General features: G+C 39.3%; 6 protein-coding genes across 6 annotated transcripts; 5 read left to right on the forward strand and 1 right to left on the reverse strand.

The window, feature by feature from the left end:
* The first annotated feature begins 7,368 nt into the window (after positions 1 to 7,368).
* LOC136245813 (uncharacterized) lies at positions 7,369 to 30,601 on the forward strand. The gene is made up of 10 exons (XM_066037285.1): positions 7,369 to 7,853; positions 7,904 to 8,052; positions 8,103 to 8,208; positions 8,544 to 8,777; positions 8,832 to 9,063; positions 29,067 to 29,206; positions 29,260 to 29,325; positions 29,380 to 29,426; positions 30,137 to 30,282; positions 30,327 to 30,601. The coding sequence occupies exons 4-10, from the start codon at positions 8,772 to 8,774 to the stop codon at positions 30,527 to 30,529; spliced, it is 840 nt and encodes a 279-aa protein (XP_065893357.1). The 5' UTR covers positions 7,369 to 7,853; positions 7,904 to 8,052; positions 8,103 to 8,208; positions 8,544 to 8,771; the 3' UTR covers positions 30,530 to 30,601.
* LOC136245802 (uncharacterized) lies at positions 9,520 to 16,601 on the forward strand. The gene is made up of 2 exons (XM_066037277.1): positions 9,520 to 10,251; positions 16,504 to 16,601. The coding sequence occupies exons 1-2, from the start codon at positions 9,596 to 9,598 to the stop codon at positions 16,505 to 16,507; spliced, it is 660 nt and encodes a 219-aa protein (XP_065893349.1). The 5' UTR covers positions 9,520 to 9,595; the 3' UTR covers positions 16,508 to 16,601.
* On the forward strand, positions 26,431 to 28,389 carry LOC136245815 (uncharacterized). Its single transcript, XM_066037287.1, has 5 exons — positions 26,431 to 26,752; positions 27,666 to 27,751; positions 27,801 to 27,895; positions 27,960 to 28,039; positions 28,090 to 28,389. The coding sequence occupies exons 1-4, from the start codon at positions 26,534 to 26,536 to the stop codon at positions 27,983 to 27,985; spliced, it is 426 nt and encodes a 141-aa protein (XP_065893359.1). The 5' UTR covers positions 26,431 to 26,533; the 3' UTR covers positions 27,986 to 28,039; positions 28,090 to 28,389.
* On the reverse strand, positions 30,162 to 31,862 carry LOC136245814 (uncharacterized). Its single transcript, XM_066037286.1, has 4 exons — positions 31,750 to 31,862; positions 31,563 to 31,680; positions 31,389 to 31,511; positions 30,162 to 30,912 (listed from the first exon to the last, which is right to left on the reverse strand). Exons 1-4 carry the CDS (start codon positions 31,770 to 31,772, stop codon positions 30,526 to 30,528), a joined length of 651 nt encoding a protein of 216 aa, XP_065893358.1. The 5' UTR covers positions 31,773 to 31,862; the 3' UTR covers positions 30,162 to 30,525.
* An 18,762-nt stretch (positions 31,863 to 50,624) lies between these two features.
* On the forward strand, positions 50,625 to 51,437 carry LOC136245339 (uncharacterized). Its single transcript, XM_066036818.1, has one exon. It carries the CDS (start codon positions 50,625 to 50,627, stop codon positions 51,435 to 51,437), a length of 813 nt encoding a protein of 270 aa, XP_065892890.1.
* A 7,619-nt stretch (positions 51,438 to 59,056) lies between these two features.
* On the forward strand, positions 59,057 to 59,857 carry LOC136245340 (zinc finger and SCAN domain-containing protein 29-like). Its single transcript, XM_066036819.1, has one exon. The coding sequence runs from the start codon at positions 59,057 to 59,059 to the stop codon at positions 59,855 to 59,857; it is 801 nt and encodes a 266-aa protein (XP_065892891.1).
* The last annotated feature ends 5,133 nt before the right edge of the window (positions 59,858 to 64,990 follow it).

Raw genomic sequence — 64,990 nt, forward strand, 5'->3', positions numbered from 1 at the left:
ATCCAGCCTGGTGTTAGATCAACTCAAAGCATGTGTCAGATCAACTTCAGCAGTGACCGACCAAGTAGCTTTCTAGTCTGACAATTGTCAGCCTGAAATAAATAAGTTATTTTCACCCCTGCTTGCATACATAAAATGGTACCAGAGTCAACCAAATAGTGATTTCTATGGATCATCTGCCATTGTTTGCAAAAGCACATATGTGACCGGATTTCATATAACAAGGCTTCCACACACACAAAATCAAACTTACGATTTTACCAGAAATGGATTGCTGGTCTAATACACTATCATATTTCACACTGTACTTCCTTCAGCACTGGCAAGTCTGGCTTCTGTAGCAGCTTTCTTCCGACCCTGTCAAAGCCACGAGTGTGAGATTGGCACCATTAAATGGCCATGGCTTTGTGATAATGGTGTGTAGTGAGCTGGGACTTCACTGAGAGCTCGCCAATAGTGTTCTCAGTCAATTTGGAGTAATTTGAGGGCCATGGAGGTCCATGGAGAGCCCAAACTTGGCCTCTGGATTCCAATCGTCTTCTTACTCCATTTTATACCCGTATATTAAGACCATTATAATAGCATGGCCTTCTTGTGCTAGTTATATGTGAAAGTGTTTGCACATACGATCACACCATCGAGAAGTTGTGTATTACTAGCTATTTGTGTAAAATGTTAATAACTGCAAGGTGTGTGCTAGCTATTGTACACTACATTACGATTTCCATGACAACCACGTGATCTGCTGGAGCAAGGGGGGCTACAGCCCATGTGATATTGTATATGGAGGGGCTTAGGCCCCTTAAAATTTCCCTCATGACTATGACCTCCGTTGCATTAAAATATCTCCAGAGTAAGTTGTGGAGTGCAATTAAACTAATCTAAAATAATTGTAGCATGGTAAACTGTAGCATTAACTAAGCTGGAGCATTACTTATGACACATAGAAAAACACTAAGTCTTCTGAAACACTTTCTGCCATCCAACCAGATAGTCAACCTCCAAATGCTGTACCACCCATACTTGATAGTATCTGTGAATCAGTTGAGTCAGAAGCAGACCTTGTCAATTAGGTCAATGTATAAACTTGCCTCGGTAAAAAAATTTTCCTGGCTATGCCACTGCAGATTCAATCTCAGAGCATAAAAGTTTTAAAATTTCCTAGGGGAGGAGGGGCATGCCCCCAGACCCCCTTAGGTTTGCATGCTAGTGTGTTTCTCACACTAATTAGTATTTCCCACCTCCAAACAATTAGGCATACAGTTGTATATAAAGATTTAATAAAAGCCTTGGTATTGCATCATAGTTATACTCTGAATGTGCAGCCCTCCTAAAAAAAGTTGCTTCCTCCGCCCCTGTGCTGGAGTACACACTTGCATGGCCTTCTTGTGCTAGTTATATGCGAAAGTGTTTGCACATATGGTTACACCATTGAGAAGTTGTGTATTACTAGCTATTAGTGTAAAATGTTAATAACTGCAAGGTGCATGCTAGCTATTGTACATTACATTACGATTTCCATGACAACCACGTGATCTGCTGGAGTACACACTTCAATAATAATCTTCTGTATCTACGACATGTCAACAGCTACCTAGCTTCTAATCATGTCCACACAGGTTGTAGATATCTTGCAGCAACACTAAAAAAAACCGGGAATAAAAATAAACAGAATCACTGAACTTCACAATTAATATAGTAAGGCAGCTAAGACCTTTTTTTGTGCACTTTTGGATAAAAGCATGAAACTTGGCACATAGTTTGTATTCATCATAAAGGTCAATTTTCAGTAGGGAGCCACCTCAGATTTGACCTTTTGTGACCTCTACAGGTCAATTAAGCCCACGAAAATACATTATCTTGCATTAACACCAGTTCCACAAATAATAAACCTTAAGTGTTGGGTATCAAATGAAAGCTGAGACTTCAGGGAGTGTAATGAAACCAAAATTACACCTGTAGCACGTACCAAATCATAGATATGTTTTTTACTGCCTATTTTTTTAGTTTTAAACATGACCTGTGAGAAGGTATTTCAATAGCACAACCTTCTCTTGAATTGATTTTTCATGCCTGCCTGATTTTTTCATGCGTGTCATTCTAAACATTCCAACACCATAGTCTTCAAAAATTTTAAGAGTGGATTCTGTAAAGTTGTGCTCTACTAAGTCAGGTAAGGCATGTATTGTATGTAAGTTAACAATATTGCAACTACACTCTTAATACAGGATATGGCCTCTAAAAAGTATTAATAACGCTCTGTTATGGCAAAGCACCATGTGTTAGTGGATATTGAGACTCCCACACCAAAAAGAATTGATACAGGGGGCATTAATTGGGAGTTTTGTATACTGTGCCAAGAGAATGGGACAGGACTGCAGTGTCCATATGCAGTTAAAAATAAGAAGATGATTACTGGTAGTGGCCATAGGTCTTTAGTGGAACAGCTAATTAGCTTTAATGAGCTTGGTCACATGCCAATCAATGTTGATATCCAACAGCTGGATGATGGTGGTGGTATTGAAGCCACATTGGCAAGGAACCGCGCTGGATGGCATAAGTCCTGTCGTCTGAAATTTAACCAGACAAAGTTAGAACGACTAAAGAAACAACAAAATAATGAGAAAGTTAGTATGTCTCCATCTGTACACACACGTTCAAGTCACAGATCTACCTGTATTTACCTTAAAGATGACAAGTGTTTTCTTTGCGATAATCCAGGTGGATCTGAAGGTCTACAAAATGCTTCAACATACAACACTGATGCAAAAGTACGTAAATGTGCCATAGCTTTGAAAGACACTACCCTTCTAGCCAAGCTTGAACCTGGGGACAAGATTGCTCTAGAAGCCAAGTAATGTCTTGTGGATCTACACAACAGAGCTAGGGCACTGGACAGAGCAGGTCAAGAAAAAGATTGTGAGGCTCATTTACATGGAATTGCTTTAGCAGAATTAGTTGCATTTATGGAAGACCTTTGGAAGGAAGATATTGCACCAGTTTTCAAATTGACAGATCTTACACAGATGTACAAGAATTGACTTGAACAGCTTGGTGCTGTTGTTGATGGTCGCATACATTCTTCAAGGCTCAAAGACAGGTTGCTGTCAGCACTTCCAGATCTTCAGGCACATCTACAAGGCAATAGTGTCATTCTCAGTTTTAATGAAGATTTTATTGTAGCTCTTACAAAAGCTTGTGATTTTGATGATGATGCAATGCACTTAGTACGTGCAGCGCAAATAGTGCGCAAATAGTGCGTATAGAAGTGTTTGAAAAGAAAAATTTGTTTGATGGATCTTTCAAGCACTCAACTGAACAAGAAGCTGTAGCACCATCACTAATGGCCCTTGTTAGAATGATTCTAGATGGCCCTAGCATCAAGCATCAGTCTGACACTGGCATGTCCACCTCGAGGGCTGCTCTTTCCATATCTCAAATCCTTATGTTCAACAGTGTGAAATATTGTCGAGGCGCAGATTCTGTTAATCACAGTCGTGAACGACATAATCGTGATTGTGAAACGCCACTAGCTTTATATGTGGCATTTAAGCTCCATGTTGCTACTAGAAAAAGATCTCTTATTGATGCATTGTTCAATCTGGGTAATGACCGCCTTCTGCAGTTGACATCTGATTTAGGCAATGGAGTGTGTGAGCGATTTGAGTTAGATGGTGTTGTGTGTCCTCCAAAGATGCGTAGTGGACTTTTCACAGTAGCAGCAGTTGACAACCTTGATTAACACCCTAGTGCTACAACGGCAAAAGACTCATTTCATGGCACAGGCATTTCACTCATGCAACATCCTTCCCACACATTCGGAGGTCATGATCGAGGTGTGCTAATCATTGATCAAACCATTTCTCATGGAAAAAGAATTACTCCGCTTCCTCAGAAATATACTAGTGTATTTCTAGCTGCTTTTAAAACCAAAGAATTTAACGTTCCTCCTGTCAATGGCTCTGTTCAACCTACCAATTTCAATGCTACTGATGAGGGAACAAAGGCAGAATGGAAATGGCTTGAAGTAGTGAAGGAAAATCTCAAGAAGAGCCCATTACAGAAATCTGATTGGATAACCTGGTCTGCCTATCATTCCAACATGCAAACTGCAGTGATTCCACCAGCTGCAATCAATGTACTGTTACCCTTGTTCTTAGACAGTGCTCATTCTGTAGCAATGATTAAACATTTTTAACTTTAATCATAGATAATAGAGTAAAGGGATAGGAAACGCAAGCGATTTCCAGTTTGATTTCCGTTACGCATGACTTGAAAGGACAAGACAGTTTTGTGAGAATTAGTGTTCTAAGCAGCGTAAATAGTAATCCAACAGACTACAGTAAGTATTTAGGCCTATGTGAGAGATTTGGGCGAGAGAATTCAGACCGTAGATTTTGTAACAAAGCGTATCGCATTAACCATGATTGTTACACGCTGTCACACTTTCGCTCATCGTACCTTCATGCCTCGCCCATACCGCTTCTTTTATAGCCGGTTCCACTTTCGAATCTTGTGGTAAGCTAGGCGTGTCACCAACACAGTCTTTTACCGTTGCGTTGTACTGCAAGGTGGTTTAAACTTTTGGTTAAAAATGGAAGATACTTAGTCGTTTCTTCAAGCAACAGTTCTTGTTTTGCTCCGATATTTCCTCTGGTTCCCTCTGTTAAATGGTAAGGAATAGGTTTATCACAGTTAAAAGGATAGAATATATTTACGAAGAAAGTAAAGTGGTTTAAAGTAATTTTTGGGCCGTTTTTTTCACTTTCAATCTCCTTTAATTTTGCGTATAACTTCCTTGAGGGTTGGTACCATCCTATTTCCCTCGATTACTTACTTGAGTTCACTGTAGCGAAGTTTCACAGTCGTTGGTTACAAACTTCTGTCGTTACAACAATTTGTTTCTCTTTGATACAAGCGCAGCAAGCGTAACGAGTATGTTCGTGACGTACTACATGGAATTCCAATAGAAATGTACGTATTTTGTGACGTCACGTTATTGTGTTTCCTATCCCTTTACTCTATGCTTTAATATACATATATTAATATGAAATACATGCTACAGGTGTAATTGTGGTCTCATTACACTCCCTGAAGTGTCAGCTATCATTTGATACCCAACACTTAAGGTTTATTATTTGTGGAACTGGTGTTATTGTAAGATAATATATTTTCGCATACTTAATTGACCTTCAGAGGTCGCAAAAGGTCAAATCTGAGGTGGCTCCCTACTGAAATTTGACCTTTATGATGAAAACTAACTATGTGCCAAGTTGCATGCTTTTATCCAAAAGTGCACAAAAAGGCCTTTTTTAAAGGCTTAGCTCTCTTACTAATATCCCACCTGGATTCCCAGTGAACTTTCAAAGTTCCAATACACTGCTTGCACACTCAGTTGTTGTCTAAAAGGAATCAGTCAACCCGAACCGTCATTGAGAATTCCAACCGCCAAATGCAAGTTTGAATGAGAGATCACGTGACTGATAAAGTAATTATATAGATAACCTGGCATGCGCCGCAACCTTCTTGGCCTTAGGAAATCTTTTTTTTGGTCTTGAGTGAAGCAGTCAGCATTGGAAAAAACTGGGAGTGAGGATTACTTGTAGATGTGAGAATACAAATGTTGGGCGTGAGAATGAAGGCCAAATCGTGAGAATCACGCCTAGAGCATGAGAGTTGGAACCTCTGGTATACCTATGAAGCATTCATTCAAACGCATTAAATAGGATAAGAACTTTTAGTTACATTTGCCAGGCTGTTGCCATAAAAATAAGGCACTGGCACTGTTGAAGGTTACTTGTGACTGAATCTTGGAAAATCATTCACGTGGGTGCAATTGACACATTAAATATTTAATTCTTTTAAAGCAGCATTTGATGTTAAATTTCTACTCATTTATGGGTGGAATAAATCAAAACATTAAAATTTTAGAAAAGTGTTTTCTGTTATTAGCAGCACCATGTTAGATTCAAAATTCTAATTGTCTCAGGCATCACCATATGGGTGATTATCGAAAATTCGGTCGCATTTTTGATTTGGTATTGATATCAATCACAGTTTACAGGCATAAGGGTGTCCAAAACTGTTCCAGCAAAGCGACAGTGGTATTAACAGTGTCAAATTGTCTATTGTGGATTCATATAGAGCTCCAGAGACATGGGCAAAGAAAGTAGATCCAGCAGAGTGGCAGTAGAGTAACAGTGTGTAATAGCCTGGCTAACTGATTGTGACGTAAAACACATTGTGTACCATTTTGAAAATAGTATAAAACCATCTTACATAACAAGCCAGTGTCATGTACCTCATGGATGCCAAATATGTATCCACTATATATGTGCTGCTGGCAAAACCCATACAGTGAATCCTCTGTTAAATGGACCCTACATGTAAGGACACCTTTCCCTAAAAAGAACAATATTGTTTCCGAAGTTCTCATACACCTCTAACAATACAGTTTTACCACCAAACCTCTTACAACAGTAAACTAGTACAATTCCTCTCACCAATCTTGGACTTCTTCACCTTTTATTGTTTCTTCTTCTGCACTATTTTTTATCTTGATATTCTCTGAATTCTACTACAGGAAATATAACACGATGCAACAGTCAGAAGATAGATTACATTTGATTGCTCGGTGTTGTAGCCATTTGAGTGCCCCATGCTGTGGCCAGTTTCTATACTTGACTGTTGGCTTGGTTGAACTACAACATTAAACCGTACCTTACAGCATACCACACAAGTCCTATAACTTCCCAAGCATACAAATGTACAACAGCTTTCTATTAGCATGCATGGTATAACTACTGCACAAATGGTACATGAATTAAGTGAATAACAATTATTAGTAAGAAAGGTAAAGCCATTATGGGAATGCCATCTGGGTATTACTACCAAAAAGGAGATTGGTCACACATCATAACCCTACGACGTACTACATCAGACATACCAAGTGTCACGCATTGGGCGTGAGTCTCACTCAACTGCATGCAATCTCACGCTCACACACATGGAACTGCTAATCTCACGCTCACACGCATGGAACTGCTAATCTCACGCATTGCAGAGTGGCTATACTCATCTTCAACATTTGCCATTGATTACAAGCTCCACGTCTAACTACATGTGCTTATAATTAACTGAATACAGTAATTATATTTACAGACACTTTCTTCTATTTTTAAACATTTAAGTTATAAATAGCACTAAAGTAGGCATCAAATCAAGTTTGGTGGGATTACAAGGATGGACTGTGTGGCAGTACTACCATTCATTGTGTGATGGGTTCTATCTAAAGCTAGAAGAAGTCTCAGATGTAGAGCAACGATTGGGGAGAAAAAAGCACAGTATGACAAATTGGTAGCCATGAGCAAAGCAAAACTTAGCAAAAAAGCCACAATGCCAAGAGGTAGTGAAGAAGAGAGTGTTGATGTATTGCCAATTGGTGAAGGTTCACTAATAATCGATGAAGTCAAGGTCTGGTTCACTTAATGTACTGTAGTGTATCTACTTGCATATCTGTAAAACTATATAAGCCTAAAGATGGAGTAACTACATTGTTATCTATACATATAATTTTATACACAAATATACAGTCTATTGGTTTGATTAGTGCTGCTGTATGATATGATGTCTGTATGTACCAAGGTTGGCATGAAGCTTTTATGGAGTAGCAGATCTCAGAAATTTATAGGTCATGCCATGACCCATGAAGAATTGACTACACTCTGTGATGTTTACCGATCACTGCAGTCAGGATTTCGACAAAAGCGTATGTTCTTCAGACTTTGTGGCGTGATTTAACTTCAGACTTTGATGTTATTGGTCCTCATTACACAAGTGATGGACCCATGGCGGCATGTTAATAAGTTCCAATTTTACCAATGAACACATTTTGTTATTACAGCACCAATTCCTGATGCCATGCTTAATGGATGCCATGTTCAAATTCCACAAGTTTGGGTTTAAGACTGTTGTTGCTGTGGTATGTGATGGTGCTTCTTCAAATTTGTCAATGATAAAGTTACTGTCAGGATATGAAGCCAAGGCATATGGGTATGTGTATTTCATGTGTTTACAAATATGGCAGATCTTATGTGCTATAGATTTGACAGTTGCTGTGATGGTACTGATAGATTCTCTGTCAGTCCATGGTTTACCAGTCCTTATACTGGGAAGAATGTTTATTTCATCATTTGTCTAACTCACCAGGTATACATTGTACAGACAAAGTTACGGGATATAAGTGCCACCTTTTATTGTTGTTTTTTTTTAGAAACAAAATATGTAACCAAGTCTGTGAAAATAGGGGGTCACAATTAAACTACATGTTGTCACAAAGGGAATTCTGTAACTTGAGCTGATTAAATGTTAAATAACGGTTCCAACCATAGCATGATGTTATGTCATGAAATTTGGCAAATTTATGTGTCCACGTGCCCTACTTTTTGCGGAACTGGTCATATTCGTGTGGGCATGCATAATGTGCTATGCTGTGTATATAAATTTCACCAATACTAAACAATACACATCCTCTTTATTTATAGCTTAAAAGCATGGTAGCTGCACTCTATCAGAGCAGACCAACTGACAGAGGTGGAACTCGGGAGTTCATGTTCTGTGGTGTGAAGTTTGGATGGGCTGTGATTGAAGATATGTTTTATTGAGAAGTAGAAAGAAAGTGATCATCATAGTGTTCCAGAGTACCCAAACTTAAACCTTATCATGTCTATAGGGATGCATGGACGAGATTGAACGTTATACCTTCTAAAATCATGCAGGTATGTGTGTGTCCTTTATATGTATCATTCTACATGTGTGTACATACCATTTAGCAAAATGAGGTCATTTCTGAGCTGGAAGAGTACTTAAAGACTATGAAGAATGACGATGATTCTGCAAGTGTTAGAACTGTCGTCAAATATTTGAAGGCTCTTAATAGTTTGTTTGAGCTCAGTTTGCTAGGGAAGTACGTAAGAATATTTAAAACAAACGGAAACACTTTGCAGCGAATGGAAGATGGTTTTAAGTTCTTTAAGACTTGGTGTGAAGATGCAATAGAAAATGGTAAGATATAGTTTGTGTATTGCAGTATTCTGTAAGAAATGTTAACTTTTGTGTTCATATTTATATTTATAATAATATACAATGTCTTGTCAAGTGACCTGAACAAGCATTTTAAAGTGGGCATAAGATATATATAATATTAATATAATTATAGAGTAATAATCTAAAGTGTAATGTTTTAGTGGCATTCAAAGATAACGTTGATGATAAAAGATTCATTTCCTGATAGGTAATTTAAGTTAACTTCTCATCTTACGTATGTCAAATTTTTTTGTAGACATGGGATCTTCTCCATATCCTTTGGTATGGATTCAAGGGACTGACATCAGATTTTCTTCATAGGAATCCTGGACATGTGTATTTTCTGTCGGTTGAATGCAATGAATTAGACAGAAAATAAGCTTCCGCATGATACTATGGGTCACGTGAGCCTTCTCACGTGATGATATGGTTTATAAGTGAGGTCTGTGGGTTAGTGTTCACTCTACGCCACGTGTTAGTACAAGTGGGCTACCTGTTACTCGCTGCGACTATGGACGACGATCAATTTAAGAAGCTGCTGGACCGCATCGAATCATCGAGCGCCAATCTGGAAGCGAAGTTCTCGTCCCAGCTTAATCAGCTCCAAGAGGAAGTCGCCGCCAATCAAGCCAGTTGCTCCCAGGAGATGATGACGAAGCTGGGGAAAAGGCCGTACCAGTTTAAGAAGAAGGGAAATGAGGCCCAGTTCACCTTTAATGAAACGGTGGACGACCGAATCGACGCCGCCAAGCGACACTTAGATCGCATCCCTACCCTGGACGAAGCGACCAAGACAACTGTTAAACGCGCCGTTGCAGAGTTGGACCAGGGTAAGGAGGCCATTCGTGTGAGGCAGAAGCACATCAGGATCGCCGACCGCTCTGATTGGGGCGTCGTCGAAGAGTACATTGCCGATGAGCTTGCTTCTGACTCGGACGACGAGAAGAAGTTATACAAAGCTCGCAAGGAGCGAGATGCTAAGAAGAAGAAGGCAGCAACAGCCTTTAAGAGGAAGCCCAGACAAGAAGGGGCCATGGCAGGGCAGACCAGCAGTGGAGGAATAGGGACGAAGTTGTCTGGCAACGGGACGAGGCTGATTGGACCCTGCTATAATTGTGCAGGATGGGGACACCTGGCAGCCTCTTGCCCTAAGGGTAAACAGCACCCGTATCCTTTGGGCCAGCCTGTAGTAAGTGGGTTGGATCTGGCTGGTCGTAATGTGTATGGTGATGTAAGTGTGCCAGTGATGGCAGCGTACCAAGTCCAGTACCAGGTACCAACAGTAGTGCACCCAAATGTGTTGATGACCCAGATAAGCAAATTGCTGAGGTAAACCTTTTAACTGAGGGTCACAAGATAGGGTGTGAAGGTCAAAAGTCTCCTCAAAGAGAATGTGCTGATAAGCCACCAAACCTGAATGGTGATGTTTCTGACAAAGCTGGCAAAAACAGGCCCTTGTCAGTAAATGACCTTGTTAAGGTAGCAACAGATTGTGTAGTGGGGAATAACATAGATCCAGATACCCTACTCAGTCAGGTCGCACTTGAGCTCGGCAAATGTTGGAAACATGAAGAGTGTAGTACCCCTGCCCAAATTGTAGATGTCCAGGGTAGGCTGAAAAGAAATCTGGAATTTTGGAGGGGGGTCCTCCATGCCCCTAGCCCAGTCATCGACTGGATACAAAACGGGTATAAGTTACTGCTAAAATATACGCCATCCCCTCTGAACAAGTGTAACCACAAATCGGCAATAGATAACCAAACTTTTGTTGATGATAGTGTCCAAGAGCTGTTAAAATACAAATGCATACGAGAAACTGAGCAAAGACCCATAGTGTGTAGTCCCCTGTCTGTGGTGGCCAACCGTGAGGGCAAGCTAAGGCTAGTGCTTAATCTTAGGCACCTAAATCAGTTCTTGCGGAAAGACCACTTTAAATATGAGGACCTGCGTATTGCTACGCTTATGTTTGAGAAGAATGATTACTTAATCAAATTTGATCTGAAATCTGGGTACCATCACCTGGACATATTTGAGGCTCATCAGACCTACTTAGGTTTTTCATGGCCGGTTAACCGGATCCCCAGGTATTTCGTTTTTACTGTCCTGCCTTTCGGGTTGGCTACTGCTTGCTATGCCTTCACAAAATTGTTAAGGCCACTGGTCCGGTTTTGGAGGGGGCAAGGTCTGAGGGTGGTCCTGTACCTGGATGATGGAATACTAGCAGTAAATGGTTTAGAGTTGGCCGCCCAAGCAAGCAGGCAAGTACAACAGGACCTGGCTAAAGCTGGCCTTATCGTAAATGAATCCAAATCCCAATTGCAACCAGTTAGAAAGCTTACCTGGCTAGGCTTCGAGATCGACCTTGAGCTAGGACAGCTAACAGTCCCAGATGGTAAATTGGCTTGCTTGTGTGAACTACTACAGTCCCTCTTAGAGAAAACGTTTGCCCCAGCTAAAGTACTAGCAGGAGTGGTGGGCAGGATTATCTCAATGTCACTGGCCCTGGGCCCAGTTACCCGATTGATGACACGTAGCCTTCACACAATTCTGAACTCTAGAGGTTCATGGTGTATGCAATTATAGCTGTCTGACGAGGCTAAACAGCAGCTAGAATTTTGGCTTGCCCAAGTCAAGCAGCTCAATGGGCAGAATCTTTGGCCTAAGCCATCAGCAGTGAGAGTAGTTTATTCAGATGCCAGTGACACAGGTTATGGTGGGTATGCTGTTGAGCATGGAGGTCAAATTGCCACTGGCCAGTGGGATCTGGAAGAATTGCGTCAGAGCTCTACGTGGCGAGAGCTCAGGGCCGTTAGAATGGTTCTAATGTCCTTTGAGTCACAACTTCAAAATGAAAGGGTTCGCTGGTTCACCGATAACCAAAATGTGGTAAGAATCATCTTGCATGGAAGTAAAAAGCCAATATTACAGAGAGAAGCCCTGGAAATCTTTAATATTTCGGTAAGGAGCAGGGTCCGTATTGAACCAGAATGGATCCCTAGGGAAAGTAACCAAATAGCAGACTACCTCAGTAGGTTGATGGACTTTGATGACTGGATGTTGAACCCGGTAGTTTTCAAGGAATTAGACGCCCTATGGGGTCCTCATACAATAGACCGGTTTGCTGACTGGTGTAATACCCAACTGCCACGTTTTGATTCCCGTTATTGGTCCCCAGGGGTAGAGGCTGTAGATACCTTTACGTCTGATTGGAGCTCCGAAAACAATTGGTGGTGCCCCCCTCTGTACCTGGTCCCCCGATTGCTGCAGCATGCCAGGGCAACCAAGGCACAAGGTACTCTAGTTGTCCCCCAGTGGAAGTCAGCCCCCTTTTGGCCCCTACTCTTCCCGGACAGTTTACACCCTGCCAAGTTTATAAAAGGGATACGCCTGCTTCCCCAATTAGAGACATTGTTTTTGTCGGGCCGCTCTGGGGGCAACTTGTTCAAGGGAAGCCCTAATACTCCAGTACTGGAATTGAGAATTATTTTTCACTAAGGGAGCTGTTCCTGGTAAGAGAATCCCTATGCATGGATACTAAATTAAAATTTTAAAAATTAAAAAAATAATAAATAAATAAAATAACAATAAACGAATAAATAATTAAGCCAGTAGTCCCAGTTTGGGGGTCTGGGAGTTTCTCACCCAGAGTTCTGGTCCCAGTCTAGTGGACTAGTAAAGGAGAGTAAAGGAGTGGTGTAGCCTAAAGGGCTGGTACTTATGACCAGGAGGTTGGTCACAGCCTAAAGGGCTGGTTTTGTACAACTGGAGGTTGGTCGCGGCCTAAAGGGCTGGTATGTACGACCCAGTGCTCGAAATAACGTTCGACAATCGGACATTATCCGGACAAATTACGTAATGTCTGAACAATTTTCTATTTATTCGACAGAAATGTCCGGACAAAAGAGAACACGCGGTGAAGACGATGATGGTGGTGCAAAGAAGCGAAAGGTTACGAAACGAACAGTGGACAAGTGGATATCCGAAAATGATAAGGCTCTGCAGACGATGAGATGGCTGCATTACGAAACGGCGAGCGGCGATCGAGAGCACGTGACCATGCTGAAATGTAAAGTTTGCGGCAAGTACAAGAAGCTCATTTCGATGCGAAACTATAGGTCAGCCTTCGTTGAAGATGGCCCAACGTTCGTGCTTCGACATTCAAAGATCACGCGGCGATGGATATGCATCGACGAGCGATGGGGTTACAGGCCAAGGAGAGTGCCAGTAGCATTATGGAATACGCACCGATCGCCAGGACGATGGCTCAAGCCAGCCTGAGCGAAACAGCCAAGGTAAGCATTAAGAAAAAGTTTGACATTGCATATGTGATGGCAAAAGAAAACTTTGCTTTCACTAAGATGACAAGTCTGTGCGAGCTAGAAGAAAGGCATGGCACAAATTTGGGATCAGGCTACAAAAATGACCATTCCTGTGCTACCTTTATTGAATTTATCGCCCGTGAACTAGCAGAAAGTCTTATTTCTTCTATTGGGAAGTGCCACTTTTTTAGTTTACAAGCAGATGGTACCACAGACTCCGGGAACATTGAAAACGAACTTTTCAAGTCCATATCCAGAATAGGTTTTTTACCACCAGGTATCTTAAATGTGGCACAGCTGAAAGCTTGTACAATGCTTTCGGGAATGCTTTAGAGTACATGGGCCTAGAGGAATCTAAGTCTAAATTAATAGGGTTTGGCTGTGATGGCACCAATGTTAACATAGCAGACGGGGAGTTAAAGGGGCTTCTAACTAAGGAATTCCCATGGTTGGTTGTTAATTGGTGCCTATCTCACCGACTCGAATTAGCCATAAAGGATGCCCTGAAGTCTACTTTCTTTGAAAGCGTGGACGAATTGCTTTTAAGGCTGTATTACCTTTATGAAAAATCACCTAAGAAGCTTCGTCAGTTGGAAGAGGTGGTACTAAGTCTTAAAGAATGCTTAGATCCTTCAGAGCTCCCCCATAAAGGAGGGAAGCGGCCTTTAAGAGCCTGTGGTACTCGGTTTGTTGCACATAAAGTGAGTGCTTTAGAAAGAGTAGTAGACCGATATGGAGCATATATCAGTCATCTAATAGCTCTAACTGAGGACTCGAGTGTGCGGGCAGTGGAAAAGCAGAAGCTAAAGGGCTATATCAAGCAGTGGACCGATGCTAAAGCTTTGTTTGGGTGTGCATTTTTTATTGATCTGCTTAGACCGGCGGCTATTCTTTGTAAAGTATTGCAGAATGCTGAAGTTTGTGTTTACCAAGCCATTGATAGTTTAATGAAAACTAAGAAAGCATTGGATAAGCTTAAAACCACCCCATTGAAGGAATTACCTTCAGTGAAAAAGGTATTATCTCGAGGTACAGAAGGTCCTGATGGGTCATTCACCTACCAGGGAGTCGTAGTCAAGAGATACGAATTAGGGTTCACTTACCTTGACAATAACTACCCCTCACTGGTCGAAGCTGTGTGGTAACTTAACATTATTAATACAAAGCTGAAATAGCGGTCAGAGAGATGTTCTTGCGCCCATCATTTCCAGTATAAAGCAATATTATTTGGTAAGGTGAACAATGTCATAGCAAATCATCAAACTCACTTGTTACATAACCTAAAATGCTCCAGATGTGATCTCAGAAGAACCTTTTTTCAAAATTTTCCTGGGGGGGCATGCCCCCAACCCCCATAGCTTGCAGCATGCTTCGCATGCTGGTGAGTGTGGCAGAACACATAACAGTATTGACAGGTCAATATTGATTTTGTTCAGACATTTGCGCAGGACAAAAATTTGATACTATTTCGAGCACTGACGACCAGAGGTTGATCACGGTCTAAAGGGCTGGTATGTACGACCATAGGTTGGTCTTGGCCTAAAGGGCTGGTATGACAACCGGAGGTTGGTCGCGGCCAAAGGGCTGGTATGTATGACCTGGAGGTTGGTCACAGCCCAGGACTGGTATGTATGACCCAAGTGAGTGGTCACAGTCTACATAGAGGGCTGGTCCATATGACCAATGGGAAACTTTAGTCTAGAGGACGGATGTGTTTGACCCTAAGGTGTATATTCAGGTGGTGTATAGCCCCAGGTTGGTCACAGTTGTGGAAGCTGGTATTGTATGGCCTATAGTTACCACAGCTGAGAGCCCAGAAGGGCTACTGTAATGACCTGCTAGGCATAGTATGGTCTCAGCCAATGAGTAGAGATGAAAAGTCCTGGCCAGAGGGATGAAGCTGCTGTCAACAGCTTAGTAAGAGGTAGCAAGGCATCCAATGGGCTATACTCCAGGGACATTCCCCCTGGGTTGTGAGAGGTGTTCAGTATTGTCTAGTTAAATTTATTTGGTGCATACTAATTTTCCCCGATTCTAGAGGTCCTCACGCATGGGTCATGGACAGTACTCAAGGAAATCAGCTGCAAGACCTGGCCAGTAGGCTTCCACAAACTATCTTAGGAAGCCGGGCAGAATCTACGGTGAAAAAATACTTGTCTGCCTTTAGAAGATGGAAGAGCTGGGCGCTGCAGCATAAGATCTCAGTAATCCCAGCAAAAGATCATCATGTCGCTCTCTACTTGCAGCACCTGGCAGACAGGGTGGGTTCCAAATCAGCTGTGGAGGAAGCCTGCAATTCTCTGGCATGGGTGCATTCGACTGCCGGTTTAGTCTCACCAACAGTTTCCCCGTTTGTAAAGGCAACACTAGAGGGCCTGCAGATGGAGAGGACTATGGAGAGGACTGGCACTGCGAAGCAAGACAAAAGGTTCTTATTCCGCCCAATCTGCAAGGCTAAGTCTGGTGATAAACTGAGGGAGTCAGGGTGTATTAGTTATTCGTGTTTAAGAGATCTCTTTAAGACGAAGCTTAGGCAGTTGGGATACGACCCTGCTAAATTTGGTTTACATAGCTGAAGAGCTGGCGGTGCTACTAGAGCAGCCAATGCAGGTGTGCCAGACAGGCTATTTAAAAGGCATGGTCGATGGAGATCTGAGAATGCCAAGGATGGCTATGTGGAAGATTCCATTGATAAGAGAGGCTATCTGTCACCAACCAGCTTGGTTTATAAAGACAAAGTTTCCTTGCTTCAAAATTTGTGAGTTTGTTATGCTTTCTTTGTAACCCTAGTGTTGGTTTAAGTTTTCATTAACAGTAGCCCACGCTTGGTGTGGCACAACCCAAGTTGTAGTTGTAAGTGTAATAGTATGGTGAGGGAGGTGTATTTTCTGTCGGTTGAATGCAATGAATTAGACAGAAAATAAGCTCCCGCATGAATACTATGGGTCACGTGAGCCTTCTCACGTGATGATATGGTTTATAAGTGAGATCTGTGGGTTAGTGTTCACTCTATGCCACGTGTTAGTACAAGTAGGCTACCCCCTCCCAGTACTAAGATGTATGTGTTCATGCATTGTTCTCTCCTTAACTATTTTTGCAGATGAAACGGCCACCACGAGAAGCTGGAGCATTACATATTTATGTAGTAGTTAATGTAGTTGTTTTGTGCACACACACACGAGAGTGGAGCTCTTTTAAGGTTTTCCTGGTAGGCAAAAAAAAAAAAAGCCTATCAGGTTTTTCCCCGAGGTCGTCCTGGGCTGGACGGTCTCAAATTTATTATTTCTGTTTATTATTACTTGTGGCTAAGCCCCCACTCTCCAGTATGTATCCACATTGGTACTGAAAAGTTCACTGTATGTAGTTGTAAGTGTTGGTTTAAGTTTTCATTAACAGTAGCCCACGCTTGGTGTGGCACAACCCAAATTGTAGTTGTAAGTGTAATAGTATGGTGAGGGAGCACATCAACCCAAAGTGGGCCAATGGCAGTGCAGTTGAAACAATATTTGGTCAACTGAAATACATTACTGGAGGTCAGCTGACAGCTGGTACATATGAGACAGCGAAGGCCAGCTTGCTTACAAAACAATGTTTTTATTGACTAGCTAATCATTCTTTTATGTCTGCAGGCACTGGTGAAGGTCTGTGGACGGCTTATCATAGTGGACATTGTTGAAAACCCGATGTGGTTATGGCGAGATGCTTTCATTTGAATGGTTTTGATTGTTCACCACTTCTGTCTTATTTAAGTAAGCCTATCAAGCAGCTACCTCAGGTAGAGAGAGTTTCCAACCAATTAATTCTAGAACTGCTAACATTTAAGGATCAACATTCTCAGTGTAATTTTAAAGTGCTATATGCATGGCTAATGGATCTTTATGGTGAAGCATGGCCTCATGAAAGTCCACCAACTGTTAAGGCAATTACTAGAAGTGTCCGTAGAGATGGAGATTTATCAAAAGCTTGATAAGGCAAAAAGCTTTAAAGGCGAGGAAACTAGGAATTTTCAAAGGTCAAGTGGTACATTTTAGTCCCATAAAGAAATCCCAATTACAAGGTGAGCGAGGGATGATGCAAAATTGACAGAAGTTAGAAAAAAATGTATGCAGCTAACAGAAATGCCAATAAAAGGCTTAAACGTAGGGAAGTTGTTATTGCTGAGCAAAGAGATTGTATTGCAAGCCAGCAAAAGCTGATCAAATTTCATGAAGGCAAGCTGAAACGAGCTAATGATCAAGTGGAGCAGTTAAGGGTAAAGCTAAACAGGGTTAACCATCGTGCACTCTACTGGAAAAAAAGAGCTTCAGAAATTGTGGACCATCAAAGCTCATCAAAAGCATCTTACAAACATCGATAAACTAAAGGAAGAGTTGTATTGTCTTGAACGGGACAATGCTGAGATGACTGAAACTATAGAATCCATAATGTAGGATACAGTAGTTCAAGCATTTGAGGGTGGAAAGTATACGAATGATGTTCGAGCTTGCATATACGAATTGCTGTCCCTAAATGTTGGTGTCCGTAATGTTGCACCAATAATTCGCTGTGTGTTAAAGTGCTTAGTACATAAATCTGTCAGTCGCTTACCAAGTTATGGCTTGACTTGCCAAATGATTCTTGAATCTCTAGTACTTGCACAAGCTCAACTTGGTGAAGAACTTTTACAAACCCCTGGCTCTACCACCTTGCAGACAGATGGGACTACCAAGTTTGGTGAACATTTTTCAACTTTTAATGTTAGGACTGAAGAAGCAGTTACATACACTCTTGGGATTAGACACATTTTTTCAGGTTCTGCACAAAACACACAAGAAACTTTCCAAGAAATTCTTTCTGATGTTGAAGGTGTACAGCGAGCATTAGGTAAAAACTCTAGCTCAGCTGAGATCATTGCAAAGCTTAAAACTTAAAATACTATGTCTGATCGCCATTCTGCAGAGAAACTTTTTAATGAGCTACTTGCTGAGTATAGAGCAGAAATTTTGCCCACAGTTGCTAAAAATTGGAGCATCATGTCAGAAAATGAGCGAGAACATTTGACACGAGTTAATAACTTTTTTTGTGGTCTTCATTATATTGTTGGTCTTGCAGATTGTGCAGAGGAGGCATTAAAAGCTTGGGAAAATGATAACATAACACAAGAAGCATCTGGGTCTGGAACACAAAGATTGGTTCGTACTGCATGCAAAACCTTTCACCACAGGGGGTCCCAACAATGTGGCAGCTATACTCTGTTTCATGCTTACTTGAAGGGAAAGGGCATCCATAAAATTCCACTAGCTCAAGTTGTTGGAAATCGTTTCAACATATTGTTTTATGATGCAGCAGGCATATACTACTTGAGAGATGATATGATTCAATTTATTGATGAAATTCACGGTACACAAGCTAATCGTTTGCTGCAGTGTGTCAAAGCTGACCTTAAGAATCCTTCTTATATTGTGGGTTGCAGAGCCCTCGGTCTGATTGACAAGATAGTGACTGGCCCAATTTGGAGTAAATTGAAAGAATCATCTTTATCTATCTTAGATATGGGTTAGGTGTACTGTGACATGAAAGGAAGCTTTGACGCATGGAGTGTGGATGCTTCAAGTGTACTAACGGGAGCTGCTACATTGAAATCCGCTGCTACACTGCATAAAGATGAGGTCTGGAATTCACTGACAGAATCAAGCAACAATGATACAGAAACACAGGAACTACTCCACATACTATTTAAAGCATTTTCCACAACACAGAGATTACTGATTGACCATCTTCCTAAAGGGAAGTACCATTCTGTTGTAGACACAACAATAATTAATGAAACAGCTAGTGTCCCTACCACTAATGTATCACCAGAACGAGACTTTGCAATTCTAGACAGACTGATGCGCCAAAAGCCAACGCTATTGCATTAGAAGCGATGATTCTGTTTTCACGAAACAAAACATCACACTGGTTAAACAAAAAGACTGAGGAAGAAAAAGAAGTAATTTTTAAAGCAGCGGGACTTTAGTTCCAGCTACAAAAGAGAAGTTCAAAGCAAGAAAGCAAGCAATACAAAAACAGAATGAGGACAGGCTCATAGAAAAGCAGGAAGATATAGCTCGGAAAAAGTACAAGAAGGACCAGGAAAAAGAGAAGTTAGCAAAAGCAATTGAAATTATTGGGATTTGGACCAACCGAACACAAGTGGATGATGGGTTAAATAAAATCCGCAACAAAACGGAGAAGATTAAGATTTTAAAGCTCCAAATTAATTTTCGTAACAAAGTACTTAAACAGCTACCATCCATCAACTCTTTATTTAAATTTTCTCAAAATAAAAAGCAGTTCACTGTTGAGCAATTAAAGCACAATTTATGTAAACTTCTGGAACAGGAATCCAGCAGGCGTACCCCGATGTCATGTTCACTTGAAGAAATAGTGGTAAACCCTCACCTTCTAGTAGGCCAGAGAATTCGGCAGAGGTTTAAGGTAGAGGAGAGCTCCGAGTTAGTATGGTATTTTGGAACTGTTCTAAAAATGAACCCTTCAACATAAGAATTATGATGGTGAAGACGAAATGTACCATTACCCACTCCTCGATGATATAAAAAGTGGCGACTTAATGTTAGCATAATTTTTGTATTTAGTGCACAGCATTGTATACATTATTGTATAACTTAAAACTTGTCAGTACCTACAGTAATACAGTACAGCTAATGGTCATTGAATACACTGATTCCTGTTGTTGGTTCCATTGTTACAATTTTTTTAAAATGTGGGATGAAATCTATCTGATTCAGATACTCTTGCACTAAGCTTTTATTGCTAATGAACTTAACATCCATTGACAGGAGGTCCATGGAATCATTACATTCAAACAGCACTTTCAATTCGCCATCAGACAGCCACACACAATGTATCTTCTCTGCTGCATACTGTATTGTCTATAAAAGAACATGTTATCGTAACGATAGTTGGTAGCTAACGCGTACCACAGGGTACTATAAAGCTACACTCTACTCCTCGAGAATTGCTAGTGTGCTTTAAATAGAACAGTACAAACCTTTCCTTAGAAATTCAGGATTGCATTGAAACATCCCTCCACCATGCAAAATTTTACACAAATTTCAATATACTCACCGCAAAATCACTTTCAGTGGCCATTTTTTTTATTTATTACGTATTTTGTCGTATTGTGCCACGGACTAATATATCTAGGCTGCTGAATTTACGAAGGTTATACTAAATATTAATCTTTCAAAAAGAAAGTGTTAGATCAACCAAATGCAGGACACGTATATATCAATGTGATGCTCGTGATTAGCTCTACAAGATGAAAAGGTTTAATATTGGTTTTAAAAAACTTTTAAAATTGTCTTGATATAGCTATAAGTATGTTGTGAGGTGACTTTGCAATGTGTGGAGGATATCACACAAAATAATCCTCTTGTCAACTTCGGATATTGCGTGGGAATAAGAAGCAATAATTTTTTGCCATATAATTACATTCTCTGGTGATGGATTATCACTTGTAAGAGTAACCATATACTCTTTCCAGGCATGAAGGAAATGAGCATAATTGTTAGCACCTTTTCCACAGGAGGTGTACAGCCGTATGAACTGAGCTTTGGCTACTGAAACAAAATTTGGTAATTCCTTGGAGCACACAATGGCATCCTACAGTGCCTTTCTCTCAGGATAGAGAGTAAAATGTACTTCTTTACTAATTCTTGACTCAAGATCTCCACACAGGGTAGACAAATCTAAGGATCCCAGAGTGTTCATAAGTTGTTGTCTCTCTTTGACACGTAGCAACCTGGTTTTGCTGTCAGAAACTCCGCTACCTAGAGTAGATTAAATCGTTGCTTATGTACCATGCAAGCATTAAACTGTTCTGTAAAAGCGCATAGCTATAGCTAGTGTTATGTGCTGAGTGGAGTTCCAGATAGACACCTGTTTGTTACGCTACGCAACGATTCAACTAAAAGCTGTATCTACAACTTCATACCTGAACTTGACGGACGAAGATCGTCTCGTACATCAGCTGCTAACTCCTCTTCCGTAGAATCCAACTCGGTCTTCCACGTTGTTTGGCGTTGCGCGTTCAATTATGGGTTTTGTGAGCATGCGCGTTGTGCATAATCCTAATATGGTTATTGTTTAAAATACTATTTATAAATTACGACGCCATGTTTGAATTTCGCCGTTTACGGAGTTACATGCTCCCTCGTCCTTCGGACTCGATGAGCTCCTGATTAAATACAGTCAGTATTTGTGTATGAATTATGCTGTGAATAAGCCTGCCATAGATTTTCTCAAAAACCAAGTTTGAAGAATGGTATTCTGAGCAGGTTTTTAAGCACAATGAAACCTGTTTGTGCACAGTGGATTAAAGAGCTGTACAAATACATTTCAGAGTATCCTGAAATTATTCAGAATGGTTTCAAATAGGGCTGAGCGATACTACCGTTTTAGCGATATATCGCGATATTTTGAAAATATCGACATCGTGATATTTTGTTATTAACTATCGTGATACCATGCCTGTACATTACTATCATTAAAAATCCATTTGTTATGCAGTAGTTGGCTAAGAATCCTTGTAAATGATAAAGTCCACCCATCTGGTTTCCCCTGCAGAGAGGTGTGAACACCATAACAACCTCAAAGCATGTGTTACAATAACTGTTACTGTAAACAAGGATGATAGTGGCTAGTTTGCTATCACCTATAAGGACTTCCTGCAGGAATGCTGAGCAATACATTATGTGGCACCAGCTATGATTGACTAATTTGTAAGTATCGTGAACTATTCAGTATCGTGAATAGTGGCTTTAGTATCGATCGTAATACTAAAATGGCAGTATCGCTCAGCCCTAGTTTCAAAGTGGCTGGTATTATTGATGTGGTGTCAATCAAATGAGTAAACTGACTTCAACTATTACATTGTTACTATTAATTAGTTTAATCATTCAACTAAATGTACCCAAGTGAAATTATTAAAATACTGTTGGTTTAGTTATACTTCTAACAGGATGTCTTTGGAAATAAAGAGAGATCGCCTTGTGAGATGCAGTCAACAGGGTGTTTCCGTAACTTGCTTTGATCACAATTTACAGTACCGGGATCTTCACCACCAAAGACAAGTGAGGTCATAGTAACTATGGAAAATAACCCACAATCTGTAGTACCTTTCTGGCATTGCATAGCCACCATGTTGATGCAATCTACTTTCTTTAAACCAAACAGCTGTTTGACAGTAGTTCGTGTCTCAGCATCCAACTTGCGAAACATGGTATCATATATATCAACCTTCCCAGGTTTGCTAAATTTTGTTGAGGCTGTTATCCAGTGGCGTCTTTTGTCACAATAAATTATTTGCACAGTGTTGACTGTGCAACTGCCTTTTCTCTTTTTACCTTGTAAAAGTGTTGATTCTGGGCCACCGGTAACAGGGAACTGAGTCTTCGCTAGGTATTGTGCCACCTGTATGTGCTTATCATTCAATTCTTCACCTTGTTCAATTACTGCTTTATCTATAAACTTTAAGCTGTGCTTTCCATGCATAACCCACATATCATCAGTTGCTTCGTCATTAGTTGTGACTATACCTTCCTCATTATTCCTTAAATCTATGATCACACTACTGCTGTCCTGGGCCACAGAGTTTGTACTGCTGCAACTCGCTATCGGCGCTTCTTCAACTTTAATAACTTTACCCCCAACCCTGTCATAGTAGACATCTCTTCTGCACATGAAGTTGTTTTTAATGCAGCCAATGTAGACAAATCCCAAGTCAGATTGCTACGAATTTTTTCAGTTCCTTTCCTATTCCTATAAAGGTTAGCTGGCATGGCACCTCCATTCCTCCTCGCACAAGGTGCCTACAAAAGCGATTCTAACACTTCATCAACTACAGGAGTCCATATCGTCTGATATACATGATAACCATGTATTTCACCTTCAGTACTAAACTCCTCTTCGTGATACTCCATCTTAGGATTCTGGACCAAACCCCACGTGTCTTCGCACGCAACATGGCGGTATGCCAGGCACTTAGCTTATAGACCCAACCGCGAATGCTTTCCCGCAAATTGCAAGATTTCTATGGAACCACGAATATTTTCCCCGATGCTTTTGTGCATCCACAATAGTTTTCCCCCTCGAAAGTTTTGCCGTATACGGTATCTTATTTTACGATGGAAATATTTGCTTGTTCGAGACCCTCTAAGTAAGTTTGTAAATTAGTAAGATTTGTCCCATCAGCAGGCTTCCAATCCAGCAGTACGAATGGCACTGTTAGCATAAAAATTAACAAAATGACGTATAATAACATTAAATTTCTTAATGTAGGGAACAGACTCTCCGGCTTGTGATGATGCCAAATTCAGCATATGGGCTGCAAATGTACACCAATGGCAGATGGTGTAATTCTCTTCAGTTGTGCAACTACACCCTATCATAGTCGATGCTTCTTGTTGCACTTCCAACGGTATCAATAGTTGAATTTGTAGACGTAATGTAACTGGTTGCTTGTCTGAACTTAATAGCCATATCTTAATAGCCATATTTCAGCAGCTCAAACACGACCATCTCTTCCTGGTAATAGCTCTACAACTCTTGCTAGCTTCCAAAAGCACCTGGATGTATGCTCAGGATTACAATATCTCCAACACTTACTACTTAGTTGTCATGTGTATGTCTTGCCCTCGCAGTAGCCATCTCTCTAATACTAAGTAGATAGTCTCTTTTCCACTGATGTGGAAATTCAGATAACAACCTAAACTGATACTTTGCTTTCCTGGTCAATGACTTGCACCTTCACATGCTAATTCATGAGTAAGACACTTCCACTTACAAAGAGCTTCCCCTTCTAGAGTCTCATCCCAATCCTTCTTAAAAGAACAAAGCTTCTGAAATAAGATCAGCACGAATTGAAAATGGACTAAGAAGCACAAACGGATCAAACACCATAGCTGAAACATTAAGCAATGATCTCTTAGTTGGGGGTAAGGTAGACACATGATTATTTAATCAACTCAGAGAACTCGAAAAAGAAACAATCACTTTGTTTATCCCAATTGATCCCCAGAACCTTCACAATACTATCGTGGGTGCTGGATGTCCCAGATGAAATTCTCTGATCTGAAGCATCATTACTGGTTGACCACTTTTTTCTTAAGCTTGAAGCCTTCAGCTTTCATAATTTCTGTAGCACCCTGATAAACATTGAAACCCTCTTCTATGTTTTGAGCCCCTCCCAAAAAAGTCATCAATGTACAATGACAACAATTTTGCTACGTTACGACTCACTATCTGCTGAGAAGCTAAGCGGTGCTGCTGAACTCCATATAAGATTGCTGGACTTGGTGTCAGCCCAAACACAAGACGATAAAATCTATATTGTGTGTTTTGGGGATTGTCACTTAGAATATCATCCCACCAGTGAAACCCAAGCATGTCTCTGTCCTGTAAAGTGATGAGTATTTGGTGAAAAGCCTTCTCAATATCTGCAGTTATTTCACAAGCACAGAAAAGATGTGTGGGGTCAAGTTGTGTCTTTGTCTGCTCTGACTACAGCATCATGAGGTAGGAAGTGAGCTTCTTTCTTGTCCAACGGGTACTCTCTCAATGATCTGAGTTTCAACCTGTGTCTTAAATGTTTCATCATACTGGCAGAGTAACACTGGATTGTGCTTCATGCGTGATTTCAGGTGCTGTAGTCGAGAGACACACAGGTTATAATTCTAAAATACCGGCTTACATGTTTTCCAAGGAAGCCCAACCTTGTACCTCTTCTGTACCCAGTCAAACTGTGGGAATGAACCTTTCACTGATGGGCCTGTAATCTCTTCATTGACTATTCCAATTAATTCTGTCTCCCAGAATTGCTTCAGACTGTTTGTCAAAAGGTCATTACTGTCAAGACTTGTGACATCAACACTTGAACCTTCGATTATTAAATCAGTGATGACATCATTGCTTCCCGATCAACCAGCCAAATTTACTGTTAACAGCAACTGGACCCTTTTCTCCACAAATGATCTCATTTATTACAAATTCCCAATAGTAATCAGAACAAATCAAAAGGTCAATAGTGTCTCCGCTGTGGTCATGGTTACTTTCAGAAGAGATCAAACAATCTGCTAGCTCCAACCAATGAAGGTGGGTGTAATGATTAATGTCAACACAGACCGACATTGGGGAACAAATTGTAGGGAAAACTAGTGTTGTAACGGATACGTCCCCATCTCTAGAACTCTGTAATGTGACATTGACTGAATGAAACAGGAAGTGTATTTTGTATTAAAGGAACGGAAAAACATCATTTTTACTACATTTTTACTAGTTTTACAAACTTACCAACTGAAAATGATTTTAGCCTAGTAGCATCTTCCTTTCCATTTAAGGTTACAGAATAGTTTAAAATGCGTGGGCAGAACAAATTACAAAACCTGCTTTAAACCAAGCAGGGATTAATAATTTCAACAACTGTGTTGTGTTAGCAATACAACTAATTGTGCTTGTTTGTGTTTACTACAGAACAACGACTGTTCTTGGGTGTGTGGTCCACAATAGAGCAATGTTTTATAAAAACATGCCGCCAAAAACCAAACAGATTACTGAATCCTTATAATTTCAACACAAGTGACTAAACAACTAAAATATCTAGGTCCTGTGGAAGCGATTTTTTAAGTTACTGGTTGTATAGACGTTTTATTGAACTTTTAGTAGTTTTTTTTCGAGTGAAACAAGCTCTTTGAAGGCTTGTATCTGAGTCACTGAGAAGCGCTAAAAACGCTTCCACAGGACCTAATAAATTTAATGTACAGTATCATTATGCCCTAGAAATGCGAATATTACGGTGGCCTGTTCCGGTCTATTTCTGGGAAATTTCCGAGAAATTTCTTTCATTTCTGGGAAATTTCCGAGAAATTTCTTCACTTTTTCTCATTTCTCAACAGTTTCTCTAAAGTTTCTCACCTTCTTCTCAATTTTTTCTCTATTCTTGAAACTTTCCCTAAATTTCTTTAGTACTTCTCGATCTTTTCTCGTTTCTCAAAAATTTCCATAGAATTTCTTTTTGAAATACGACGTCATTAGACGTCATGTGCACGTGATATTTGTTATTATGGGATGGTGTCAAGCACGGCACTATCATGGCCATTCCTGCTTTGTATACAGTGGGTGAGGAAGATTTAATATTACATTATTTCAAAGACGATTATACATATGAGGACATTTGCAAGTTTTTACACTTACGGCACGGTATAAACTTAACAATAGATCAACTGAGGAAGCGACTGAAGAGGATGGGCTTGCGAAGAAGAGACAAAAACGGTCAAACTTCCTTTGAAGAAGTCGAAGCGGCTATTAAAGTAAGTTGTATATCTATGAAAGTAGTTCATTCGCATACTCCCTTATCCACAGCTGTTTAGTCTATAGCCTATCTGTAGGTCCCTAGTGGGAGATATACTTTTTTGCACCTATTAAATCCCCAACTACCATGGTCCACAGATGTGGGCTGAGATTGCGGATGGTGCAGGGAATCTGTAATTTTCAGCTCCTTACTTATAGGAGAAGTATAGGCATTCAAGTAAAGCACAGGAAAATAGCTAGTGGGACAGTCACAGGAAGGGATGTGCAATCTTGTGGTGTTGATCTATGAATTCCAAGTTGCGAGTCGATATGCGTGAGTGGCCCCTTACATGAATACATGCAGTATCTTAGTATCCAAACGTTCAAGGGACCCACATCTTTGCCTCAGTTAATAGCAATCAATTCCCCCCTACCCCAGCCTGTATCTGTGGTAGTCAGAAATTACACTGAATGGTATATTATAGCCTATAAAGCAAATAGTATTCAAGAGGTAACACACAAGCACTTGCTGTAGGCTGGCAGATCGGTAACAACGGTGCGAGGACACTGGTAAAATGTTCTCCACACATCTTGTACTGGAAAAGTATCTTATTCACAGGTCAAGAATTATAAAATTGTCAGTGTTGAAGAGTCGGTATCATAGTACTACAATACAACCTGCTGCATAGCTATGAGAGCTATTCTATTAAAGAATTTCTGTTGTTTATGAATTTCTGCCTATCCTATTATGAGTTGTGAGAGGATGCTTTCATTGTATGTTGCAGGCTTTGTGTAGCTTAAAGAAGGGTGAGAAGCAATTGCCGGTTCCAAATTCCATGCTACATGGATCCAACATTGGGACAATTGTTTACATTCATTCTACGGTCTTTCAAAATAAATGTGACTATCATTACTGCAATACTGTATTCATAGAAAGAAAGGGAGGTGTCAGGGAACTGCATTGGTTACCGCATATTGCACAAGAGGCTGAAAGAGAAACATAGTTTGCGTGTTGGAAGGTGAGTCAGTTGGTCCTTTATTTAGTCGGTAAGCAACATTTTGCTACAGAAATGTTGTGATGATGTTGTCAGCTTTGGATAACCCAGAAGGCGCTGCAGCTAGGAAAGGAAAAAAAACTGAAGAGAAGGATATATCACAGCAAGGTGTATTCATTTCACCAGATAATGCTTTATTGTACTTTGTGTCCACTTTTCTGGTGAACTGTAGGGGCCAGACTATATATGGCATTGTGACGGATATGATAAATTAAAGCCGTTTGGTTTTGCCATACATGGCTGCATTGACGGGTAAGCAATATTAAAAACAAGCGCATAATCCTTATCTAACCTTTTAACAGCTACTCACGTAGAATCCTTTGGCTTCATGTATCCCCCTCAAATAATGATCCATACATTATTGCAGGGTACTATTTAAATTGTGTAGAAAAATTAGCAGGTTAGTTGAAAACATGAGATAAATATAGTATACATACAACCAAGCATTAATCCTCTAACTCTTGATATTACTTGTTCAACTTTTTTGCTGAATGACTTAAGCATTTTTACACTTTAATATTTTAGGATTGCTTTACTTTAATTGTCTACTGATGTGTTCTAAGGATGAAAATTTTGTGAAAACATCAACTTGCAATCCATATAACGACATTGCGTTTGAGTATATAGTAATATAAGATAGTTGCCTTTTGGGCATTGGAATAAGTGAATAGGTGCTGCCCTCAAAAAATGGCAGAGGGTGCAGTTGCCCACCCTCATCCTTCCTAATTCTCAGCTCCTGCAGGATGGCAGTTTGATCCTCGGATATACAGTATATGTAAACATATAAGGCCAAGACATAATATCCAAATGTACTATAATAACGTACATTTTTAGATTTGATACAAAAAGGCTTACATTTGAATATAGTGGCTGTAGCTATACTGTGTCAGTGAACATGCCTCACGGTGACAATAATTATGTATCTGTAGTGTTAGAAAGGTAATCCTACAGTAATAGAGAAGGGAACAAACAATAGTTATTCTATAATGTGTTTCTGTATGCCATACCTTTTGTCTATTGTTTCCATTTTTAGTGTACATTGTGGTGAAACACATTGCAGCTATTGTAATAAGTACGTACTCTTTTTTTGATGCACTGAGGTCTATGAGCTGCTTTGTACTGATAGCACCGGCTACCCTTGAATATCCTCATTAGTTTTTTATACTATATTATAGGCTAATTACAGCTGCAGTGTTTAATTAATCAATTGAATGTGGTATGTTTTAAGGCATATGATAGCTAAACATATAAATTAAAACTGATGTGTTTATTACTGTAGGGTGCCCTACAATTTTAAGAACGGACAGAGGAACTGAGAATACAAATATAGCATTTTTGCAGCCATTTTTGCGAGATCAACATGACGATCCCTTTGCAAAGGAGAAAAGCTTCATGTATGGCCGATCTACTTCCAATCAAGTTTGTTTACCTTGTATTTTATTATTTGTTTGTTTTAATCGTGCACAAACTAGCGTATTGAGGCTTGGTGGGGACAGCTCCGCAAGAATGCTGCGCAATGGTGGATGGATTATTTTAAGGTGTGTGAAATTAGTGTTTCACATGTGATAAGTGCAAAATTGCTATGATTACAGGCTTTGAGAGAAACTGGTGAACTGGATGACAGCAGTGAATATCATATGTAAGTAAAAGAGTGTTGATTATATATGTATGGTGCTGTTGCATATATGCTAATAAACTTACTGTAAACAATTAAAATGCATTGGAGTTTGAAACAAACCAATTATATTAAAGTATTTCGATTTTGTTTGCATGCATCATCCAGTTTAAGGAAATATTGGCAATGCTTGAAATAAGGAAAAAAATTCTTGGTCACAGCGTCTGAACAACATAGGCGATTCTACTGGGAGGGGGGGCACAGGCCCGCCCTGTTGAAAAATAAGTTTTCTAAAATTTAGGGGGAAAGTTGTGGTATAGATATGTATTGTTTAATGTTTTTAAGCCATTTTAATCCTTATAATTGCAAAAATCCTGCAGCTTCTGGGGTCCCCCCTCTCGACTCCCTTAAAATTCTGCTTTATGGTACAGTCATACAACATTTTATGCTGTCCCCCCACCTGTATATCAGGTCTAGAATCACTAGTGCTGAACAAACTATGTATGATTAGGTCACACAATTTATGCATTAGGTTATGTGAACATTCTACCAATATCAAGTACATTACTATGATTGGAAATTTTGTGTAGGCCAATGTCAAATTAAAAACATTAAAATAGTCATGTTTTCTGAGACAATGTATATTGGCTGGATTATAGTTTGGCTAACACAGCTATAGAATTTGTCAAAATACACATACTTCTCACCAATTAAACAATGGATTTTGTCTGTAGTGACTGCCTTCGATACTGTTTTATGGACTTGATACAAGCTGAATTGGATTACGTGGCACATGAATGGAACATTCATAGAATACGACCAAGTAATTATAATCCTGGTGGTATACCAGATAAGCTGTATTTTCTTCCTGAAGATGAAGGTATGATAAACTTAAATTTGAATAAAATGTTATGCAATTATTAGGGACACGATCATATAGACACACCGTGAGTAGTGATGATGTAGAATCTGCACGTGAATGGAGTGTCACTAAGCCCTGCTCTGTACCAAAGGAGTTCACTGATTTAGCTGAACATGTAATGAGTGAAGATAATATTTCAAAGCCTACAAATGCCGATGAAGCTATAGTATTGTACAAACATCTAAAAAGTGTCTTGAGTTGTTAAATATTTATTTCCCTTAGTTGTTGTATCACAGTCATCATATTGATTCTCTTTTTCGCATCATACTGCAAACAACCTTCACACACCCTTCTGATGGTTGGGTTGAGGTGTTGTACGGAAGGTAGACTTTTAGCCACAATAAGTTGTGCCATCTCAGCATGGGTCATTAGTTTTCCCCACGCATGCTTTCTCCCGAACACTTCAGATAAGACTAAACCAAAGCTCCAAACATCAGACGCAAGGCATGTGTTTCCAAAAAAGCATTCTGGTGAAGAATAATAAGGTGTGCCTTCAGCTTTTCCAACATTTGTCATTGTACAAGCTGTTGTCTTAAGTCTGGCTAATCCCATGTCTGTTAAGTATACATGGAAAGTTCCCTTTTCAACCTGTGAACAATAATTATAATTTCTAAAAAACCATAAAATTATTTTATTCATAAATAAGTTTAAAAGTACAATATTTACTTGGTTAAACGCTGCGGCTACTATTACCTTATAGTCTCAAAAATCGATGTGGCGACTACTCAAGCTTAACCACCGTTCGATACACGTGAACGATGTTTAAGCCCTTATTTTCACAATCGATTGTGGGCCCCCCTTCAGTGCGGCAACTATTAAAGGTGCGGCGTTTAACCAAGTAAATATGGTATATTGTTTTATGTGCAGCAGAAAGTCCCAAGTAATACAAAAGTACTTGTGAAGTTCATTTGCACAATGTACAAAGCTTTTAAGGTACCATATCAGTGACATCCCATAACATTTATACCCAATCTTTCTCTAGTAGTACTATTAAGGCACTGAAGAACTTGACAAGTACACAGACAATGCTTGCCTATATTACATCAATCTACATATGTACTTACCAATATGTTCATTGGCTTTACATCTCGATGAATAAAAGGAGGCTTTCGTCCATGCATATAAGCAAGTGCCTGTGCCACTTGATCGGTTATCGACAGTTGGTCACTTGCTGAGAGTGGTATTTTCTGTGACGATAATTACACATGTAAAGATTTCAGTCAAGTCAATAAATGTACCTCTTTGAAAAGGAGGTTGAATAAATCTCCACCATGTACATAATTAGTCAAGATGTATATGTGATGTTCATCTCTGGAGTACCCCATGAACACAACAATGTTAGGGTGGCGCAGTGAGCTGTTCAGTGTAAACAAATGTTATAAAAGCACGTATGGAAATCATATAGCTATATAACTATTTTATCACCTTAAAACATTAATCTCACTCATGTCGACCTCATCTGATGTCAATGGAATTTGCTTTGCAGCAACAAACGTTCCATTTAGTTTGGACAGGAACACCAATCCATAACCCCCCTTCCCAAGTTTACGTCCCAGTGTAAATGATGAAAATGGAATTAAGTGTTCATCTTCGTACATGCGTAGAGATTGAAATTGTGTTACAAAGCTGTGATATATTTACCTATTTTCTTTTCACTGCTGCGTTGTACATCTCTCAAAGCCACCTCATCATTTGAGTCAGATGGTATTGTGGCAACAACATGAGAAGTACCTGGCTTTGGTATTGGAGTATGAACATTATCTGGCTCACTGGGAATACCGATGATCTCTTGCTATATAGATTTCCAATACACATGATTAAATATCCCATATTCAGCATATACACAAGACTGCTTACTTGTACACAGAATATCCTAGTCTTTGATGGAAACATGCCATGCATGTGTAGATAATCTGCCAAAACCCATGGGCGGCCTTGCAAGGTGTTGGGCAACTTGCTTCCTTGCCCATCTGCCAAAAAGTATTCACGACTTGCCACACCTGCTGCGTTTTCCTTGTAACTGAAGAAGTATTTTATTCCTTCCTCAACCAATTCATCATACGTTGTTCTGGGTGCCATAGAAACCCCAACATTAGGTCCAAGTTCCTTGCAGTGTACACCACGTTGCTTTACATCATCGAACCTCATTCCACCAAGTGTAATCTAACATAATCGAACAAACTTATTGAGTCATTTGCACACATGTGGCTAATGCCTCAAGGGGTGGATCCATACTTTCAGGGTTTCACTATTGCAACCCACACTTTTGAAGGCTCAGACCAAAAGCGGCAGAAATTTTGAGTGAATTTCAAGTTCAACATACAGTAAGACCAATTTGGCAACCGCCATTTGATTACATCCTGGACGGTTGCATTATTGTAGTGATGGTACAATCTATCGTATACCGTGTATCTCATGATAATCATATTGTGACAAAGCTATATTGTGATATAAAAATTTCAACTAAATACATAGTAATTGCAATAAACAAGAAACTTTCTCTGATAGAAATTTTCATCACTAGTTACAACTGCACTCAGAAACTTGTTGTTTGTATAAGTTCTCACCTGTACACTGGCATCTAATGTTACATGTTAATTGTCGTGATAATTATCATAATCGTGATAATTTTGCTTGCAATAATCACAATATGCAATGTAAACAATAAGCTATATCGCACATCACTAGATTTTAGTGAATGCTCTATTAGAGAATTTTGATTGTGCTTCATTGATGATTTTTCAAAAAGGGTGCTCATGAACCCTCTCAAACCCCCTGGATACACCACTGATGCTTATTAGAATAGTTAGTTATACACTGACCTTAATTAAAACTGGGTTTCTCTATTGAACACTAGCAGCACATCTTGTCTTCTTAGAGCTATTTGATCGTTCTCCTCATTGGAGTTGCTTATTTTTTCAATAATCTCAGCTCTTTTACTGCTACCTAGCAAAATGAAAGTGCCATGTTGCTGGTGATGCCTATAAAACACTAGCTAGTCACGTTCCTCGTAAGCACCACTCGTCAATTAGAAGTTTAAAATCCCCCATTTCTAGGAAGGGGTCTGGTGAATCATCCATACCATTCTTGTTCAAAATTGTTGCATGCAAATTAAGGTTAAGGCCTTGGTGGTAAGATTATATGGTTAACGCCTTGGTGGTAACAACAAATTGTATGCAAAAAGTTGCCGAACAAAAAGGTGTGGGCAGACGACAAAACTTTTTCTGAGGGGGTACTTATAATCTCTAATTGATAATGTCAAGAAGTTAAGGCAATACGGTCTGGACAGGAGACTTTCATGCGACTAGCTACATATTATACAAATTAAAGCAGGCATTAAAAGGAAAAATACAAGTTGGCTACAATAAAAATGTTATGAACAAAAAAGATATTTTCTGATTAGAGCTCAAGGCAGAAGATCCTGCTTTTAAAACACCATTGCTCATGAGCACTACATATAGAGCATTTTGTTTTGACAAAAAACCAGACAGCTCTACAGACCAAAGCCAGGTTTATACATTAAAGTCAATATGCACGTGCTCGAACTACGTTCAGTATGTGTAACAAGATAACGGATGCTGGCTTACTTGCAATTGGTGTAGGGGGTTGGATACTATGATTGGGTCCATATCTCATAATAGCTCCTGTGGTGGCTGATGATCTGCCCTTGCCAATGATATTGATGGCTTCGTCTCCCGTAATCTTGCCTTCCTTAACGCACTTGAACAAAAAAGAAACTTCATCTTTTCCCGCCATATCCACGCGCACTTTTAAGTTGTACAGTAAGAACTCTTAATTACGCATTATGACGTCGTATGCCACGAAGAAATTCTATGGAAATTTTAGAGAAGTACTGATCACGTGCACATGATCTCTTATTTCTCAAAGAAATTGTATGGAAATTTTTGAGAAACGAGAAAAGATCGAGAAGTACTAAAGAAATTTTAGGGAAAGTTTCAAGAATAGAGAAAAAATTGAGTAAAAGGTGAGAAACTTTATGAGAAATGAGAAAAAGTGAAGAAATTTTTCGAAAATTTCCCAGAAATGAAAGAAATTTCCGGGAAATAGACCGAAACGGGCCACCGTAGAATATAGCCTAAAGCTTTTGCTGTATTTGGCGGCGGAAAAAATGGTAGTGATAGCTGGAGCTGAGCGATGTACAGGCTTACTTGTGTTACTACAACAAATGTACTGTTCCACCTGCCTCAAACTACACTGTAGCTACATAAAAACAGTAAATATGAAGGGCTTCGCCTTCATTTAAAACTTTTCACTCTGCTAGACTGGTTTTATGGGCTTCTCAAAAATTATTGATAGGCATTCAAAATTTTGAATGATTTCCCGTGACTGTACTGTAACCTTAACTGATATGTTGTTGTTAGGATCAAAAATGACATTTATTATGTCCCTGCATTTAATTACGCTGGTTTTTTGGAATCCAGCGCACACAACAAAAACTTCAGTAGGTTCTGTCATGCTCTACTCGTGCAAACTAAGTCATTAACAACAGATGCAGGCTATTATAACGGGCACTCTTTTCTTTAAACTACCTGATTGGCTTATAATTCACGGCATTGCATAGATCCCTACTTCACTTTTAAATTAACAATTTTTTATAAAGTTTATTATTTTTGTTTTAGCATGGCTAGTTACAGTGTAAATTGTAAGCTAGCCTGTCAACCTAAAGTACAGTTAGCCCTGAGGTTAGCCCTGGTTATCACAACTAAAATCCTTGGTAGTCCTCAAGGCTGGCTATGTCACTGAAGGCACTGTGCAAGAGTTTGTTACTATTGTGCGGTGGCTATACTCATGTAAAATGCATCCATGAAACATTGAAAAGTACTAACCTAGCACTCTAAAGATTAGTACGTATAGTTTAAGTTATATGCATCATAAATGGAATTTGCTTTTATTTTCATTCTCATTTTCATTACACTTTTTCATTCTTTCTCATTTGCTGAATTTGCTTTTATTTTCATTCTCATTTTCATTACACTTTTTCATTCTTTCTCATTTGCTGAATTTGCTTTTATTTTCATTCTCATTTTCATTACACATCAAGACACACGGTAGTGTGTCATGCGGCCCAAGAAGCCGGCGCGCCACACCGTGAGTATATTGACAGGAAGAACGAAAACGTCATTTTCACACCTTTGTATCTCAGCGATCACTTATCTGATTGGAACCAAATTTGCTACACAGTTGCCCGCCAGCCAAGGGAGTCTACATTCCAAATTTGAAGGAAATCGCTCCAGCCATTTCCGAGATACGAGCTGCCAAAGTTTCGTTTTTTTTTCTTCGTTTTTTTTTTTTCTTCTTCTTTTCGCACACTTGCAAAAATTGCTATAACACGCAAACGCGTACTCCGATCACCTTGAAATTTGGCACACAGAAAGGGAGTCCAAAGGCGAATCCTAGCATCAACTTTGGTACAAATCCGATGAATGGTTCAGGAGTTATGACCGATTATTCGCGTAAAACAAGATCGATTTGTTGTCACGCCTACAGGGTAAACCGCTTCATGGAATGAGTTGAAAATTGCTATGTAGATGGAGTAACCATCGTAGGAGTGCCTTTTGGTGGTTTGAAAGGAATCGAGATAAAGACCACGGAGATATGACACAAAACCCAACCTGTGTCACAATTACGCAATCGATTTTTATGAATAAAGAAGTATTAGTTTTCACGCCTACTAGGCAAACCGCTTAGAGCAATGAGCTGAAAATCGGTGTATAGCTAGAATAATCTTCATAGAAAGTCCTTGCAGTAGTACAGAAGAATCGGATTACAAACCACTGAGTTATGATTCGAAAGCCAACTCCGTGTAGCAAATGCGAGATCGAGATACTCTAATAGAACAGTCACCCTAATAGAGCATTCGGCTAATTTATTTACTCCATTATAGAATTTTATTACATCACAAGTTATTCTGTAGGGAGTTCAGCTGCAAACAGTTAATCTTATAGACAGTTCAGCAAGAAGACAGTCACCATGTGGAGAGTTAAGCAAATATACCACTATAGAGATTCAGAACATTACAAGTCACACTGAAGAAAGTTCAGCTATAAACAAGTCATGCACTGTGTAGAGAATTCAGCTACAATTAAGTCACTCTCTAGAGAATTCAGTTACACAGAATTCTGCTACACACAAGTCACTGTGGAGAGAGTTCAGCTACAAACAAATTACCCTTTAGAGTGATCAGCTACAAACAAAACACTTTGCAGGGTGTTCAACTGCAACAAATCAATTACCTTTAGAGCGATCAGCAATGAACAAATCAACACAAATCTACCTGTAGAGAGATCAGCTAGAAACAAATCACCCTGAAGAGAGTTCAGCTACAAAAAATCACCCTGTAGAGACATCAGCTAGAAACTAGACACAATGTAAGGAGTTCAGCTACAAGCAATCACCCTGTAGAGAGTTCAGCTAAAACAAATCAACCTGCAGAGAGATCAGCTACAAACAAATCACCTTATAGAGAGTTCAGCTACAAACAGATTACCTGTAGAGAGATCGGCTACAAACAAATCAACCTGCAGAGAGATCATCTATATACACACAAATCAACTTGTAGACAGATCAGCTACAAACAAATCACCCTGTAGAGAGATCAGCTAGAAACTACACACAATGTAAGGAGTTCAGCTACAAACAAATCACCCTGTAGAGAGATCAGCTACAAACTAGACATAAAGTAAGATTTCAGCTACAAGCAAATTACCCTGTAGAGAGTTCATCTACAAACAAATCAACCTGTAGAGCAATCAGCTAGAAACAAATCACCCTGAAGAGAGGTCAGCTACAAAAAATCACCCCGTAGAGAGATCAGCTAGAAACAAATCACCCTGAAGAGAGGTCAGCTACAAACAAATCACCATGTAGAGAGATCAGCTAGAAGAGGTTAACTTGTAGAGAGTTCAGCTACAAAGAAACCATCATTTAGAGAGTTCAGCTTCAAACAAATCACCTGTAGAGAGTTCAGCTACAAACAAATCTCCCTGTAGAGAGATCAGCTAGAAGAAGTTACCATGTAGATCGTTCAGCTACGAACAAGTCACCCTGTAGAGAGATCAGCTAGAAGAAGTTACCTTGTAGAGAGTTCAGCAACAAAGAAACCACCATGTAGAGAGTTCAGCTGCAAAGAAATCACCCTGTATAAAATTCTGCCACGAACAAATTGCCCTGTAGAAAGATCAGTTAGAAGAAGTTACCTTGTAGAGAGTTCAGCTACACAGAAACCATTCTGTAAAGAGCTCAGCTGCAAACAAATCACCTGTACAGAATTCAGCTACAAACAAATCACCCTGCAGAGAGATCAGCTAGAAGAAGTTAACTTGTAGAGAGTTCAGCTACAAAGAAACCATCATTTAGAAAGTTCAGTTACAAACAAATCTCCCTGTAGAGAGATCAGCTAGAAGAAGTTACCTTGTAGAGAGTGAAGCTACAAACAAATCACCCTATTGAAAGATCAGCTAGAAGAAGTCACCTTGTAGAAAGTTCTGTTACAAAGAAACCACCATGTAGAGAGTTCAACTACAAACTAGCTACCTTGTAGAGACATCAGCTAGAAAAGTTACCTTGTAGAGAGTTCAGCTACAAAGAAACCATTCTGTAAAGAGCTCAGCTGCAAACAAATCACCTGTACAGAATTCAGCTACGAACAAATCATCCTGTAGAGAGATCAGCTAGAAGAAGTTACCTTGTAGATAGTTCAGCTACAAACAAATCACCCTGTAGAGAGATCAGTTAGAAGAAATTACCTTGTAGAGTGTTCAGCTACAAAGAAACCATCATGTAGAGAGTTCAGCTGCAAAGAAATCACCCTGTAGAAAATTCTGCCAGAAACAAATTGCCCTGTAGAAAGATCAGTTAGAAGAAGTTACCTTTTAGAGAGTTCAGCTACAAAGAAACCACCTGTACAGAATTCAGCTACAAACAAATCACCTGTACAGAATTCAGCTACATACAAATCACCTGTAGAGAGTTCAGCTACAAACAAATCACCCTGTAGAGAGATCAGCTAGAAGAAGTTACCTTGTAGATAGTTCAGCTACAAAAAATCTCCCTGTAGAGAGTCAGCTAGAAGAATATACCTTGTAGAGAGTTCAGCTACAAAGAAATCACCACTGTCCAAATTTCAAGGCAATAGCTCTTTCCAATCTGAAGTTATCAATTGTCAAAGTTGGCAAATTGGATGTGTGTGGAAGACCCCTTTTCGCAAATCCGATCACATATTATGTATTATATATATAATTTGTACAATTACTGATAAAATATTTAAAGTACATCTACTTCATCTTTTCGTCTTCCTGTAGTAAAGAAAAAAAACATAGGTTAAAAAAGTCCCAAAGCTGGCCATAGGCCGGCTTTGGGGTATACAAATACAAAAAGAAATGAAATCTAATCCAAAACAGCCAAGCTGTAAAAAAAGTGTGCGGCCCTCAGAAAGGCTATGGTGAAAAAAGATGTGAAATCCAAGGTGGCGGCCAAGAAATGGCTGTGATGGTAGGTTAATGGTAAAAATTTTAATAATGACAATTCAGGTAAATTTTGTGAAGCGGCACAAAAATTCACCTGAATTGTCGTTATTAAAATTTTTACCATTAACCTACCATCACAGCCATTTCTTGGCCGCCACCTTGGATTTCACATCTTTTTTCACCATAGCCTTTCTGAGGGCCGCACACTTTTTTTACAGCTTGGCTGTTTTGGATTAGATTTTCATTACACTTTTTTACTCTTTGTTTGCTGAAAAACAATAACAGAGTTATACAGCTACAAATGTGTTATATACAGGTATACATATATACATGCATACATACATACACACACACATGCATACACATATATACATACAGAGCATAATGCTAGCATAATAGGACTTATCTGGCCCTCTCTACTACTCTGACCTGTGAGCTGCAACTGGTCTGCCATTGTTATTGATTAAACATAACATTTTGCTCTTGGTATTCTTCTTATTGTCTGTAGCCTTCTTCTTCTTGGCCTTCAGATTCTCTACTGTTATGGGTGGTCACTGTCCACACTGGATGGAGTCAACATTGTCAGGAGTCATCACTTTGAGCTGGTTGCCTTTGCCACAGGAGGATTAAAGATGTAGTCTCTTTTTGGCCCTTCTTGTTAGTCTGGGCTGTAGTTCTAGCCAAGTGTTTGTCCTTCCTCTGCCTGGAGGAGGATGATGACCTGATAGGTGTACTGTTGTTCATAAACAGGTCTTAGCTGCCAACATCTCTTTCTATGTTTTGGGCATCATTGCTCTCTTCTTCAGCTGGTTCAACAACCTGTTGTTGGATGCAGCTGCAGCTTTATTATCCACAATCACCAATAATCTGTGAGCCGACAGCTGTCTCTTGTTTTGTTCGTTGTTACCACCATTGGCCATCTCTGTTATCAAATTGAATTACACTAGCTTCTTCACAACTGCACTGCACGGGCTACACGCTATCACACACACACACACACGCACACTAGAGCTGCCACTCGAAAAAACACGTGTTCAAAAATGGCAGTAATGCAGTGTGCATGTCTAACCCACATGTCAATTAATTAATTCTTATAACACATATGTTTTTTTTTCTCATTGTGTCCGATGTGATTGAGACCCTGCGGATATTTGGACATCACTCTGTCCATCCATAGGAGTTCTATTCTCTTCAGTTCTTGCTGTTAGTGGTTGTTGTGTCGACAATGTGTAGTACCTGTATCATCATGTTGTGCGTCCCGATGCACGCACCTCTGTGGAAGTGATCGTGCATGACGTTGGGTCCCTGATCTTGCTTCAGATGTCTGGTGATTCTCTTTCAATGACTGGCCGGTCTGGCCTATGTACTGACACCTTCGGTGAAGCCATCAGATATTGAGAACAACACTGAGAAGGGGCTATCTGAGGAATCTCATAAATCAGACAATGAAGAGAGTCAAATTCTTAATGAGAGATGAAAAGATGAAGCCAAAAACAAAGAGAGAGACACCGGTGACAGACCCACCTTTGTCACCAGATATAAAAGTAATTATAATCGTCCACAAACACTGGACATCCATGTAGAATGATCACTGTGAATTAAAGAGGTACATCACAGAACAGAGACCCAAACCGACCTTCAGGTTCAATCCAAATCTGGCCAGAAAGCTGGTCAGGGCTAAACTCAAAAGGCCAAGGCACAAAAGCATCAGAGACACTGATACAATTGTAAAACTGGCAGACATCACACACAACGCTGACATAGGTCTGAAAAAGTCCACACACAAGTACAAGGACGGAAGGTATCCGCTGCACAGAAAACTGAAGTGCACAAATCAAGCCAAATGGAATTGCACTACACATCTACAGACATGCCAACTCTCACGCATTAGGCGTGAGTCTCACTCTTTGGCTAGTAATCTCACGCTCTCATGCCTAACCCTCTGTTTCTCACTCTTTCAGCTTAGTTGTCACGCCTGATCTGCTTCGTAATTAGCCCTGTACTTAAATTTGGGCAAACCTGTGCTTATTTTTGTACTTGGGACATGCGACGACCTCTTTTTTTTTTGGTCTTAACTACCAAAAATCTTGGAGCTGCACTTGAATCTGGTCCACATTGCTGGTAGTGTTTGAGGTCTCACTCCTAAAATTGTTCAGAGGTTGGCATCTCTGCATCTATTCAAAAGCTGCTCATCCTAATCTATGGATATGTACATAGATATAATCAGTAAACGTGGTTTATGAAATGCAGTGGCTATTGACACTAATCCACATTATATACATTTAAGTACCGGGTACATGGTAGAAGATGGTAACTATAGTATGTACAAGTACTGCTTGATCCTGAGAGAAACAGCTAAAAATTAATAATGGATTTGTTTGAAGAGAATCGCATTTCATCCAACCAGGTCATTAGTGATGACAACACAGGTGTAAAGAGTAGATATGTGCAGTTTGGCTCCATTACATGTTCAGAAAACAGCTGTGACAGACTGTAGTTTTATGGTTTCTCCATAGGTAATGTACTGTACTCACTTGATTAAAGTTTTCACTATTTCGTTTAATAGGTGCCGCACTTGAGTGGTCCCACAATCAATTGTGAAAATAATGGCTTAACATTGTTCACAGGTATCGAGTGCTTGTCGAGTTTGATATGTTGTCACGCCTACAGGGTAAACTGCTTATGGGAAGAAGCTGAAAACTGGTGGGTGAATAGGTTCACTATTGATCCTCAAACCTTTTGTAGTTTGAAAGAAATTGAGCTAAAAACCAGGAAGATACAACAAAAAACCAACAGTGTGTAACAATTATGCAATCAAGATTAGCTAATAAAAAAACGACTACTTGCACAGCATAATTCATACACAAATACTGACTGTATTTATTCCGTCTATGTTTAGGTGTTGGAACTAATAGTCCAAATATTGTACCTTGGCTCAAGCAAAAATAGACCACAGCCCCCAGTAGTGAATAACATTAGAGTCATTTATAGGTTTGAGGTTTGTTTTGTCTCGTTATAAGGAGTTTTTTAAAATAGTTGTTCCAATACTGAATAAAGACGGGGAATGTGTAGTATTGGAACACTATTTTTGCTGTGTTGCTATGCGTACCAGATAAACCACTTGGGCTAATGCATTGAAAATTGCTGTGCAGATGGAGCAATCATCTTAGAAAAAGGCTCTTCAATGGTGTAGAAGAATCAGACCTAAAACCACAGAGTTATAACACAAAATCCAACTGAAGTGCAAGGTCGAGATACTGTAATAGAGCAGTCACCTTGAAGAGAATTCAAGAAATCAGCTAGAAACAAGTAACCTGTATAGAGATCAGCTACAAACAAATCACCCTGTAGAGAGTTCAGCTACAAACAATTCACCCTGTATAGAGATCAGCTAGAAGAAGTTACCTTGTATAGAGTTAAAGTAGCCATCATGTAGAGAGTTCAACTACAAACAATTGATCCTGTAGAGCAGAGTCAATTATTACTGCCTGACATAGGCCATTTGTCAGGCAAATATCATGCATGGCCGACCACAATAGAACCTACCTGACAAAATGTGAGATCAAAATACAAGGAAGTAGTCCAAGGTTGTATAGTTTTTTTAGTGCTTAAGTACATGTAAATAGCGAAATTCGAACACAATAATGATTGTACCATTATACATATAATAAGGTTAAGTATATAAATCTATTGATGTATTCCCTGAATGCAAAATAGCAGCAGTGTATCAATGTCAGGTAAAGCTTTAGTTTGCGTGACATTTTCACTGGGGTTTTGAACAAAATTATAATTGTCTCTGCTGTAGAGATGTCAGCTAGAAGTTACCTTATAGAGAGTTCAGCTGCAAACAAATCACCCTGTAGTGAGATCAGCTGGAAGAAGTCACATTGTAGAGAGTTCAGTTACAAAGATCTCAAATCCCATTGGTGACTTATGATTTTGGAAGACTTAATCTTAAATGGCTTCCATTCACAGTAATTATTGTAAACACATCTAGGAAATACTAGCACAAGTTTGAATTAATCACATGAAGATCTTTAGTAAACACACAGCACTACACTTTATCAGATCTCCCAGTTCCAACATTTAGAGACAAACAGATTGATGACAAAGAAAGAGCAAGAGGATGTGTTAATATCACAAGTTGCTCTATCAAGACTGACGGTAGTGAGTCGCGCGGCCAAGAAACTACAAAGCGCACGCCCATATTTGACCCAGTCTGAATCAGTCTTATCGTCCATGTCAGCAGATTCGATTTTTCACCCAGGACACACAGCTACATGAATAAACTATCTAATTCCACATTTAAAATCAGCTAGACTTGAGTGGTCTGGTTTTACTGGCTGCTTTTCCCAACCCTAGTGGCGATCCGTACGTGTGGTATGGGGCCTTAATGGAGCTCTGGTCAGCCTGGGAATGACTGTATGTGGCTGTACAGCTCTGTGGTGTTGAATAAGTACCTATGCTGTGAATTTCCTTTCATTTTAGCCAGTTTTGAGACCTCAATGGCTCAAAACTTGGCCTATTTCATCCCTTGGCCTTCCTTTTCAATTTTTGAACACCATCTTGCCTGCCTTCCAGGGCCCCCACCTCCCACCCAATTTGTAGCTCGCCTGATACAGTCAACCTCGGTTTAAAAACTATCTAAAATGGCGGGAAACTTAGTTGTTGGCTACTTGCACAGTGTATGCTCTGGAAGGTAAGGAATTGGTGTAAACGTGAGAAAATTTGGTACATATAGCTTCAACCATTGGCAAGCTACAACACACTAAATACTTAAAACCGGCATTTCTCGATACTTTTAAATAGGTGATAAGCCCAGTTTTGTCAGACTGGGTCACATATAAAATACGCGTGGCCACTACTGTGAGTTATTTACGTGTAGGGTCGGTTTCACAATATTAGTCCTAGATTATGCAACATCTCTCAATAGATTTGTATGGCACCACGTAATAAAAAAATCTTTAACAGTCGTCATCATCATCGTCTTGCGACCTCGCTAAAATATGAATAGGTGTATTTACGCATATTTCACTTTATTTTTCTACCCTATGTTACACCTACCGTCACGTTATACAGTGTTGGGAGTAACGCGTTACATAATATTATTACTTTTGTGGTAACAAAGTAATAATATAACGAAATACGCTATAAAAACAGGTAATATAATGCAAGATACTTTACTTACAAATGTAATGCGTTACCTAAGTAATATAATTACTGTAACGAGTCTAATATTACGAAACATTATTACTAAAAGTAACGAAGTTACTAATCTCGTTAGTAATCCTCTGAGTAACGCCTAACCACAACGAAGTAACAAGGCCTACTGAATGAAGCTTATTCACTAGCTTCTTAATTATAACCAAGATTTGCACATTGTCCAACAACGCAATCATGTCACGTGATAAGTTGTAACGGATTATTATTATTGTTACTGAGCAGTAGTGTTGGGCAAGTTACTTTGTAAAAGTAACTAGTTACATATTACTTGCAGCTGAACTATTTAGTTAGTTACATATTACCTATAAAATAAAGTATCTGTAACAGACATGGGGCCAAGTACATTTAAAAGTACTTAAGTAAAGTACAAATACTTTTGAATTTTCCAAGTACGAGTACTCCTGCAGCAATTAAGAGAGTACTTAAGTAAAGTACAAGTACATGCTGGAAGTACTTAAGTAAAGTACAAATACATTAATATATGCCGTATTCAGTGTATTGTAGTATGTAAGTGTGCTTAGGGGGGTTGGTTTTTGTCAACCATTCACTCTCTTAAAATGCACTGACTTGAACAGCAGCATCGTTTTTGTTTGCCAGAATGCTATGACATCATTAATCATGGCAACATATGCAGAGTAAGGTTTAGTGTTGCCACGATATATCGATACATCGATAGTATCGATATAACAAGGTGGTGATATGATATGATATACCAATCAGTTATATCGCTGCCCTAAGCTGTATTTTCTCTAGCTGTTGAATATTGTTATGCCCCAGATGACTGCAGCGTATTCCATTGACGGTCGTACTATCGTAAGGTAGGCTGTTGCTTTGATGTTAGAAGAGCAGCAACTCAGAGATTGCGTTTCAAGAAGTTTAATGTTCTATTGGCCTTAGTAGCTATATTACTAATTTGTGGAGACCATGATAGTTTGTTATCCAATATAACACCAAGGTAGGAGTGTTGGTTTGATGTACCCAAGTTGTGATTGTTTAGCTTGTAGTTGAAAATTATTGGTAATAATGATCTGGTAAACCACATAATAGTACATTTGTACATTGAATCTTAATTGCCACTTAGTTGCCCATTCATGTAGTTGATCAAGATCATTCTGAAGTTGAATGGCACCCTTCTTGGTGGTGATAATTCTGTAAAGTAAACAGTCGTCAGCAAATAACCGTAGTGGTGAATTTACATGTTCTGTTATATCATTAATGTATAGAAGAAACATCAAAGGGCCGAGGACTGTCCCTTGAGGGACTCCTCAGTGAACAGCTATCGAGTCAGAAAAAGTACCGTCCAAAGCTACTGGCTGTGACTTTCTGGTCAGCCAAGCATTGACCCACTGACAGATGTGATCGTTGATACCATAGTGTATTAATTTAACTAATAGTCTTTGATGAGGGACACTATCAAATGCTTTAGCAAAGTCAAGGAGAATGACATCGGTTTGTTTCTGTTGGTTTAGAGCATATGACAAGTCTTCTATCAGTGAAATAAGTGGTGACACAAGAGTGCTGGGATCTGAAGCCGTGCTGGGTATCAATGAGAATGTTGTTAGAGTTTAAATGATTCATTATGGAATGATATATAATATGTTCCATGGTTTTGGAGCATACAGAAGTCAAAGATATTGGTCGGTAGTTTGCGGTACTAGTACGGTTTCCTTTCTTGAAAACCGGACATACACTGGCCATGAGCCAATCGGAAAGTAGTATACCTGTGTCTAGTGATCGAGTGGAGATATTTCGTTTGCACAATTCTTCAAGATATATGGATGAATGTTGTCTTACCCACTGGCTTTGTTGGTATCTAATAGGAATAATTGATGTTGGATACCAGCCACTGAAAGTGTAATACTTGGCATAGTAAGTACAGCATTCACAGGGTTGTTGCATCCATTCATGGAAGGGATATTTGATAAGTTTTCCTTAGTGAAGACTGACTCAAAATAGTTGTTTATTGCATTTGCTTTACTCTTTGTATCTGAGATAGATTCACCATCTGCAATTAGGATTGCTAGAATGTGGTTCGTTGTTTGCCTGTGACTGTGTATACTATTACAACATGTAACACAACTTTAATCAAGATTAACATCAATACATTACTAAAAATAGTTTAACACGAATTATGATTTCTTGGATGTCTGCATGACACCACAAGATTACGTGAGACCTATAAGAGCAAGCGGGTACTGAACTTTACCTTAAATTAAACACACATGTAACTAACCTGGAAAATTGGTCGCAACACCAAAGACACTTGCTTGGTTATCTGACAACACAATTGGCCTACAAAAATCAAAAAGTCGGCATTAAATACAATATTCCTAAATGCTGGATACTGGCTTTATAAGCACGACATGTAAATGACACAGGGGTGCCATCATAACAGTACTTCTGATCCATAAATAAAAACAGCTATATTCTATATTCCTTAGTACGTACATAGACTGACCTGGAAATTCACTACACCCTTGATGTCACTACAGTTGATCCATGTACAGTTTACAATTGAGAACTATAAAAAGAACACATAAGACATATGTAAACTGATCTGAAATTCATGACTTCCTACCTGATTTCCAAGTTATGTATGTACCATGACCACATGCACACTATGACCAGATTACCTGTAAAAACCGACAGGCGAGCATTAAATACAACACACCCAAATTTAGGTCACTTTTTACACAAATGACACATTTGAGGATTTACAAATTGCAGTGTCCTGATTAGACAGGTTTCATTGTACACAATCAGTTATTTATAACCTGTATGAGTGTCTTTTTTCGTACAAGCATCATGTACATTAGAGCTTGTAAATATCTCATGTACCTTTTACTTAAAAAAAAAATTAGAAGCTATGGCTAGGTAATACGTTGTGGGTAATTCATTTATTCATGATTATTATAGTTTTACAGGTAATGCTGCTTGGAGTATAGGTCATAATTGAATGTTGGTCTTATTGTTTAGCCATTCATGCTAATAGAAGATAAGCACATTATATAAAAGTACAGGGTTGAAATGTGGTTTGAGCACCAGTAGGAAAAAGGACAGGAAAAGCACAGGTAATGTACCGTTCACATTGGAATTCATTTAAGGGATTTTCTCTTCTGGCTGGCCATGTTACTGTAGTTGATTGTAATGAATGTCTGATATTTTGCTCCTCGGTCATGGTCTGAGGAATGGTTGGAACAAAAGTTCTACATACATATATCTGGGTTGTTGTGATCTTGTTATGTTTGTAGGTGAATCAGGTTGCTTTACATGTAGGTCAGATGGCACGGATACTGTATGTACATTTGTAAGATGATCATTTTCAGGTAAAGCTGATCTATTGTCATGATTGATTGTAATATTACTGAAGTATACATTATTTGCTATCAACCACTGCAAGGCAGTCGGTATCTTTGATCGGCGCACACATATAACTGGTGAAATTAACATTTGTTCTACTTTTGACAATCCCTACAAAAGGAAGTGTTAAATGTACATATTATACGTGATGCAATCATGTTTTAGCACTTCTGTGTAAAATGGATGATTTGCATTCTTGTGATGAAATGCTACAATTATTTGTTGGACAGTATTTACATACTAACCACACTGAAGCCTTTTTCCCTGAAACCACGTATCTACATGAAGCTTTTGATAATGATGGAAAACTGTCACACAATAAATTTCCATCATACACCCACAGTGACAACAAAGGGTCTACTTGGGAATGTTCAAAGTGTAGGAACTATGTAATTAGAACATGAACAATGATAATCATAGATGCACACACAGTTGTACACATGTCCATATTGTATGTACTGTCACGTGATTTAATGATATGCCCCGTGTCAATCCTACATGGCGCCGCGAGCAGCTACGACTCTATTGTAACCAGCTTATTGATTCCCTGGTGCCGGTTAGAGGCACCCGCTAAGGTGAACCCATTGTATTAGACTGTGTTTCGGGCATTTCCTCTCCGCAGCATTCCACTGAGATGCCATACACCTTCAGACTTAGTGACCTCCCGAAGCTCGACCTCCAAGTGGACAGAGGCGCCGACTTCGTTGCTTGGAAGACCCAATGGAGCTCATATGTTAGTCTATCCGGACTAGGTGAGGAATCAGCTGAAACACAAGTGCACGCATTAACACTGTGCTTGTCACGTGAGACACTTAGTATCGTCGATAATCTCGGGCTAACTACAGACCAGCATAAAGACACGCAAGCTATTATCGCTGCTATTAAACGATACGTTGACGGCCACATCAACGAATCAGTCGAGTGTTGCAACTTTCGGAAACGGATCCAACAGTGTGGTGAAACCTTCGATGACTACCTGGTGGCTCTTCGTGAATTAGTTAAGACTTGCAGCTTTTGCTCACCCGCATGCACAGCAAAGAATATCCGGGACCAGATCATCAAAGGTATCCTAGAGGGTGACACGGTTGAACACTTGCTCCAGCGACAAGATCTTACATTAGATACTGCCATCACAACATGTAGAGCAGAAGAAGCTGCAAAGAAGCAACGCTCTGCAATTTCTCAGCCACAATCCAAATATCACTGGTACTATACTTTCATGGAGAGCTTCAAGGACTTAGGGATACTACCAGACTGTTACCCACGCCCTAGTAATGTAGAGCTTCGCCCACAGCTGAATGTACATGCTACAACCTTCCTTCCACAGTCAAGTCAACCACAGTCGCAAACACTAATCACAGAATTCCCATCCATCTTTGATGACCAGATAAGAACCATGGATGGTGAGCAATTTCACATTAGCCTCACGCAAGATGCAAAACCCTTTTGCATTAAGACACCACGTTCAATCCCATTCGCTTACCGCGACAAGTTGAAAGATGAGTTGGACTTACTGTTGTCACAAAAGGTCATTGCTCCAGTCACTACGGTCACAGAGTGGTGTGCACCAATCGCGGTCACCTCTAAGAAGAACAGCGATCGCATCAGGATGTGTGTAGACTTATCTCACCTCAACAAGTTCGTGCGTAGAGAACGCTATCAATAGTCCACACCTGCTCAAGCTGTGGCCGATATAGCAGCAACAGATGCAAAAATATTCACTGTACTAGATGCACTGAAAGGATACCACCAGTGTCCACTAGATGAGTCCAGTCAACTCTTAACCACGTTCATAACCCCTCAAGGTCGTTTCAAATATCTCAGGGCCCTGTATGGCCTATCATCGATTTCTGAACATTATGACCGCAGAATGGCAGAAGCTTTTGCTGGTTTACAAGGCTTTCGTCGCATAGTTGATGACATTGTTATTTATGACAATAATACTTCAGACCATGCTGCTCATGTGCGACAGTTTTTACAGCGGTGCGTAGAGAATCAAGTGGACACAACGATTACTACGGCTATTTTGCAATATCCAAAGCCAAACACCAGAACTGACCTTCGCTCCTTTTTTGGCTTAGTAAACCAATTGTCCTCAAGCACTGACGCCATAGCCGCACTCCTGACACCACTAAGACCACTTTTGAGTACTAAAAACAATTTTCTCTGGTCTAGCGATCATGATGAAGCCTTCGCAAAAGCCAAGGCGTCACTCACCAAGCCACCGGTCTTGTCATTCTTCAATCTCAATCATCCCACCCGTCTCAGCACTGATGCCAGTAGACAGGGTCTTGGATTCATCCTCCAACAGCAATCCAATAACAAGTGGACCCTCATCCAGGCTGGGTCCCGGTTCCTCACCGACACAGAATCTAGATATGCTGTTATTGAACTGGAGATGCTAGCTGTCGCATGGGCCATCCAAAAGTGCAAACCATTTCTTTCCGGCCTCTAGCATTTTTGCCTCTTGACTGATCACAACCCTCTAGTCCCTATTCTCAACAACCGCCGCTTAGATGAAATTGAGAACCCACGCCTTCAACGATTGAAGTCTCGCCTGATGTCTTATAACTTTACGGCAAAGTGGATTAAGGGAAGTGTTAATGATGGCCCTGATGCTCTATCCCGCAATCCTGTATCTAATCCTCACAATAGTGCTGCCCTTGCAGAGCATGACTCGCCTAATGAACCAGCCTTATCTATTACAGAGTTGAGAGCTATCACCACTGACACCCACGAAAGCTTGAAATTGCAAGACGTCCGCTACCATGCTTCTCAGGATCCAGAATACCAACAGCCGTACAATATAATGCTCAACGGCTTCCCAGATCACCGCGGCCAGCTTCCACAGTCATGTAGACCCTACTGGAATGCACATGAGCACCTTTCCATTGATGACAATTTGATAGTTTACGGATGCCGTCTACTGATACCACCTTCTATGCGTCACACCACACTGTCACATCTTCATGAATCGCACCAGGGCACTGTACGCACTAAATAACGGGCACGCCTTACGGTTTATTGGCCAGGAATGGACAATGACATCGACAACATGCTCACTTCATGTAAAAAGTGTCAAGATCTCCTTCCCATCCTCGAGAACCTCTTGTGTGCAAAGACAAGCCAAGTAGACCATTCCAAGAGATCTGTGCAGACTTTTGTTGCTATGGTGGTCAGGACTACCTCATCGTTGCTGATTGCTTTACAGATTGGCCTGACATAATCCCAATGGGCCACAACACTACCAGCTCCCACCTTGTTAGAGTACTGAGACAATGCTTTTGTCGCACTGCCGTGCCAGATATACTGTGGTCAGATGGCGGGCCACAATTCACTTCAAAATGCTTTCACGACTTCTCCAGACAGTGGGGCTTTATCCATAAAGTGTCGTCACCATATTACCCACAAAGCAACGGCAAAGTCGAAGCCATGGTAAAATCTATGAAAAAACTCATTGCCACTTCCTGGAACAAACGTTCTCTCAATGAAGATGCGCTTTGCCGTGCACTCTTACAGTACCGAAACACCCCATCTCGCAAGGATGGATTATCACCTGCTCAAAAACTATTTGGTACACCAGTGCAAGACTCACTCCCAGCTCTCCACCGCTCTTTTCTACCATGTTGGCAAAAAGCAGTCACGGAAGCAGAAACACTGGCTACAAATTCATTGGAGCAAACACAAGCATATTACAATCTCCATGCCCACACACTACCAGACATTGGAATAGGCTCACGCGTTGCACTGCAACATCCACAAACGAAAATGTGGGACATTTACGGAACTGTTGTTGACATTGGTCCTCACTGCCGCTATCTTGTCAAGACTCAAAATGGCAGAATCCTGACAAGAAACCGCCGGTTCCTACGACGCAGAACTGCAACATCCTTGCTCCCATCAACAACACCAGCACCCCCTGAACAACCACAGCAAACTTTTCCACAACAAAGTACCTCAGCAGAAGTCTGTTCAAGTCCACGACATTCAACTCACACCCACCAGGCACCCAAAAGACTTATAGAAGATCCAAACTGGCCGTAATTATCGTCAGCATTGTGCCCCTCACAAATTCTTGGGGGGAGGTGTAGGAACTATGTAATTAGAACATGAACAATGATAATCATAGATGCACACACAGTTGTACACATGTCCATATTGTATGTACTGTCACGTGATTTAATGATATGCCTCGTGTCAATCCTACACAAAGGATCTGTGTAAATTGCCTCCTGCAACTGAGGTCACTGAGAAATTATAGGGGGTTTATACCAGCATAGGTTCATGTACCCCTGAGCAGGCTAGACACTACGTACATCACATTGATGATTGCACAAAGCCGGAAAGTAATGATCCTCAATTACTGGGTCACCATAGAGAATGGCATGTGGCTCTATTTTACTTTATTTGCGTCGACTTGCCCCTCACTATCCAAATATTAGGCAACTAGTGTTACATGGTCTACCAAGTTAAACAATGTTATAGACCGGGCACTGCAATTAGGAAATCATCTTGCTTTAGAAAAGTTTAATAAAGACAGTAAGCATGCAACTAAAACCTTTGGTCTTGCCTATGGTAACATAGATGAAACAAAAATTCTTGAACAATTTAAATTAGCTTTTACAGCATACTACAAGCGATGCCTGCATCTACCAGAGTTTCCATGTATGTCATGTACGAAACTCTGTTTTAGAAGGGATTGTGCTATGTTAGAAAATTGTACCAAACCTGTAAATGGTCCTGTCTGGGATAATTTTTTGCTGTACCTGGAAGAACATCCTCTTCCAGATGATGGCTTGCCAGGTGGGTACATTTGTCACTACTGCTTAGAGAAATTCCGCATGAATACCTTGCCAACTCGTTGTGCTCAAAATGGCTTTGATTTTGAAGTGGTTCCTGATGACATACAGGACCTAAACGACTTTGAGAAAGTGTTTACACAGCGGGCAAAGGCATTTCAAGTAGTTACAAAAATGAAAACTGTAAGTAAAAAATTACCGCCTACTCATAGGATTATAAGGTTCATGGTTCAACTTTTCATCTTCCTCTGCCTATAGAGGAGACTTTAAATAAAAAGGCTTCCCACACCAGAAGAAGTGCATTTATCTCGAAATATGTAACATGTGCAATACTAACAAGTCTATATTTCCCATTTTACATGAGCGTGTCTTACGCCATCAATCTCATCACTGTAATTCTTACTGTATGCATTCTAAAAAAACTAAATCAGGGCACAGAAAAGTTTGTAGGTTTGGCTTTCCGAGACCCGAAACGGACACATTTAAGATGCATTATGTTGTAGAGTCCATTGCTGGTAGGAAAGCATTGAAAAGCAATTCCAGGTTATATGACCTACCCCAAAAACCTGGTGAGGTGCGTGTAAATGACTATAACCCCACAACACTTCTGGCCTGGGAGGGAAACATGGATCTACAATACAATAGCGAAAAATTGGCTATCCTTAACTGGTATACAACTAAGTATGCAACCAAAAGTGAAAAGTCTCATGCCAATAATGTGTTCAGCGATGTAGATTCCACCAAGTCTTTACCTGGTAAGTTGTGGAGCATTGCCATGCGTGCATTTTCTCATAGGGAATGCGGAGCTTTGGAAGTCGGTGATACTTTACGTGGCATACCTTTGTATTTTACTGATCCACTACAGTAATAAGGTGGGCAGATGTTAACATGGTACGTAGTCGTAGAGTTAAGGAGCATCAAGTTATTACAAATCTTCCTGAAGATTCAGACGATATCTTGTACCCATCCTGGGTAGACACATATTACCCTAACAGGCCTGCCGAACTAAAAAGTATGAGCCTCCACGACTTCCTTGCATGGCATGATATGGTCAAACAACAGCCAAGTGACAACGTAATATATTACCCCATGTTTGACTGTTTTCTTAAAAAACGCAAAAAGTCTTATTTAATTAATCAGTTTAGATACAACCCTCTAGTCTTATTGGACATCATTCAACATACATGGATGCATTCAATGCTTCCAAGAATGACCTATTGTATACCTTTCGGTATCATGAGCAGTTGTCTCACCTAAAGGAAGCAGATGCCACCATTAGAGAACTTGTCCAACAACGCCGAGCAGAGATGGAAGCGTAGGACATAAATAACAGCCCGCCACCTGCTGGTAGCCCTTTGCAGTTTTTTGCCAACAGAGGCTGAAAATTCCATGGAAGATTTTGAAAATGTAGCTCATATTGAGCATGACATCAATGTTGAAGACATGAAGCCTCAATCCCGATCAGAGCAGAATTTTTAACAAAGTTAAGGATGCAATATTATCCCAAATATCGCCTACCACAGAGGATTCTGCTGATGTTTTTAGAATGTTTGTTAGCGGCTGTGGAGGCATCTAATTAAAACAGTTAAAGCTTTTGTACAATCAGCAACTGGAAAGGATGTTGCTGTGGCTGCTTCTACGGTAATCTCCGCGTTATCAATAAACAGATTAACTTTGCATCGTCTGCTCATGTTACCTGTAAGACACCCAAGTATACTGCCCTGTCTGATAATGCTTTAAAAATAGCCCGTGAAAAACTTTGCATTATCATTTTGCTGGTGGTAGATGAGGTAAGCATGGTCAGTAATGTCACACTGCTGTCTATTCACCGGAGATTAGTAGAAGTATTTAATACCGAAGGTGATAAGAATGGCTGGTTCAGCAAACGTAACCTTTTTTTCCTGGGGGACCTATTTCAATTGCGTCCAGTATTTGAACACCCAATATACACCAGTGTGTCAGATGTTGTAGCTCGCAAGCGCATAGGTTGTTTGTCGGGTGGGAATATATGGCAAAAACTGTTTACTTATGATGAACTCACCATAAATATGCGACAAAGAGATGAACAGGGGTTTGTTTCTTTGCTGTCAAGGGTGCGTCTTGGCCACATAAACAATAATGATCTCAAAGTCCTTCACGAGCGTTTGCTACCATTGCACAGCAATACAATTCCAGGTCGAATGAAGGAAATAGTGGAACAACTTCTTATGCCATAACGGTCCATAAGTCACAAGGTTTGACATTGCGAAATGTTGTTACTGACATTGGTAACACTATTTTTACTTGTGGTCAAAGTTATGTTGCGATGTCTAGAGTAACTAAGCTGTCAGGTCTTCACTTGATAAATTTTGATCCCAGAGGAATCAAAAGCTTAAGTTCTGCTGTGGTTGAGTACACCCGCCTTCGTGAAAAATTTTTCCTGTGTTACCTCCTCTGTCTGTTTCTAAAAAGAAACATAAATCTTTAATTGATAGGCATTGGTGCACCACGAAACTTGTATCAACTGGTCAAAATAATACAAGTCCAAATATAACTGCATCCTTATCACTCTTACCCAACAAAGGATTTATTAATACTGACAGAATGTCAAGCTTTGCCAACAGTGCAATGCAGTGCCTATTGGCTTGTGAACCTGTAAGGTAAGTACTATTGAAGCAAAATACTAGCACTGTTCTAAAGCAACTGGCCACTGATTATTTAAACCCTTCTATCAATCCTATGGATTGTACTGAACTTTGCCGTGAGCTTGGTAACCCATTCAACCTCACTAGTGAATGTGACCCGGCTAAATTTCTAGAGGCTCTTTTTCTATATAATGATGATTTGTATTCCATAGTAAAATTGTTTGTTGACGAAGATGAGAAATGTCCTAAGTGTAACACAATAACACCACCAGATGAGTCTGAGGTGTTAATACAATACATTAATTTGCAAAACCCTCCAGAAACACTTTGACTTACTGATGTGTATAACAGTACTGATGAATGGAAACAACATCCAAGTAAGTCTTGTAAAGTATGCAATGTTCCTGTAATAACACGTGTTAGAACCGTTAAAGCCCACGATGTTATCATTGTAAAATTGGATGTAATAAATACTTCCAATAAGATGAGACCTAGAGTAAACATTAATTCTGTATCAAGCACGACTCTAAAACTAGACAACTAAACTCCGGTATTCATTATGCATCCAATAAAACTACTGGTGTTGCTTTTTACAGTGTGGTGTCATGCAATGGCAAATGGGTCCATTGCAATGATGAGACACTTATGGTTGCCCCATGGCCAAAAGGTTCTAAAGATTTATGCATTCTCTGCTATGTGTCTACAGCATGCAAATCATCTCGTTGTACTTCATCTCACACTTCTACTGTTACAACTAAAGCATCTGAGGCTTACCGTACTTCCAATGAAACCCAATAGTCATGTGCCCGCTTTTCTAATACAGATGGGGTGTCGTGTTATTCAAACTCTGTACTACAGTGGTTGTTACAATGTCATGTATTGAGGGTGTCTTTGCAATCTAGTTCATAAATTCCTATTAAGCAATTAGCAATTGATTGTTGTACAAAACCAACTCTGCTATCTTTAGATGTCAGGAGGGTGGTTGATGACCAATTTAGTACCGCTCAACAACAGGATGTTAGTGAATTCTTTATCAAATTAGCAAACGTATGCACTGAAGTTGATATCAAAACAGTATTAAACATGCAGTGGGATTATCATCGTTGTTCATGTGAGTACAGTTACTTACGAAGACAACAAAATTATTTCTTATATTTGCCTGTTCCAGATGATACAATGAACATTTCTTTGAATACATTGTTTACAATTGCTGAGGAATGGGATAGGCCCCCAGGCTTCCTATGCCACACCTGTGGAGAGCAAATGAAACAAAGGGAAAAACTTTATTCAGCTAGCGAAGTCATAGTAGTAGCGTTAAAAATTTTTTGCGTTTTCAGGTGATGGAGCTTCCCAGAAAAAGTCATACAGGTGTCTGATGTAACACTGATATTTGATGGTTAAGTATCACTCTCCAAGTTTTTGGCATACTAGAGGGTGGTATACAGGATACATATAAATAAAAGCATTCTCCTTTTAAAAGCATTCTCCTTTTTATCATACTCAGTACAATGTTTTAGAGTTAGTGTGTAAGTGGCTAGAATGTTAATAACATTTTAAATTAATCCAGCGAGGAGTTCTGAAAACCTATTCATTATGGGAGTGTTAACCACAATTATTTTCTGTTAGACTTATGAGGCTTTTTAAAAGTAGAAATTTCCTCCAATAAATTATTTATGTACCAATGAAATTTTGTGGTCTATATATAACTTCAAATGTCATTGCAGAAATCTTACTCAAGTACATAGGATGTTGTAACAGACTTACAAAAACAATAGTCTATGACACACATCCCATGAATTATACTTTTAAGATGACTATTGAATGACAATACATTGTTTACTAATGATGATTTATCATGCTAAGTTGCTACTCACTCTATCAAGTCAAAGCTATTGAGAGGTCATGTTTCATTGGACCCCATTAATTCTATTGAGCGACGCGTGCTATTTGGTCATTCCGGCAATTGTACACAAGCCAGGTAGCTAAAAGTTATTTTGTTACGATGATGGAATTCTTGGGCTCCATTCTTATCTGCGTTGTGTTGTTGGTAGTCGGTTGGTATGTTGGTGGGTATCACCAAGACAGATTTTGGACTGGATTTAAAGTAAGAACACTGATCACGAAGACTTAGGGCCAAATACACTGAGCCATAATTGCTGCATTTTAAGCCGTTTCTACTGGTTATTTTTATACTGTACGTCTAAAAAGGGCAAGATGGTGAGGTGGAGATACAAAAAGCTGTGTCAACAGCAACAGGAACAGATGGCGAAACTGGATGTTTTAATACAAAAGATTGATTCCTTGGAATACAACAAGGTAGTTAATAAAAGTGCATTTAAACTGTAGTTATTCGCATCTGTTTTGTAGACGCCACTAGTCAACATCTGCAAGCTGCTCAGTAATGATAGCTACACCTCAAGTACATTAATTTAGACATAAACTATATAACTTATTCCGCTTTGTGATTTGTTTTAACTTACGTTGTCATCTCGCTTTATATGTCTGGATAATAATGTTAATGTAATGAAAATTCGAGTTAAGGGGGTGGCGCTTCATTCACTTTTAGGGCATGGCACATATTTCACGGGATGATCACGTGAATTACAACTCTAGTGACAATCTATAATAGCACACGTACCACTTTGTAGGGAGCATTGTTGAGCAATGAATACAGTAACTAACAAGCCGACATTTTAGACTGTATTTAGTGAAAGTCCCTTTCACACCTCTGGTAGACGTACGTAAACACTTGTAAAATGTATGTCCATTGATCGTTATTACCATGCGTCCTTTGACCAAATGCTTAAGCTAATCAGTTTGACTTTCACCGTCTACTCAGATTTTTGCTTTCGTCTGAAAGTACACAGTTTAATGTATTGGAGTGGTCTGTCGTTCTCCAGTTAGGTATATAAAGTTATAATAATGTGAATTCTTCTAACTAGTTATGCTCTTGTAAATGGAAGATCTAGAGTAATTAATGACTGGAACAATCTTACAAGTGATATTGTAGGTAATTCTTCATTAAATAATTTTAAATCAAATTACTTTTATGACTATAGATTTATGTTAATGTAATAATTATATTCATAGTTAATTTTTGTTTATTGCATCTAATTTATGTATGTATGTATGTAGTTGAATGGGTGTACAGGCTTCTAAGCCTCAACCCAAATCACATCATAACCATAAACATAAAAAAGATCTGATTTGAACTTAAAAATCGTCCATATACAGTTAACCATTATCCTGTAGACTACGACGTGTGCTTATTAGAAATCTACATCTATAGATACCCTAATAGAGCAGTCACCATTTTAAACAACAGTCAAATATCAAGAGCTGAATTTCTAAAAGTCTGAAGTAATTCTCAAATCCTGTGAGGCATATGCGTAGTGTATACCCCCAGCAGATCCCCATAGTTGGCATGCTAAGCTCTGTATGAGAAAAGCACACTAATTATAATGTGTATATATCCTCATATCCCCTACTATCACTATGCTGCACACTTGCCCTTCCTTCTAAAAGCTGTCTCCTCTGTCTCTCAGTATAACAGATCAGTACACTCTATCATCATACCAAAAAGGTTACTCATTATAATCATAATAATTGTGAGTAGCTAAGTCATGCACATTAACATAAAAATGGTGACATAAACAATTAATTCACATTACAACAAATTATTGTGATCTATTATGATGTCAATTCACTCCTTAGTACTTCTGTTTGGAGCACTGCAAGAACTTTTTAGCACCTAGTGAGGGCACTACCAGCTCACCTATAAGAGCATTTCAAGAGATTATGAACTTATCGCATGAAGTGCAACCAATATGTGGTGTATGTGTGTGAACATATACATGCGTGTATAGTGTTGCATATTATTTAGTGTTTGTCCTGTGCTTGTATTTAATGTAAGTGTGTGCCCGTAGCTATGTAGTGTAATAAAATACAAAAATAGTTTATGTTTGTGATCTAACAGTCAGGCAATAAATACTCTAATAGAATAATCATCAAAACAATATAGCTGAACATTTATATCTCTGTCAGAAAACTATATCCCAGACACAATCTCAGAGTTGTTATTTCGAGATAGTAACCCTAACATCTCTACAAGGCAGAATTCATCATACACCCCAATAGCTTGAACGTTAAGTCTAAACCACCTTGGCAGGTAGTTTGAAGCCACTTAAAACCAGTTCAAATAGTAGTGTAAACAGGTGACAGCTGTCAATCCAGTTTAACTATGGCTACTCGAGGTTTATCGTGGACCAACAGTGAAGTAAAAGCGTTAATTGCAATATGGAGTGATGATAAGATTCAAGACCAACTTGATGGAGCCAGAAGAAACAAAACTCTCTTTGAGAAGGTAGCTTGTAAAATGGCAGAATTAGGCTATGAAAGAGACTGGGAGCAATGTAGACAAAAGATTAAGAATCTGAAAACTGACTATAAAAAGATAAAAGACAACAACAGACAAACAGGAAAGGGTAGGAAAGAGTGGAAGCATTTTGATTTGCTTGACAAAATCATGTGTAAACGTGCTGCTATACAGCCACCAACTATATTTGAAAGCATGCAAGGGAGTAGTGGTAGCAGCACCGATGATGTCAGTATTGGCCAACAGAATGGTGATATGACACCAGGTGATGAAGTAGAGCGTTCGCTGTTTGATGACGATTTGACACAAGTTGATTATCCCATGCAACTAGAAGATGGTCTCACACAGGTTGATGATGACCAGACGCAAGTTAGTGATGATGATTTGACACAAGCTGATAGCCTTCTGACGCAAGATGCTGCTAACCCCACACAGGTTGACGATTCACCACACGGCAGTAATGATTTACGAAAGCCAGATGAAAGTTTAGATACACAATCTGACTCTACGCAACCCAAAAGCAAAATAACTGTTACAACTCTATGGAAAAAGTGGTTGGAGGGATTGTTGACAAGTTTATGGCACAGCAACAAGAAGCTGAAACTCGTTTTTTTAGCTTTGAAGAAAAAATGCGAAAGGAAGAAAGACAGCATGAAGAGAGAATGATGATGGGCATGGTGCAGTCATCCTCTATGCCAGTTGCACCTTCGCCACACACGTATTATTACAATTCACCACATGTGCACTATCAACAACAAACAGAAGGGATGCCTCCCGATGAGAGACCCGAATTTGATTATTAGGAAAGATGATCATGTAAACACTTGTGAACAAAATATGTAGCATGTGTGCTGATTTAGGGTTTATTCTATTTGTGTATTGTATAGTGTTTAAAGTGGATGCGATAAGACATAATTATTTAATGCACTTCAATTTCACACATGTTGTGCAGTGTAGCACAAGCTGCAATGACATTAGGTAAGTAATGAAGGTCTGTGTCATTTCGTTTCAGCAAACATCGCCATCTTCCTTTAAGTCTTCCGAATGCATTTTCAATGACAATTCGAGCCCTGCTTAACCTATAATTAAAATCTTTTGTTGATGATGAAAGATGACCGTTATCACAATAGGGCTTCATTAACCATTTTGAAAGTGGGTACGCTGAATCTCCCAATATTATTAAGGGAACTCTAACACCATTCATGACTTTGCAGCAGTTAGCTGGTAAAAGTGTTCCTTGACTAGCTCTTAAATATAGTTGTGAATTTTTGAAAACACGAGCATCATGTACTGATCCAGGCCAACCAATGTTAATATCAGTGAAGCAGTAGCGATGGTCAGCAACAGCTTGCATTAAAATAGAGTAATAGCCTTTACGATTGTAGTAATCTTTTGCATATTCCTCTGGAGCTATAATTTCTATATGAGTGCCATCAACAGCACCAACACATTGTGGAAAACCATGAAGTTTTTCGAATCCATCTATTGTTTCCTTTAACTGTTGGCCAGTTGGAAAGTTAATGTATTTCTTCATTAAAACTTGCACTATGGCATTACAAACTTCATGTAATATTACACATACAGTACCTTTGGCAACCCCGAACATATGCTTAATACTCCAATAATCTGAATTTGTTGCCAAACGCCACAATGTAATGGCAACTCTTCTATCAACACTCACAGAAGATCGTAATCTAGTATCTTGCCTTTATATATGCTCCCTTAGTTCACTGCATAAATAGTTAAATAGTGCTCGACTCATTCGAAAATTTTCACGCCATTCTTCATCATCAAACTGTACAACAACCCTGTCCCACCAGTCACTGTTCCTCTGTTTTACCCACAATCTCCTATCAACTATTATTGAACTCTGGTAAAGGCTGAGACTGGATAAAATCACTGACAGCAACATGTAATTTCTTTTCAATTGCTTTTGAAGAAATAATCTTACTCTATGTCTTCTTGAGGCTTGCCTTCTAGTTTGTAATAACTTGAGAATCAGCCACATGCTTAGTAGACAACGTGCTAACTCCATTGTTAAACCTCTTGATAAAAGTGCCAGAAGCAATTATGATTTTAAGGTGCGCTTATTATAATTGAATTAACACTTAGGAATCACCTAAATCACTTGACCATAACTGCAGTGTAAACGCACTAAAACCGCATTAGAATTGAAGCTAGTGTAAACAGGCCTAAAAGCGATACATTGTAGTAGGAGGGGTTATTGTGTTGTTTGAGACAAAGTGGTTCATTTTATACAATAACATTGCTGTTACAACTCACCTGGTTGTGATATGTGAACACAAGTTGTTGTGTAGTGTCAATTATTCCCAGTTATTCCTTTTACAGCAATAGAATAAAATCTGGATAGTTTTTAAGATCTCTCACACATGATTTTATTGTACACAAAATAATCACATGTTTATGCAACCTTGAATGGCTTTGCAACAAAACTTTACAACTCATTGCCTCTTTACTTTGGCAATCGTAGTGTTAGTTGTGTTGCTAAGCTTTTTCATAGACAGTACTTCACACTTATTCCAGCAGCTGTAATTTGTTTATGGGAAAGGTACCATTTTAGAACCACCAGGGTTTAACATAATTGCAGACAACTTCAGTTGATTAATTAGCTCTATCTCATGCTATAAACTTGCTTCTTAGTTGCAAAGTTAGTGTCCAAATAACTAGACACTTTCAAACTTTTTCTAGATTCACTCATTGTATCGTGTATGTGAACAGAGCTTCCAAACCCATGTTATTACTATAGTATCTATGGTGATACCGGGACCCAGCCTCTAAACTTTAGGAAATGTGTATAATATTAATGCCCTAAAATAACATGCTTTAGTTCTATGTACCTTTAAAGAAGACTTCTTGCAGGAATGCTGAGCAATACACTATGTAGCACTAGCAATAATTGACTTATGTGTAAGTATCGTGGACTATTCAGTATCGTGAATAGTGGCTTTAGTATCAATCGTGATACTAAAATGGCAGTATTGTTCAGCCCTAGTGTTTACTGTACCCCCCAAAAATCAGAGTGTCCTTTCACTCCTTGTTATTTGAACTTTACCAGACAAGCTAGTGGCTATCAATATTGTTTGAAGGGTATGGTCCAACCACGCAAGACTCATATTCTCAGTCTGTGTAGTAGTGTTCTGTACCACACGCGTATAATAGCTACAAGTTCCACAATCCATATATATATTGACAGTGTATGTATACTTTTATAGGTTTGCCTTCAGTAGGCCTTACAGACTAGTCAGATCGTGTTGTCGTTATTGTAATTAGCTATAACTACTCGTGTAGTCAATTATTACATGCAGTTTTGAGTCTATCATAATAACAGAGAATGATGAAGCAACCCGAAACCGAATGCACACAGTAAACTGAATGTTACTGCATTGCAAAATCGACAATTCTGAGGAAGCAATTATAAATAAATAATAATAAGCAAGTACACGTAACTATAGCTATGGGGAAAATGAAAAGTCATCACCCAAACCTTGCAGAGCCCAATATCTGGTGTAAAAGCATCCTGGGATTGGTTTGTCCAAAATTAAACACCTGACGAAAGTCAAAACATTTATTATTTAGTTATTATTATTATTAATATTTTAATTGGAAGGCATACAGCAGAGGACATGGATTCATGCATGTCTATACAGACTGCAATCTCTATAAGTGGGCGTGGCTCACGAAGAGACTAGACCTCAAGCTAGACTATGAATTTTAGGCACCTGATAAAGGGTCTGGTTTGTCTAGCAGCTCCTAATTGATTATTAGATACGTAGTTCTACTTTTGTTCAATCTCATTAGTCAATATTAACTACGGTATAGGACTAGGTGGCTTACTACTGCTACATGTATGCATTACGAAACATTAAATGCATTATTATTATTAATTAATTGGTACAAGGAAGACAAAGTCTTATAAAAACCAATCTCAAATACATCTAAATAAAATCAAACCGGCGGTCATATAAAAACACATCTAAATTATTAACAAATAATAATAATGCATTTAATGTTTCATAATGCATACATGTAGCAGTAGTAAGCCACCTAGTCCAATACTGTAGTTACTAATCTTGTTAGTAATCCACTGAGTAATGCCTAGCCACAACAAAGTAATGATGAAACTTATTCACCGAGATTTGCACATTGTCCAACAATGCAATCATGTCACGTGGTAAGGTGGTAGATTTACACGTGACTGCTTAGGGCTGTGGACACAAAGTAATAAAATTTTATTTTATTTTATGGGTAATATGTAACTGTAACTAAATATAGTAATATGTAACTAGTTACTTTTACAAAGTATCTTATCCAACACTGTATATACCATACAGGTATACGCATATGGTATGTACCGTACACGTACGGTACGATATCTGTGTGCGGTACAGAACACTAGTAATATATTGTAGCAAGTAATCAATTTCCAGCAATGTTTCACTGGTTATATTTTTACCATTAGGTCTTTAGAATGCAACTGGAACCTTTTTAAGTAGTTCTAAGTATGGTGTGTTGGCTGATCAAAACGCTGCTCCAGGGTGGCCACTCTAGTCACCAAATAGACACTATACAAAATTAAGTCATCAATATAGCAACACTTTTCTGCCATTTTGAATGGGGCTACTATACTATGAATAATTACCATTGTGCTGCATTTAAATGAAGGATTAACACCTGCTTGAACAATGCAGTATTAAATTTAAAGAGTGCTTATGCAGTAGCTGGTGGTCTTGTATGCTAAGTTGGTCCAACTATGAGGTGTTTAGTTGTGATTAATCCACATCATAACCCCATACTATAAGGGCAAGAAATCATTGTGGTATATAAACTGTTCTCTATTCATATACATCTTATCAGCATAATTTAAACATTGTAGACTATGTGCAGCAATGTAATGGCCAATATCTTAACATGAAATGTATTTTACTTTAGCAATCTGCAAAAATTTGTACATATGCTAGAGGAAGGGTTGGAGGAGTAATACACTGACAGATGCTGTTTAAAATATTTTCAGTGAATTCATTTACGTTACAGATACAGTGAATGGTTAGCCAAAACAGAAGTGACCAAGAATCCTATCAAGTGAAATGCGAAACTTTAGATGATTGCCTTAGAAACAATAACAAACCGAAATCAAGGAATCTGAAATATGCTTCAAGAAAATTGGCCAGGTTTAGAAGTTTTGCAAACCACAATAAAACGTGAGAGGAGAGAATTTGGTTGGGTGGGTACAAGACCACAGTACTGCCAATTATTGTGAGATGTAAGTAGTTGCATTGTGCTGTCAATATACAGTATCATGATTATCTTGTGTTTCTTTCTTAAGCTAAATCAGAAAAATGACTTATTTGCTGCAAGGAGCAGGGAAGAGTTTGGTAATGTAATCTTCACGGATGAACGCACTGTCCAGTTTAGGCCACTCCAATTGGTATACCGGTTTCTGGTCCCCTGCATGTGCCAAAATACCAACAAAATCTACATTAGTCATTGCTATTATTCATTATTACAATTGTCTGCATACTCTACTTAATATCTATCCCGCTGTTGCATTGCTTTCTAGTAATTGTCATCATTGCCAATTGTAGCTAAGTGACAACCTTAGTATAATTGCTTTTGGCTTTGTTTTTAGAAGCCACTTAGTTTGTATTTCATGATCAGTGTCCAAACATGTCGGCATTTTAAGGTTTACTTTGTTGTATTAGGCTAGTGCATGTATTATAGTCATGCATAAGTTAATGATCTTTTCTTGCAACCACAAGTAAGTGTTATGCAGCCCTTTTT

Source organism: Dysidea avara, chromosome 15 (genome assembly GCF_963678975.1).
Source record: "Dysidea avara chromosome 15, odDysAvar1.4, whole genome shotgun sequence".
Classification (NCBI taxonomy): Eukaryota; Metazoa; Porifera; class Demospongiae; order Dictyoceratida; family Dysideidae; genus Dysidea; species Dysidea avara.

Coding starts and splice junctions, on each gene's coding strand:
- LOC136245813 (XM_066037285.1), top strand. Junction 29,207..29,259: donor GCCGATCTACTTCCAATCAA/GTTTGTTTACCT, acceptor TGCACAAACTAG/CGTATTGAGGCTTGGTGGGG. Junction 29,326..29,379: donor GGTGGATGGATTATTTTAAG/GTGTGTGAAATT, acceptor CTATGATTACAG/GCTTTGAGAGAAACTGGTGA.
- LOC136245802 (XM_066037277.1), top strand. CDS start 9,596: ATGGACGACGATCAATTTAAGAAGCTGCTGGACCGCATCGAATCATCG.
- LOC136245815 (XM_066037287.1), top strand. CDS start 26,534: ATGGCCATTCCTGCTTTGTATACAGTGGGTGAGGAAGATTTAATATTA. Junction 26,753..27,665: donor AAGTCGAAGCGGCTATTAAA/GTAAGTTGTATA, acceptor CTGTATTCATAG/AAAGAAAGGGAGGTGTCAGG. Junction 27,896..27,959: donor GAAGGATATATCACAGCAAG/GTGTATTCATTT, acceptor GGTGAACTGTAG/GGGCCAGACTATATATGGCA.
- LOC136245814 (XM_066037286.1), bottom strand. CDS start 31,772: ATGAGTGAGATTAATGTTTTAAG. Junction 31,681..31,749: donor AGTGAGATTAATGTTTTAAG/GTGATAAAATAG, acceptor TACACTGAACAG/CTCACTGCGCCACCCTAACA. Junction 31,512..31,562: donor TCAACCTCCTTTTCAAAGAG/GTACATTTATTG, acceptor TTATCGTCACAG/AAAATACCACTCTCAGCAAG.
- LOC136245339 (XM_066036818.1), top strand. CDS start 50,625: ATGGGCCACAACACTACCAGCTCCCACCTTGTTAGAGTACTGAGACAA.
- LOC136245340 (XM_066036819.1), top strand. CDS start 59,057: ATGGCTACTCGAGGTTTATCGTGGACCAACAGTGAAGTAAAAGCGTTA.